This window comes from Bos taurus, chromosome 4 (assembly GCF_002263795.3).
Source record: "Bos taurus isolate L1 Dominette 01449 registration number 42190680 breed Hereford chromosome 4, ARS-UCD2.0, whole genome shotgun sequence".
NCBI classification, from domain to species: Eukaryota; Metazoa; Chordata; class Mammalia; order Artiodactyla; family Bovidae; genus Bos; species Bos taurus.
The window spans coordinates 75,441,135-75,513,223 of NC_037331.1; positions in this window are offsets into that span (position 1 = coordinate 75,441,135).

A 72,089-nucleotide genomic window follows, 5' to 3' on the forward strand; every position below is an offset into this window, starting at 1 on the left:
TCTATGAAGACCTACAACACCTTCTAGAATTAACAACCAAAAAGATGTCTTTTTCATTATAGGGGACTGGAATGCAAAACTAGGAAGTAAAGAAATACTGGAGTAACAGGCAAATTTGGCCTTGGAATACAGAATGAAGCAGGGCAAAGGCTACTAGAGTTTTGCCAACAGAACGCACTGGTCATAGCAAACACCCTCTTCCAACAACACAAGAGAAGACTACACATGGACATCACCAGATGGTCAACACCGAAATCAGATTGATTATATTCTTTGCAGCCAAAGATGGAGAAGATCTATATAGTCAGCAAAAACAAGACGGGGAGCTGACTGTGGCTCAGATCATGAACTCCTTATTGCCAAATTCAGACTTAAGTTGAAGAAAGTGGGGAAACCCACTAGACCATTCAGGTATGACGTAAATCAAATCCCTTATGATTACACAATGGAAATGAGAAATAGATTTAAGGGACTAGATCTGATAGAGTGCCTGATGAACTATGGACGGAGGTTCGTGACATTGTACAGGAGATAGGGATCAAGACCATCCCCATGGAAAAGAAACGCAAAGAAGCAAACTGGCTGTCTGAGGAGGCCTTACAAATAGCTATGAAAAGAAGAGAAGGAAAAAGCAAAGGGGAAAAGGAAAGATAAACGCATCTAAATGCAAAGTTCCAAAGAATAGCAAGGAGAGATAAGAAAGCCTTCCTCAGTGATCAATGCAAAGAAATAGAGGAAAACAATAGAATGGGAAAGACTAGAGATCTCTTCAAGAAAATTAGAGATACCAAGGGAACATTTCATGAAGAGATGGGCTCAATAAAAGACAGAAATAGTATGGACCTAACAGAAGCAGAAGATATTAAGAAGAGGTGGCAAGACTACACAGAAGAACTGTACAAAAAAGAGCTTCACAACCCAGATAATCACAATGGTGTGATCACTCACCTAAAGTCAGACATCCTGGCATGTGAAGTCAAGTGGGCCTTAGGAATGATCACTACGAACAAAGCTAGTGGAGGTGATGGAATTCCAGTGGAGCTGTTTCAAATCCTGAAAGATGAATCTGTGAAAGTTCTGCAGTCAGTATGCCAGCAAATTTGGAAAACTCAGCAGTGGCCACAGGACTGGAAAAGGTCAGTTTTCATTCCAATCCCAAAGAAAGGCAATGCCAAAGAATGCTCAAACTACCACACAATTGCACTCATCTCACACACTAGTAAAGTAATGTCAACATTCTCCATGTCAGACTTCAGCAGTACGTGAACTGTGAACTTCCAGATATTCAAGCTTGTTTTAGAAAAGGCAGAGGAACCAGAGATCAAATTGCCAACATCCGCTGGATCATGGAAAAAGAGAGTTCCAGAAAAACATCTATTTCTGCTTTATTGACTATGCCAAAGCGTTTGACTGTGTGGATCACAATCAACTGCGGAAAATTCTGAATGACATGGGAATACCAGACCACCTGACCTTTGAGAAATTTGTATGCAAGTCAGGAAGCAACAGTTGGAGCTGGACATGAAACAACAGACTCGTTCCAAATAGGAAAAGGGGTACGTCAAGGTTGTATATTGTTACCCTGCTTATTTAACTTATATGCAGAGTACATCATGAGAAATGCTGGGCTGGATGAAGTACAAGCTGGAATCAAGATTGCTGGCAGAAATATCAAAAACCTCAGATATGCAGATGACACCACCCTTATGGCAGAAAGTGAAGAAGAACTAAAGAGCCTCTTGATGAAAGTGAAAGAGGAGAGTGTAAAAGTTGGCTTAAGGCTCAACATTCAGAAAACAAAGATCATGGCATCCGGTCCCATCACTTCATGGCAAATAGATGGGGAAACAGTGGAAACAGTGTCAGACTATTTTTTTGGACTCCAAAATCACTGCAAATGGTGATTGCAGCCATGAAATTAAAAGACGCTCACTCCTTGGAAGGAAATTTATGACCAACCTAGTTAGCATATTCAAAGCAGAGACATTACTTTGGCAACAAAGGTCTGTCTAGTCAAGGCTATGGTTTTTCCAGTGGTCATGTATGGATGTGAGAGTTGGACTGTGAAGAAAGCTGAGTGCCGAGGAATTGATACTTTTGAACTGTGGTGTTTGAGAAGACTCTTGGACTGCAAGGAGATCCAACCAGTCCATCCTAAAGGAGATCAGTCCTGGGTGTTCATTGGAAGGACTGATGCTAAAGTTGAAACTCCAGTACTTTGGCCGCCTCGTGTGTAGTGTTGACTCATTGGAAAAGACCCTGATGCTGGGAGGGATTGGGGGCAGGATGAAAAGGGGATGACAGAGGATGAGATGGCTGCATGGTATCACCGATTAGATGGACTTGAGTTTGAGTGAACTCCAGGAGTTGGTGATGGACAGGGAAGCCTGGCGTGCTGTGATTAATGGGGTTGCACAGAGTCGGAGACGACTCAGCGACTGAACTGAACTGAACTGAACTGAATAACGATAACATCATGAACTCTAAAGAGGGTTAGTCACATCTGGAGTTTTGGATTGCAGATAGGGAACAGGAAAGAGGTGGTCAAAGTTATTATACCTTTTTTTAATTTTTAATTTGAGCTGGAGACATCACAGAATCACTTTTTGCTCTCTTGGCAAGTCTTTTTCACATTCTGTCTCAGACCAAGAAGCACAAGGAGCATGAGTATTAAAAACACAAAAGCAGTTAAGCAAACATTTCAGAAGATTGCAAAAAGGTACAGATAAGGTTCAAGAAACTTATTACCTTCCAGATGATTTATCATTTCTCATTTAACACAAGTCCTATTATATTATTTTCTGTTCAAATGTTTTATTGTAGTCACACCAATTTTTAAAAAAGCTTAGTGTATGACTTCATAAGAGATTAATCTCAATATAAGATTTTCATAAATAGTGTAGTAAAACCTCAGTCCAAAGCAAAGTTTCATTTAGGTAAATGGCTCTAAGTCAAACAGAGTCAGATTACTATTACATGTACTACACAATCAGAGCAGAATGGTGAGAGGAACAAAATCATGTGTATGAGAAAATGGAGAGGTTTAGAGGCATAACAGAGGAGGCTCCATTCAAAATACAGGCAGGCTTTCCTTCTGATATTTGAAACAAATGCTTGAATATTTGAATACTTCAAATATTTGAAACACATACTTCTATGGGGCAGAATTAAAATGAATGGTTGGAAAGTTACAGAAAAATTCATGACTTAATAAAATACAAATGCATAATCATTATACATTCACATAATTATGAATGCAATTGCTTATCGAGTCACATGGGTCTTCATGTTGACCAATGAAAGTTCAGTTCTGTGGAGCCCTGCAGGGAAGGAAACACAATGAATAGACAATTCACCTATCACATGGTTCCAAAGTATCCTCACATTCTAAAACCCTGTCATCAATTTACTTATATTTAGCATCCAGATAATCTCATTTGCCCAACATCACATGTAGTCCAAAGACACTTGGATGTGAGTCATTATTTGATATACCAGGCAGGGAATTTATGACTGTCACATTTGACAAAAGATGAGATTAAGTTCAGGGTAGTGAAGTGATTTGCTCTTCCAAACCCATCTAGTGGTAGAAATCACACTAATCGTGACATTTATTAATCAGTTCTCAGGCCATCCTCTATGACTGTTACATGTGCCATCCTACAAAAATAATTTCAGCAGTGGGAAAACTGAAGCTCTAGCAATAGCCTTGTAGATACCTCTACTATTCTCATTTCATAGATAAGGAGGTCAAAGCTTGGAAAGTAAGTAGTACATTAAAACCCGGAGAGGCTGGCTCTAGAGCTTACCTCCATGTCAGGGCATTAATCAAATGGACAACAGTGTGGACGGGCTCTGTTTCTGAGTGTACACGTGTGAATGACACATATTTCCCTTGCTAACCTGCTTTCAACTGAGCTTCTCTAATCAGGGGAGAAACGAACTTTATTTCAAATATTGTTTTCATTGGAGATTCTAACAAGAGTGAAAACAATCTTTCTGTGACCTTACCTCCACCACAGTATCAGGTCTTCCAAGTGAGTTAACATGGGGCTTCTTGATCAGGGTCTGTGGGCAGTTTTTTTGGGAGAGTGGGGAATGTCATTTCTCAAAACTGTAGAGGACAAATGACATCATTAATCTCACTAAAGTCTAGCTATAATTTAGCATTTCATTCCCTTTAAATATTGGCAAAAGAAAGACACAATAGTATCAGCAATGCCAATGGTTTCTCCACAATTGCAAGTACAGATTATTTATATCTTATGAGTTTTGTTACAAAGACCTCAACTACATAATGGATATTTTGAAATTATCTGCTCTTATTTGACACACATCTAGATATTATTTTGTACACATATATATTGACCATACAAATTTTGAAATGATTATAAAAATTTCAATAAAATTTGTGTGTCTTGTAATCCCATGCATTTTTTCATATGTGTTTAAAGCCATTATTCTGAGAAGTATCCTGAGGCTTTCCCAGATTGACAAAACTGGGTTCAATGGAATAAATACAGCTAGAAGGGAAAACTTGGATTGCAAAATAAATGTCAATCTCTGCAAATTTACTGGTGTGATCATCTGAAAATCAGACTTTTTGGCCATGTCTCTCTCAAGTGCATGTTTCACAGGGAGGTTGTGAAAAATATATATATATATATATTATATATATATTTATACAGATTATAAAAATTATAATTATAATTTAGAATATATAATTTATAAAATTATAATTATGTAATTATAACTATATGAATATATTATTATATGTATTAATTACTACTAAATATATTATATTATAGATAATTATATTGTTATATAATTATAATTATATAAATTATATATAAATATATATAAATCATACATGTTAAATATGATCTAATATTTTTAAATGTCTTATATTTTAAAAATCAAATATTTTATATTTTGAAAAAGAACACAAAGAGAATTAAAATAGCATGAACAAGTGAAACTGGTTTTTACATAGCATGTGAGCCTAGTTTCTAAGGAATTTGCTTTGGTGCTTACAGTAAATTTAGTGTGACAGTATGTGTAGTCACATAGTGTCATGAACTTGGAGCCACATCAATTGCTTGTTATTTATTTAGTAATCTTTAACCTTTGTCTTCATCTTAGCATTTTGAGTGTGTACCTCTGGATGGAAGCAAGCCCGTAGGTGGATGATGATAAGTGCACTACAGGGTGTTTAAGGACAGGGAGTGGCCTTCCTTAGTGCCAAACAACTGCTATCAACAGTGAAGATGGGAACCTGTAGCACACTGGGAGTACATTTGACCCAGTCCTGATAATGGGGTTCAGTTCAGTTCAGTTCAGTCGCTCAGTCCTGTCCGACTCTTTGCAACCCCATGAATCGCAACATGCCAGGCCTCCCTGTCCATCACCAACTCCTGGAGTTCACTCAGACTCACGTCCATCGAGTCAGTGATGCCATCCAGCCATCTCATCCTCTGTTGTCCCCTTCTCCGCCTGACTCCAATCCCTCCCAGCATCAGAGTCTTTTCCAATGAGTCAACTCTTCGCATCAGGTGGCCAAAGTATTGGAGTTTCAGCTTTAGCATCATTCCTTCCAAAGAAATCCCAGGGCTGATCTCCTTCAGAATGGACTGGTTGGATCTCCTAGGGGTAGATAAAAAGAATGGTTTCTCAGTCCAGAGTTTTTCCTACTCCTCATGTTGAGGATAAAATGACAGCAAGTTTCAAGGAAAAGCTGCAGGATTGATTTTGTTTGCCCTTGGTGCTGGAGCCCTCTGGAGTGTCAGGAAACAAATGTTCTAGAAACTTCTGACTTAGCTGTTATGTAGCAGCCCCTGGCCAAAGCTCACCCACCATTGATGTGAGCTGGGAAGTTACTGCATTTGCTGAGCTCTGAGTAGGGCCAAAGTGGACTAGAGCTCATCAACCTGGACTAGCCTACCTTTAATTTGAAATGAAGCTTACTGAAGCTGAGGTGTAAGAAATGAAAAGCAAACAGAAACTGGCCTTCTTTTCAAGAAGAAAGCCCTTCGATGTGTGTTTAGATACTTCCAATCACTTCACTCCTTTCTCTCTCAGTGCATTTTTAGTCTTTGCCAATGGGTAGTGCTGAATCAAGAAGCCAGAAGTCTCCTGGTGAATTGTGGCCACTGGACAAGGTGCACCCTGTCCTTAGATCTGATGTGTGCTCAAATAATCTATTACCAATACTTAACAAAAGATAAGTGGGAAGATTTGGGAGAATGGCATTGAAACATGTATAATATCACGTATGAAACGAGTTGCCAGTCCAGGTTCGATGCACGATACTGGATGCTTGGGGCTGATGCACTGGGATGACCTAGAGGGATGGTAGGGGGAGGGAGGAGGGAGGAGGGTTTAGGATGGGGAACACATGTATACCTGTGGTGGATTCATTTCGATATTTGGCAAAACTAATACAATTTTGTAAAGTTTAAAAATAAAATAAAATTAAAAAAAAAAAAGATAAAACTCAAATTGGATTTCCCTGGTGGCTCAGCAATAAAGAATCCACCTGAAATGCAGGAGCCACAGGAAACACAGGTTCGATCCCTGGATTGGGAAGATCCCCTGGAGGAGGGCATGGCAACACACTCCAGTATTCTTGCCTGGAGAATCCCATGGACAGAGGAGCCTGGCAGGCTACAATCCATAGGGTCACAAAGAGTCAGACATGACTGAAGTAACTTAGCAGGCACGCATGCAAAGCCCAAATTGTTTGCATCTCAATGTATTGAAACACACTCAAGGTGGATTGATGTTATGCTAGCTCGTATCCTTTTAAGATGCTTTTTAATGATGAGCTCCACCATCTGTTTGGATGAAATGTGGAATCTTCTGTCTCTACTAGCTATTCCCAGACAGTACTTTGTGGACCTCTTCCCACCACATTCTCTGGAGGGTGGGAGAGAATCATCTCTCAGGAGCCGTGCACTTGGCTAATGCTGATGTCCACCTTCTTGGGACTAGGGGTGTACACTGTGTTCAGAGCCTTGATGGGGTTTGGTCATCCCATACTTTCCACAGCACATGTTGGACCTCAGAACACATTTTCAAATAATGCATCTTCTGGCATCTCATGGTATGTTCTGCAGAGGACATGATAGGAAGTGTCCTTCTCTATAAGCACCTGCTGTGCGTGCTCAGTTGTGTCCGACTCCTTGCGACCCCATGGCTGTAGCCTACCATGCTTCTCTATCCATGGGGTTTCCCAGGTAAGAATAGTGGAGTGGGTTGCCATTTCTTCTCCAGGGGATCTTCCTGACCCAGGGATTGAACTCACATCTCTTGAGTCTCCCGTGTTCACAGGCAGATTCTGTAGCCACTGTGCCAAATAGGAAACCCCATAAGCATCTGGATTTATGTCAGTCTTCCCCTATCATTAGGTGGGAAGAAGGGATGCAAATATTGGGGAAATTTTTACATTGTAATAGGCATCCTACTATGGATGTGAACTTGGGGAAAGTCTGGGAGAAGGTGAGGGACAGAGAGGCCTGTCTGTGGTATCTAGTCTGCAGTCTATGGGATTGCAGAGTCAGACATGACTTGGCGACTGAACAACAGCAACAACAAGGCACTCTACTAGGAAATGTACATGTATTCACAATCCCAATTAATTTAGATAAGGAATTTAGGACAGAAAGCCATATTATTGTCTCCCTCTCTCATGCGCGCACCTTCCCTTCACAGGGTCAGGACTGACAATTTCAGTTCAGTTCAGTTGCTCAGTAATGTCTAACTCTTTGTGACCCCATGAATCGCAGCACGCCAGGCCTCCCTGTCCATCACCAACTCCCGGAGTTCTCAAATTCATGTCCATCGGGTCGGTGATGCCATCCAGCCATCTCATCCTCTGTTGTCCCCTTCTCCTCCAGCCCCCAAACCTTCCCAGCATCAGGGTCTTTTCCAATGAGTCATGAGGTGGCCAAAGTACTGGAGTTTCAACTTCAGCATCAGTCCTTCCAATGAACACCCAGTACTGATCTCCTTTAGAACGGACTGGTTGGATCTCCTTGCAGTCCAAGGGACTCTCAGGAGTCTTCTCCAAACCACAGTTCAAAAGCATCAATTCTTCAGTGCTCAGATTTCCTCACAGTCCAACTCTCACATCCATACATGACCACTGGAAAAACCATAGCCTTTAGACGGACCTTTGTTGGCAAAGTAAAATCTCTGCTTTTGAATATGCTATCTAGATTGGTCATAACTTTCCTTCCAACGAGTAAGAGTCTTTTAATTTCATGGCTTCAGTCACTACCTGCAGTGATTTTGGAGCCCCCCAAAATAAAGTCTGACACTGTTTCCACTGTTTCCCCATCTATTTCCCATGAAATGATGGGACCAGATGCCATGATCTTCGTTTTCTGAATGTTGAGCTTTAAGCCAACTTTTTCACTCTCTTCTCTGACTTTCATCAAGAGGGTTTTTAGTTCTTCTTCACTTTCTGCCATAAGGGTGGTGTCATCTGCATATCTGAGGTTATTGATATTTCTCCCGGCAATCTTGATTCCAGCTTGTGCTTCTTCCAGCCCAGCGTTTCTCATGATGTACTCTGTATAGAAGTTAAATAAGCAGGGTGACAATATACAGCCTTGACTATTTGTATACTCCTTTTCCTATTTGGAACCAGTCTGTTGTTCCATGTCCAGTTCTAACTATTGCTTCCTGACCTGAATATAGGTTTCTCAAGAGGTCTGGTATTCCCATCTCTTTCAGAATTTTCCACAGTTTATTGTGATTCACATGGTCAAAGGCTTTGGCATAGTCAATAAAGCAGAAATAGATGTTTTCCTGGAACTCTTTTGCTTTTTCCATGATCTAGTGGATGTTTGCAATTTGATCTCTGGTTCCTCTGCCTTTTCTAAAACCAGCTTGAACATCTGGAAGTTCACAGTTCACGTACTGCTGAAGTCTGGCTTGAAGAATTTTGAGCATTACTTTACTAGTGTGTGAGATGAGTGCAATTGTGTGGTAGTTTGAGCATTCTTTAGCATTGCCTTTCTTAGGGATTGGAATGAAAACTCACTTTTTTCCAGTCCTGTGGCCACTGCGGAGTTTTCCAAATTTGCTGGCATATTGAGTGCAGCACTTTCACAGCATCATCTTTCAGGATTTGAAATAGCTCAACTGGAATTCCATCAGCTCCACTAGCTTTATTCATAGTGATGCTTTCTAAGGCCCACTTGACTTCACATTCCAGGATGTCTGGCTCTAGGTGAGTGATCACACCATCATGATTATCTGGATTGTGAAGCTCTTTTTTGTACAGTTCTTCTGTGTATTTTTGCCACCTCTTCTTAATATCTTCTGCTTCTGTTAGGTCCATACCATTTCTGTCCTTTATCGAGCCCATATTTGCATGAAATGTTCCCTTAGTAAATCAGACCTTTTTGACTCTAATACCACCATGGCAAATTGGATGCAGGTTAAATTACAATTTATAAACTCGACTGCACTTGATTCAAAGAGACTGACACATCAACTCAGTCAAGCCCTCTCACTCTTCCAATTCACATTTGGAGAAACATAGTCATATGTTTCACTAATAATCAGTTACCAATTTGTCCTAAGATGCTCAAAAGAAGGTATCACGTGTTACCCAGGAATATGCCTGGTACAGCCAGCTTCAGTCAGTGTCGTGGCACAGTCTACAAAGATGATGCAGCTAATGAGCTGTCCATTGCATCTGTCACTGTGAATGGTGATCCCAGGCAGAGCATCCTTTGGAGAAGGTTCTATTCATTTCAGTTGGAACCGTCTCCATGGTAAGGAAAGTACTCTCCTGAAGTAGATGGCTGTGTGTTTCATTGTTCGGATACATGGGTGAAAACAGCAGTGGTTTTGAAGGTGAAACACCAGCATTTGTGGTCCAGCTCTTTCACTAATTGCCTGTATAGTTTGAGGCAAATTAACATAATATCTCTGAGTCTCCAGCAAATCAGCTCTGAAATGAAAATTGCAGCAGGCACTTTTCTAGTCATTGGGAGGATCAAATGATGCACACAGATAACAGCTATGAAAAAACTGGCGAAGAGCATTTTAGAGGTAAATCGGAATTGCTACAGTGAATTTGTGGGTGATCCTCATTAATATTCCTTCCATGTTAAAATTCCTTTCTTCTCAGGCATATATGACAAATAGGTCTAATTTCAGTCTACCAGAAACAGTCATCTGGAAGTTTCTTAATTGATGTCAATGGGAAAACTGTTGTAAGTAATGGAAGTGTTTAAAGAGACAGTATAAAATTTTCTATTAGGACACTTATAGAAAGCAAGGTTATATATCTTCCAAAATTATTTCTCAGTTTTAACATTTGATTCTGTGAACACAAAGTTTGCTTTACATGAATGCAAGGAAGATCCCAGGAAGCATTTGTGTCAGAAGGAAGGGATGCTATCTCTCCCTGTGGAATAATTTTCCACTGTCCTGTGATTAGCTGGTGCCCCTTCTTCCCTCAAGTTTCAATTTGACCATCATTTCCATGCTGAGGCTTAAAATAAGACTGGAGGAAATTCAGCATACCTTGAAGGAGTTTCATCTTTTCCTGTGCCAGAGGTGTTCATTCTCAAAAAGGGCTTTGTGCTACTGCAAAGATGGTAGAAATCTGTCAATGTAGGCATTAAGATTCTGTGCTTCAAAATCTTTATCAATCAACTTGTGTCCAGCACTTTAATAGCGCCTGATGGTTGCATGCTTTAGTTTGCTAGCATGAGTGATCAGTAAACAAGATAAAGTTCACAAAGTTTAATATATTAAACTGTTATGTAAACAGTCCCCTTATTTACAAGAAATTACTAATCTGGTCAGGACCCAGCATTTGTTGTATAACCCACAGTGTTTAAAAATGGCTCTCATAGCTTCATCTGAAAAAAAGAACTGCCTGAAATATATTAGAGGGAATTTTTTTCTTTGATGTTCAACGGTAGTTAAAAGCATGTTGAATCATGAATGCTTAAGAATGATTTTAGAACAATTATGAAGGTTGTCAAGACCAAACCTTACAATTTTTCCCAAGAGAGCTTTCAGTCTAAAAATACGATCTTGTTTCTTATTTCCGTATAGTTGCCCTATTATAAAGTCACGGTCCTCTTTATTCTCCAAATTGTACAATGAGTTTCCTTCCTTGCAAGGGAGCTTTTATTTCCAGAGGCTATTCATACGTCAGTGGACATTGTCTTCCTCTCTCTGAATATCATTCATAAAGAGAGAGGGCTGGGCCATGTGGAAATCTTGAAGCTCCAACATTCTCATGGTTTTTCCCAGGAATGCAGATCAACATAAATCTTAGCTCCGAATGGAGATACAGAAAGATCTATAGTTTAACATCTTTAGGCACTCACAGAAACAGTTTTCGTTATTCTAGAGTTGGGTCAAAATCTGATCAAATTCTGATTTGTTTGTAAATGATCTTGGGCTTTGAGGTAAAAGAGCTTTCTTGATATTGTTGACCAGCAGTAACTCTTATTCATCCCAATGCAGACCCCAGGACAATGCAGACCAAAGGTCAATTCAGATCTCCTGTATGGCCCTCTGAGTCACAGAGCAAAGTCAGATCCTGTCCTGGGAACACCCCCTGCACCACACCTCAAGCCTCTCACATTCTCTATATCCCAAAGATCAAAGCCCTCGATCTGTACTCACCAGGACTTCAATAGCCTCTTCCTGCATTATTAGAGGAACAGCCAAACTGTGCTCCCTGTCCTCAGTCTTGGGCCCAAAAACCCAGCCTCTACTAAGTAACAGAAGTCATGTATATGAATTGCACAGCCGACCATTTCCTCCTCCAGTTATATAAATAAAATCTTTAGGGCTGCGCTTTCCCACAGGTCTAAGGCCACAATCTGAGGACCTGCCTATGGCCCTTTGTGGTCTCCTTCATTCACCTAAATCTGCAGGGCCACTGCTTCTTCTGCAGGATTGTGACGAGAGTCACAAGAAAGGATGGTCAAAGCCTGGAAACTGGGGAAATAGTTTTATTTATTCACTAAATTTACATATTGCTTTAAAAAAATTATTTGTTGCTTTGGGTCTTGGTTGTGGCATGCAGGATCTTCATTGGGTCACACAGATTCTTTGTGGTGGGCACAAGGACTCTCTAGTTGTGGCACACAGGCTTAGCTGTTCCGATGCAGGTGGGATCTTATCCAGCAGGAGTTTTATCCAGCAGGAATCAAACTCCTGCTGGATGGAGTCAAACTTGCATCCCCTGTATTGCAAGATAGATTCTTAACCACTGGGGTACCAGGGAAATCCCCACATACTGCTTTTCAAAAGGGCATATGTAGTGAAGCCTGAACACAGTTATTGCATGGCTACAAATGGAGCTAGAGGTGGTACAATGAACCTGACAACGTGGCTTCAAATCCAAACTTCTCCCATTTGCCAGCTGTGTGGCTTCTGATGAAATGCTTATCACCTCGAAGCCTGAGTTTCCACCTCCACACAGTGCTGATAACACCAGCACCAACCTCCAGGGCTGTTTGAGACTTTAGATGCACAAAACAGGCAAAAAGTGTGGGCTCTCCCATTGCTATCACTTCTATGATTATTTAGATTAAGGAATACAAGCCAATTAAAGCCTTTGAAACTAAAAATACATGTTATGAAGCTTCAAGCATCCTGATGGATACACCACAAAATGAAAGAAAAAAAAATGCATGAGTTACATAGTTCATGATGGTTAGTTAAATTTTTTAGAAGAATGAACTTCCCTCAATAGCAAATACCCATATCAGCAGCTTTTGCAGAAAACACAGAGCTATTCTGGATAGAAATACTCTTTTAGCTCATGATTAAAATTGACACTGAATGATAAACTGCAGAGTTGAGAAAGCTATTCTTTGGGCTGGACTGGGTTGAGGTGTAGGGGTGATTAGTACCCTCTGCCCATAACTGTCTAGTGCTCTGTCTGGACCCAGGGTGATGTTTTGAGGCAGAGAAGTGAAATGAGAAGCAGTGAGCCTCCAGGGTGTGAGGTCAGATCAGTGCAGCCTAACCAGAACATACAGATGATTTTTTTTTAGCATACAATCTTTTTTTTTTCCCTAAGAAGCTACTATATCTAATCTGTTGCTTATTGTGTTTGAACCATCTGCCTGTCACACAATGTGTCACACAACTCACACAATATGAGAGAGACAGGGTATGTGCAGGTACACGTGTGTGTGTGTGTGTGTGTTTCACTGTGGTCAGAAACTCTCCCAGCTGCCCTCCACAAGCCAGTCATGAAAACTGAAGCTTTCTGTCATCAATTGTATCATTCGACCTGTTCAAATAAAATTCTGCTAAAATGACATCATCACAGATGATGTGAGGACAAAAGTTCTTCGTGTGCTTACCTCACATCACCTGGGATACAGTGCACACACAGCTCCAAAGTCAAGACGACATTTCCATGACCATATATCTGGGGGGTTCCAATTACCCATAAAACCCTTGGGACCCCAGCTCTGGTGAGTGCCCACTGAGATGACAGTAAACCCTCACCATAAATGAGCCGTGAGGGCCACGTGGCAGGGTGAGATTCTTCTACCACCGAAGTCTCAGAGTCCATGAGGGGGCAGCATGCTTTGGGGCTTGGAGGGGCTTAAATGGGAGATGGGCCCAGGGCAAGTTTGGGGGAACTCACTCCAGGGAACAACTGAGGAGCAGGTGGGCAGCATGGTGAATGTTTCTCTTCCTCAACAGCCAAGATGTCACTCTTTTTGAGACCAGAATCCAGAGTAAAAACTTTCTAGATTTCTGGATTTCTGGAATTGGGCAACTTCTCCAGCATCACTAGCAGCTGTAGATGCACTAAGATTCAGTTGAGGAAGTGAGCCAACTTTCTGTCTTCTTCCTGCCTGACATGCTCAATGGTTTATTTTGCTCTCAGTATCCCCAGGATGTCCTTTTTCTGTATCTCTTTCTTGTAATCTCCTATTTATCCTTCAAATGCTGTTAACACTGTGATTCTGTGTAATGTCTTTGGTTTTTTAACATCTTCATCTTCCCCTAGAACATGCTGGGTTTTATTCCAGAGCCCTAGTGCCTTTGCATAAACTCACTGCACTAGATTGGCTACTTTTCATATTCTCATTCCCCCTCTTATGCCAATCCTCTTCCTGCAGACCACCTCCCCCCCCCCAACCCCCAAAGCAGGGTGCTTACTACCTTTGCTAAAAACCTGGAGGAAAGTGACTAACTTAGATCACCACTGACATTACCTTCAGCCCTCAGGGTCAAACAGTCCACAAGGGAGATATAAAAATGCATTTTAAGATGTGAAGGTTGATATTTAGAAAATAGAAATATTCAAATATCACAACTATATATAACCCAGTCACCTGAGAACATCACTGCAGCAGCTATAGCTAAATAGATAATATCTTGAAATATCAACCAAGATGCCCCGTTCATTCCTTTTTGTGTATCATCCTTCACTGGTGGTCCAGGACAAAGATGCTTTATCTACCATCACGGAGAGATGGGTAGCAACAATGGAGACACTGAGACAAACGCTTGTCTTTTATTCCTGGAGTGATTCTTAAGGCATAGATTTGAAATCCATAGCTTTCGGTGGCAGATAAATGAATTTTTTGTGACATAGTTTTTTTTTAATTTTTATTTAAATTTAAAAAATTGAAATATAGTTGACTTACAATGTTGTGTTAATTTCTACTGTACACAAAGTGATTTGGTTGCGAGACAGTTTTTTTTTATTATCTCTTTTTATCCAAGAAGTTGAAGATTTAAAAGACTTTGTCTAAAGAAATTACATCATAAATGAGAGAAAGAATATAGTAGGATGCAAATGCAGTTTCTCCTTTACCTGTTTTACAATATCTGCAGCTTCCATAATTTCACAAGAAAGAAATACACGTAAGCTAAAGAGCATAATTCTAGACAGCATATTAAAAAGCAGAGACATTACTTTGCCAACAAAGGTCCGTCTAGTCAAGGCTATGGTTTTTCCAGTAGTCATGTATGGATGTGAGAATTGAACTATAAAGAAAGCTGAGCACAGAAGAATTGATGCTTTTGAACTGTGGTGTTGGAGAAGACTCTTGAGAGCACCTTGGACTGCAAGGAGATCTAACCAGTCCATCCTAAAGGAGATCAGTCCTGGGTGTTCTTCGGAAGGACTGATGTTGAAGCTGAAACTCCAATATTTTGGCAACCTCATGTGAAGAGCTGACTCATTTGAAAAGACCCTGATGTTGGGAAAGATTGAAGGCAGGAGGAGAAGGGGATGACAGAAGATGAGATGGTTAGATGGCATCACCAACTCAATGGTCATGAGTTTGGGTAGACTCAGGGAGTTGGTGATGGACAAGGAGGCCTGGCGTGTTGCGGTTCATGGGGTCGCAAAGAGTCGACACAGCTGAGTAACTGAACTGAACTGAACTGAGAGGGCATAATAATGTAATGAACAGAAATAAATCCATCACTTAACCCAATAAATAGCACATCACTCACACCTTGCCTTTGTATAGATACCACTCCCATGAAGACCTGTTGCCTGCCGCACAGATAGCCGCTCTCTTTCCACTTCCACTGTTATGCTCTGAAAAAAGAATTTATCATGTCTCTTTTACTCTCCAGGTGCAGGGATGGAAGAATGCTAACTACTCACACCCACTGTAACTGGGTGAGGAAACCTTTGGGGTTTTGTTGGTTTTTAACTGGTGTAGGGCAGATGTTGTAAAAAATGTTTTCTGTTGTTAAGTCACTGTCTTAGTCAGCTCAAGGTTCTATAGAAAAATACCGTAGACTGGGTTGATCAAACAACAACCATTTACTTCTCTCAGTTGTGGAGGCCAGAGGTTCAGGATCAACGTGCTGGCAGATTTGGTGCATGGTGAGGGTTCATTTCCTGGCCTGCAGATGACCACTTTCCCACTGTGTCCTCACATGGAGAAGGAGAAAGGGGTCAGCTCTCTTCTGTATTATAAGAGTACTAATCCCATTTCTGAGGTCTCCATTTTCAAGACCAAGTCACTTCCCTAAAGCCCTACCTTCTAATATGATTGCATGGGTGATTAGGGCTTCAACCTAGCAATTAAGCCAGAACTAAATTTAAACATTCAGTCCACAGCAGTCACCCTTTTCCTGGTCCTTCGACAAAGCAAACAGACATTATAAAGAGTTTTGTTTCTGGTGTGTGCCTTTGGCAGTTCTGGATCAAAGGCTCCTGTAGTCCCCCATCTAAGATATGTGAAAGGCAAGAAGAACTCGCCATCTGGACCCCTCAAAGACAGTTCCATTGCCTAATTTTTTTTTTTCTTTCCTGTGCATGAGTTACACGTCACTGTTTCTTTATATGTAACTTAATTTTTTGTTGAAAACTAGACATGTTAACTAATATATTATAGTAAGCCTGGACATTAAACTCCCTACAATGTTTGTTGTTTCTTGTTTACTGACTTGACTGAGTTCAATGAAGTTGACTGTCCACAGTGTGCAGTGATTAATGTTGCTCCCTGAGCTGAAAACTTAGCCATGGGCATTGTCCCTGACACTGAAATGACAGTGGTTTTAGCCGGGCTCTTGGCTCTGATCCCTGACTCACCACTAAGCGTTTGGCTGGTCTGCCTCTATTGCCTCGTGTTCAGCTCTTAGCCTCCACTAATTGTTAGCTGATTACTACATTGTTTTCAACACATCTTGGGGTACTACTTTTTTTTTCAGTCTCATGTAACTAAATTTGGGCTCTTTGCAGGAGCTCGGTATTCACACTTCCTGAAGCTCGTTTCAACCACTGGAGAGAAATTCATTTTCTGTTTCTTTGTAAAATTTCTAGCTAGATTGCCATTTCACTTGATCTAGCATCATGGATCTCCAGTCTCCTCTTAATTGCTTACCACTAAGCTTTCTGCTGTTTTTGACAATATCCATAGGCATGAACCTCCTCATGCTCTATCTGAAATAAAACCAGTCCCTGTAGGGAATGCCACAGAGCTCTCTGTTCTTATAGCCTGCTTCTTCCCTGAGTAGACTGCTGTGCCCGTGACTGGGGCCAAAGGCAGGAGTGGCCGACTTCTCTTGGAGCGATGCCTCTGATCTTTTCAAGTTGCCCCTCCCGGTACGAATTCTCCACCCTATGAGTAAGAAGAGCTGAAGGAGATCCACGCTTGGTATTGTCAGCCCACTACACTGGGATAGATCTGAACCCTACAAGAGAACTCTCCTCTTGGTCACAATCACCTGGAAGGAAAATTCTACACCCAAAAGCTCAGGGAGATGAGGGATGCCAGAAGCCAACTGTATCTCTAGACAAGGATATGGGGCAGTGAGATCCCTGTCTCTCTGGCCACTTACACTTAAAGCAGAACTTTCATTCTACTAACTGGAGTTGTGGGGTGCTGGGAATGGCTCTTGGTTCAAATGCTATAGACTCTCACTTCTCTTAAGATGCAGTCGTTTTTCTGGAATAATTTTTCTCCTTTTGCTGTGCCCACTTAGGATAATTTCCTAATACTTTAATGGACCTAAAAACTAATTTTCACCAGTTAAACACTATTTCACAGGAAAGGGGTCTTAGATTCCCCCACATAGACATCTGGAAGTCCTGCTTCTGTAAAATGTGTTGAACAAACTATTAATTTCTGGATTCCCTTTACAAATTTTATCAACAATTTTTTTAATCAATGTTCATGGAGGTCATTGAGCTATAGTTTCCATATGGTTACTTTTTCTTTGGTTTATTAGTTTCCTGTGTCTTCTGTAACAAATTACTATAACTTTTATGGCTTATAAAAAAGGAAATTTATTCTCTTGCAGTTCTGATGGCCATAAGTTCAGCACCAGTCTCTCAATGAGTCAAAGTCAGCAGGCTGCACTCCCTCAGGAGCTCTAGGGCAGAATCTGCGGTCTGACATTCCTTTGCTTGTGGCCTCACCACCCTAATTTCTACCCTGTTAGTCACATGGCCCCCTTCTTTTCTCTATGACAATTTTCCCCTGCCTCTGTCTTATAAGGACATTTGTGAGTGAATTTAGAATCTACCTAGAAAATCTAAGATCAAGCTCTGATACCCTTGGGTAACAATTACCTAGTCTTTTACACATGGTACATCTTTTTCCATCCTTTTACTTTCAAACTATTTGCATTCTTGCTCTCGGAAAGAGCATAGGATTGGACCTTTCATTTTTTAATTGAGACTGAAAATCTCTGCCTTTTTACTGGGGTGTTTAAATTATTCACATTCATTGCAAATATTGATGTGGTTAGATTTCCATTTGTATTTCTTTCAATTTATTTTCTATACATCTCTCATTTGTTTCTTTGTTTTGTCTTGTTTTGGCTTTTTTGTGTGTGTTCTGTAATTTTTTCAGTGTACCATTTCAAATTTTATTTTTTAAATTCTATTTTGGGAATTATTCTTGTAGTGATTTCTCAGGGACTATAATATGAGGCTTAACTTCTCACAATTGACTTCAAAATAATGCTAAGCTACCTCTGGTAAAATATAGAAACTTTAATATAGTTCCATGTTAGAACACTATGGTCTGGTGTATCACATGCCTTTGTGGTATGATAAGAATACAGAGTCCATGGCGTCTCAAAGAGTTTTGACACAGCTTAGTGACTAAACGACAACAAGAAGAGTGTAAATAGTTCTTGTCCTGAATTCCTGGCACAGAGCTCCAAAGCCCATGGGATTTGATAGGACCATCTCAGCTTTGCTAATGAAGGGATTCTGTGGGCCCCTAAATTAGAGGGTTGTAACTTTGGGCTATCCCAGCCTCTGGGGACAGAAGGAGGAGCTGGAGATTTCTGTCCTAAAAGCCCTAAAGGTCACAGAAAATTAATGAACTACAGGAAAAATGAGATTGAAACAATGTTGGTCAACTGCCTCATGGAGTTACCGAGGGAGAAGAGTGTGCTAATGCTTAGACATTTAAAAACCATGGAGTTTTCAGTCTGCTTGTGGAAATGCATGCCCCTGGTTTCATCTTAAAGGCAGGAAATCTGTTGGGCAGTGTGGTTGGTGATGCTGGTGTCTCTGCCCAGCTTGATACCTCTAAACCAGAGGTCAGATGGACACAGCTGGGACACACTGTACTTCTACAACAGAGGATTTCTAGTGATTCCCACCGAAGCACAGCAGTGTGTGATATCTGCATAAATCTCAGTAACATGACAGACAACATTGAAGGGTATCAGTCTATACCAATCCGTAAAACTGAAGGTCTTATGCAATGTTGCTAGCTGACACTGGATTTTGATAAGTTTTATTTTCTTCGTGTGTCTTGCTCCCAGTTCCTGTATCCATTTTCAGTAGAATGTGCAAGTGAGCACAAGAGCTGAAAATCCACATCTGTATGCTGGTTATGTGAAGATGTTCATTAAATGTCTGACACAGTAGCTTTGAATTGAAATCAGAAGTTGCCCTAGGCAAATCCAAATAAATGTGAGAGCAGAGTTCAAATGAACATTTATTCATAGCACTATTGCATTTAGCTTTTCTTTTCTTCCTAAAAATTTTAAAGAAAATTAAAAACTAAACACTACTATTTCACTCAAAATTGATACCTTCTTACACATTTTTGGAGGTTTTTTTACATTCACTCTTTCAGCCTTGCTAGCCAGTGATTTCTTACTGGTTTTAAATTGTGTCTCAGAATCCCCAGACCTAACCCAAGCACTTGAAGAGTCCAAAGTAAGCTATTCTTAAAATCACATTAAAAAAAGAAACAAGTTTTATATGAAACATTGTTCTAAAATGATGCATACTATTTAAACAATGATTATAATATTAAATATCTGAGCTTAATCGTTTGATACATTATTTAAGTTTAATTGTCAGGGTAGAAAATAAATGTTCACTTCTTTTAGAGGCTGGGTTAAGGTGTAAGTTCCAAATATCTTGTAAATTCAAAATTGTAAATTTTGAATTGTAAATTCTTGTAAATTCCAAATTCAAAGGAGGCAACCAAAGTACAGCCCCAGAAAGGTAGTATCTTTTGGGGTGGAAGGGTGCTCTGTTTATATATAAACCCACATAGGATAATACTTTTACACAAATAGACACATTTTAAATCACTGTTATTTTAGAATGACCAATATATTCAGAAATGAATTGGCTTTATTATTCAGTTGCCAAGTCATGTCCAACTCTTTGCGACCCCATGGACTGCAGCATGCCGGGCTTCTCTGTCCCTCACTATCTCCTGGAGTTTGCCCAAGTTCATGTCCATTGGCTTACAAGCTCTTTTTGCATTCCACTTTTTCATTTTAGGACTATATTAGTCCTTCTAACTGAAGCAAATTGTGGTGCTAACTCTCCAATCAACAGGGTTGAACTTGCTCAGTCCTTTTTTTCCACCTATTCTATGGGGCACTAGTGGTAAAGAACCCACCTGCCAATGTAGGAGACACAGGAGAAGCAAATTTGATCCCCGGGTTGGGAAGATCCCTGAAGGAGGATGGCAACCCACTCCAGTGGATTCTCTTGCCTGGAAAACCCCATAGACAGATGGGCTACAGTCCATGGGGTTGCAAAGAGTAGGACATGACTGAGGCAACTCAGCACAACAGCACAGTCCTTTCTTTGAAAAATAACTTTATTTTGCATTTATTCTTGAATGGTGATTTAGTTAAATCACCAGCTGTTTTCTTTCAGCTCTTTAGAAGAAGTATTCTGATGTCTTCCGAAATCTATTTTTACTCAAAGTGAAGTCTGCTGTGATTCTAGTACTCACTTTGTGGGGGAAGGAAGAATTATATGCCTTTTCTCTATTTCACTTTTTGAGTTTCTCCTTTGGCTCTTCAGTTTATGTGCACATGCACAAATGTACAGCATATGCCTGGGCACAACCAAGCATGTACGTATGGACACACACATCACATATATACATGTTTGCAAACATATGTACTAGCAGACATGTATAGAGGAACACGCATCTTTAGTTAGGTTTTGAATTGTTATTACTTATCCTGATCAGGACTCATTTATTCATGCAGTATTTTTTGTGTCTAACATGTGCTGGATTCTATTCTTGTCATATAATGTATTTATTAATTTGGGAACATTTGAATATCTTCCAATAAGAAGAATTGATGCTTATCTTCCAATAAGGAGAATTCTCAGAAGTTTTTTTCAATTTTTTCCTGTCCCTCATCCTTTCTCTTATCTCCCACTGTTTAACCTTTTAAATGTATGTCATTGTTATTGTTGTTCCGTCACTGAGTCCTGTCTGATTCTTTGTGACCCCATGGATTGCAGCACGATAGACTCCTCTGTCCTCCACTATCTTCCAGAGTTTGCTGAAATTCATGTCCATTGAGTCAGCGCTGCTATCTAACCATCTCATTGTCTGTCATCTCCTTCTCCTGACTTCAATCTTTCCCAGCATCAGTTTTTTCCAATGAATCGGTTCTTTGCATCTGGTGGCTAAAGTATTGGAGCTTCAGCTTCAGCATCAGTCCTTCCAATGAATATTCAGGGTTGATTTCCTTTAGGTTTCCTTTAGGATTGACTGGTTTGATCTTGCAATCCAAAGAACTCTCAAGCGTCTTTTCCTGCACCATAGTTCAAAAGCATCAATTCTTCAGCACTCAGCTTTCTTTATAGTCCAACTCTCATATCCGTACATGACTACTGGAAAAACCATAGCTTTGACTATATGGACCTAGGTCGGCAAGGTAATTGTCTCTGCTTTTTAATATGCTGCCTAGGTTTGTCATAGCTTTTCTTCCAAGGAGCAAGCGCTTTTTAAATTTCATGGCTGCAGGCACTGTCTACAGTGATTTTAGAGCCCAAGAAAATAAAATCTGGTACTGCTTCCACTTTCCCCCCTTTTATTTGCCACAAGGTGATGGGACTGAATGCCATGATTTAGTTTTGTTTTTGTTTTTGCCATGATTTAGTTTTTTTTTTTTTTTCTTTTAATGTTGAGTTTTAAGCCAGCTTTTTCACTCTCCTCTTTCTCCTTCATCAAGAGGGTCATTAGTTCCTCTTCACTTTCTGCCATTAGCATGTTATTATCTATATATCTGAGGTTTTTGATTTTTCTCCTGATAATCTTAATTCCAGCTTGTGATTCATTCAGCATTTCATATGATATATTCTGCATATGCATATAAGTTAAATAAGCAGGGTGACAATATACAGCCTTGTCATACTCCTTTTCCAATTTTGAACCAGTCAGTTCCATATCTGGTTAACCACAGACAGGTTTCTCAGGAGACAGGTAAAGTATTCAGGTACTCCCATCTCTTTAAGAATTTTCCACATTTTGCTGTGATCCACATAGTCAAAGGCTTTAGTGTAATCAATCCAAATAAACAAAATAAACAATTAAAAAGGGGAAATCTCAGTCAATACTGCAGAAATTCAAAAAGAGAGAGAGAATACTATGGGTCAACAAATTTGACAACCTAGAAGAAGTAGACAGCTTTCTAGAAACATACAGCCCACCAAAACTGAATTAAGAATAAATAGATGATTTGAACAGACTGATCACTAGAAGTGACCTAGTGTCTTAAAAAAAAAAGCTCCCCACTAACAAAAGTTCAAGACCAGATGGCTTGCTTCACAAGCAAATTTTACCAAAGAAGAACTTATACCAATCCTTTTCAAACTCTTCCAAAAGATTGAAGAGGAGGGAACACTCCTAAAGACATTCTATGAAGCCTCCATCACCTTATACTAAAACAAAGCAAAGATAGTACCAAAAAATTAAATTACAGGCCAATATATTTGAAGAATATAGGATAAAAATTCTCAATAAAATATTAGCAAACCAAATCCAACAGCACATACAAAAAGATCATGTACTACAGCCAAGTGGGATTCATTCCAAGTTCACAAGCATGGTTCAACATACACAAATCAATCAATGTGATGCACTATACTAACAAAAGAAAAGCAAAAAAACACAATATCCTCTCAATAGATGCAGAAAAAACATTTGACAAAATCCAACATCTATTCATGATAAAAAAAAAAACTCTTACCACAATGAGTATAGAGGAAACATATCTCAACATAATAAAAGTCATTTAAGACAAACCCACAGGCAATATAATATTCAATGGTGAAAAGCTGAAAGCCTTCCCACTAAAATCTGGAACAAGACAAGAATTGCCACTCACACCACTTCTGTTCCACACAGCATTGGAAGTCCTAGCTATAGAAATTAGGCAAGAAAAAAAAGTTATCAAAACTGAAAAGGAAGAACTAACATTGTCATTATATGCAGATGACATGATGTTATATATACAGAAAGCCCTAGGCACGCCACAGAAAACCTACTAGATCTAATAATGAATTCAGCAAAATAGCAGTATAGAAGATTAACATTCAGAAATCTGTTGCATTTCTTTACATTAACAGTGAAATATCAGAAAGGAAATGTAAAAACAATAACTTTCAAAATTGCACCAAAAAGAAATATCTAAGAATAAACCAGACCGAGGAGGTGAAAGACTTATATGTTGAGAAATATAAAATATTAATAAAGGAAATCAAAGAGAATTCAAAGAAATGGAAAGATATCCCATGCTCTTGGGTTGAAAGAATTAATGTTATTAAAATTGCAGTACTATCCAAAGCAATCTATAGATTTAATGTGATCTCTATCAAATTACCCATGATATATTTCACAAGACTAGAATAAATAATCCAACAAAGTTTTTGGAACTATAATAGACCCAGAATTTCCAAAGCAATCCAGGGTGTGGGGAGGAAGACAACAAAGCAAGAGGCATAATTCTTTCAGGCAATACTACAAAGCTATAGTAATCAAAACAGTGTGGTATTGGCATAAAAGTTGACATATGGATTAATGAGAGAAAATAGAGAGCCCATAAATAAATCCACACACTTATGGTCAACTAAGGATGCAAGAATATAAAATGGGAAAAATAAAGTCTCTTCAGCAAGCAGTAAAGTTAGACAGCTGCATGTAAATCAATGATGTTAGAAGATACCCTCACATCATGCACAAAAGCAAACTTAAAATGGTTTAAAGACAAATGTAAGATATGACACCATAAAACTTATAGAAGATAGCATAGCAAAACATTCTCTGACATAAATCATACCAATATTTTCTTAGGTCATTCTCTCAAGGCAGTAGAAATAAAAACAAAAATTAACAAATGCAACCTAATCAAGCTCACAAGATTTTACATAGAAAAAAAAATTAAAAGACAATTAAAAGACAATCTACTGAATGGAAGAAAATATCTACAAATGATGCTATTGACAAAGGCTTAATTTCTAAAATATACAAACAGCTTACCAACTCAATAATAATAACAACAACAACAAAATACAACCCAATCAAAAAATGGGCAGACAACCTTAATAGACATTTCTCCAAAGAATACATATAAACAGTCAGAAGGCACATGAAAAGATGCTCAGCATCACTAATTATTAGAGAAATGCAAATCAAAAACTACAGTGGGGTACTACTTCACACCAGTCAGAATTGCCATCATTAAAAAGCCTACTAATAACCAATACTGGAGAGGGTGTGGAGGAAAAGAAACCCTCGTACACTGTTGTTGGAGAAGTAAATTGGTGCAGACACTATGGAAAATAATATGGAGGCTCCTCAAAAAAGCCAAAACTAGAATTGCCATATGATCCTGCAATCCCACTCTTATTCATATACCCAAACAAAACTATAATTCAAAAAGATATAGGCACCCTTGTGTTCATAGCAGTACTGCTCACAATGGTCAAGACATGGAAACAATCTAAATGTCCATTGACTAATGAATGAAAAAGAAGACCTAGTACATACAGGGGCTTCCCTCGTGGCTCAGACAGTAAAGAATCCGCCTGCAACGCAGGAGACCTGGCTTCCATCACTGGGTTGGGAAGATTCCCTGGGCATCGCAACCCACTCCAGTATTCTTGCCTGGAGAATCCCAAGGACAGAGGAGCCTGGGGGGCTGCAGTCCATGTGGTAGCAGAGTCAGGCAAGACTGAGCAACTAAGCACAGCACAGTACATAGATACCATGAAATACTGTATGTGCATGCTAAATACTAGTCAGCCATAAAATGCCATTTGCAGCAACATGGATGCAACTAGAGATTATCATATTAAGTGAAGTCAGAAAGAAAATACCATACCATATCACTCAAGCATGGAATCTAAAATACAGCACCAATGAACCTGTCTACAAAACAAAAACAGACTGACAGACATAGAGATCGAACTTGTGGTTGCCAGGGCAGCGTGCTGCGCCTGGAGGCCCGCCCCGTCCTCCGGGTCCGCGGGCTGCCGGCTGGACTTTGCTCTGCATCCCGGATGGCTGCTGCTGTTGCGCGACCGGCTGTGCTTGGTGCTGACGGCGGCCAGGAAGCCAGAGGCAAAGTGCAGCCCCGACCCCAGGCCAACATCGCTGAAGTCAGCATTGATTAGTCCAACCTGCAGGCAGTCAAGGAAATGTGCCGAGATTCTGCCGTCCTGGAGGACAGGCCCACAGCCTGCAGGAACAAGAGATTGAGCACCATTTGGCATCGAATGTTCGGAGCAACCGTTTGGTCCAGCATGATCCGCAGGTGGCTAAGCAGTTTCAAGAGGAAGATTTGAAAGCCCAGGTTCAGCTGCAGAAGCGCTATAAAGACCTTGAACAAGACTGTGAAATTGCTTTGGAGATTCAGGAGAAGCTGGCTATTTTGTATTCCTGAGATTTATCCTCAAGTGTTTTTTTGGACTATGAATAATTTTCATTCATTTAAAATGTTTTGGTTATTCCTGATCACTTGGGCAGTACAAGAAAATTTAGCTTCTGAGTATAGGTTACCTCTATGGAGCATATGCTGCCTGGAGTATAGTATCTATATAAGATAAGATATATCTGGGGTATATACCTGGGATAAGAGTTCTATAAAATGCCATTTTCATTAGGTATGGACTATTGATATTTAAGGAATAGGCTTTACTTAGCAATTAGGATTTTGTGATGATAATAATCGAAGTAAAATATAATGTTTGGATGCAATGCAGAATAAAAGAATATAAGAAATAGTAAAAAACAAACAAACAAACAAAAAAACACCACTTGTGGTTACCAAAGAGTAGGGGAAGGAGAGAAATGGTCTAGGAGTGACTAGGAGTTTGGGGTTGGTTGATGCAATCTATTACATTTAGAATGGATAAACAAGATCCTACTGTATAGCACAGAGACCTATATCCAGTCTCCTGGGATAAACCATAATGGAAAAGAATACTAGAAAAAGAATGTATATATGTGTATAACTTGCTATACAGTAGAGGTTGGAATGACATTGTGAATCAGCTCTCTTTCAATTAAAAAAAAAAGAATAAATGCGTATGTGTGGGAGGAGAAACAATGAAAGACATAGTAAATGGGGTAAGACCACAGCTGGTGAATCTGTGTAAAAGGCATGCGGAAGAACTTTGTACAACTTTTGCAATTTTTATACAGTTTGGAAATTATATAAAAAGTTACAAAATGTTACTAGGTATATATATATTGTAATACAGATAGAGGATGAATTAGTAATAAAAATATGGGAAATTATCAATGTAGATATACAGATATCCTTTGAACAATTTTTGCCATTTTGTTGCAAACCTGTAATTATTTCAAAGTGACAAAATTACACTTCAAAAATGACCATATTCATGTCTTCATATGATACGTTGTTTCCATGATAAAGTGGTACCCAAAGCAGCTGCTTTGAAGTCAAGCACAAACCCTTCCACACTGTTCACTTTGATAACCCTCTAGGACCCTGTTTGATGAGCAGGAACAGCTTTCTTGGAGGTCATGTCTGAGCAAAGACTCAGATGTTAGGGAGATAGCGCCCAAGTGAAGAGGGGAAGAAAATCCACCGGCACAATGGCTGGAATCAAGGGAGATGGCAGTTCCTTAGGGCTATAAGGCAATGTCCAACACCATCTGTAAGCTGTATGCATATTCAGTTAATGGTTATTGAAAAAATAATTTTGACGGCATAAAAATTAAAATCCACTTTAAAAGTAATTTAAGTAATTTTGATAAAGTAAAAAATAGATTCTGCAAAACACTGGAAGCAGTTATGATATACATGTGATATCTTTATTATTTAAAGAGCTCATGAAAGTTGGTAATGAAAACTTCAGACCTCACTAGGTGAAAAAGCATTTATGTCTTTTTTTTTTAGGTATACATCATAAGGAAATAAGAAAGTATTCTAAATCCATTTATTTTTTAATAAATTCCTCACTTTGTAAATGCAAAAAAAAAAAAAGCCAAGTATGTATCTCACAGAAGATCACTATGCTTTCAGTAACAAAAGGCAATAGATATGCTATTAATATATGTAGAAAAAACAAAAGAATAAAGATGCATTTAAGTAGCTAAAACCTAGGAGGAATCAATAAAATGTTAATATGAATCACTATAAGGTAAATTATTTTTTGCTATAATCATTCTACTTTACTGTATTTCCCTAATTTCAACCAATATCATGTATTACATTTAAAATGAGAAAAAGGCAGTGATTGATTTTAAGGTCCTATACTCCTTACTTGTCACCCCCTCTCTTTATTTTTTCTGTTTTCCTGACCAGCACAGTAAGTTATATGGTAGGAAATATTGCCACTTGTATGAAATTTAGATTTATCTTAAATTTTATATCAGTTTCAGGTGAACAAAATCATGACTCAATATTTGTTGTTGTTTAGTCATCAATATTAGTGTATGTTACAAAATAATCACTATAGGAAGTCTAGTTAACATCCATCACCATGCATAGTTACAGAGTCTTTTTTTCCTGTGATGAGAGCTTTTAAGATTTACTCTCTTAGCAACTTTACAATAGGTAATCCTGTTTTATTAACTGTAGTCACCATGCTTTACATTATGTCCCCATAAAAATAGGATGTTTTAATAGATAGATGTATTTTTGAGCAAATGAGATGTAAGGATTAAGAGTAGAATTTCTTTTAGGATAGCAACTACATAAAATATTTCAGGCTAAATACCTTTATGGTGGGTTAGTCCTGCTGTGGGTCCTTCAGCGTTCACCTCTGTTTTATCTCCCAGAACAAAGCTTTCAACCTCTTGCTATAGGTGATGTAATCAAGGCTGCAGGAAGAAGGGTTCCCTGTAGAGTGTGGGCAGCCTTTGACTTCTGTGGGCAGTGGCTCTGGGAGAGGGGAAGCATCAGCTGCTAGTTCCAATGCAGAATCCTTAATGGAGAATCAGGGGTAAAAGGGACTGAATGGGGGTAGGATTTGTAAATGAAGTTTTATTGAAGTACAGCCTTGCCCATCCTCAATATATCATCTATGGCTATTTTCGTGCTAGAGCATCAGAGTCAAGTGGTTGTGGCAATGACCTGACAGCCCACAAAGTCTAAAATACCTACTCTCAGTCCCTTTACAGGAAATGTTCATCAGCTCTGGGTTAGTCAGTCTACTCAGGTTCCTCTCTTTAACTTGACATCTTTACCTTTTGTTCTTACTGGAGACTTTTGTCGTTGATATCAGCAACAAAAACAAAAGTGAAGGCTTCTTCCAAAGTGTTTGTACTATCAAGTTTATAACTAGCCACCAAACTGATCTTGGTAGGAAAGGCTATTACTGACATGAAATTCAGACTAACCACAAATTTCAGGAAAATTGTACATTTCGCTAACTCTACGGTATTGCAGCTTTATTTACACAGACATTGCAGGCCCTTCCTGAGAATGTGCTGTGTACAGGAATCAAGAGCATAATTGCCATGGTTCCATGATTCCTACAAAACCAAGTGAAATTTATGGTCAGAGAAAATTCTCTAAGAAGTCAATATTATGAAACAGGTTGGAGAGTAATAACAGCAAGCACCCTGCCAGCTTGCTTGTTTTCTTCAGTGTTTTCTTCTGAGAAGGTCAAAACGACCTAAGAATTTCCAGATTTCTAAACAACTCCAGAAAATAAAGAACCCCAGAAGAACCTAGGAGGTGGATAAAAGCTACCACCTAGAGAGTAGATGTAGAACAGGTTTCTCGTGGCCTTTGCAGATAACAGCTCTTTACCTTAGTTTTCCTTGTAGGTGTCCTGGGTCACTATGGGACTTTCTGGTTTAGTGGGGATCTTTTCAGATAAGTAGGCATATTTTGCTGTTACTATGACCCTTGAGTGATGATGAGTTATATCCTTTACAACACAATTCTCCTCTGTCAAATGAAAATGCTAGATATCATTTGGAGAGATGGCCTGCAGATGGATCAGCACGCTATCTTTTATATTTAGTAATTCAACCTAGAAAACTTGGAACTCTCTGTAAGAATTACTTGTTCATCATCAGATGGAATGGACTTTTTTTCAGTGAAGTATGCTGATTGCAAGTAGAGAACTACACACTCATATGTACTTACATAGTATCTATCCAATTGCAAAGGAGGTTATCACAGAAAACTATTCTGGGGATTGTATCATGCTCCAGGTATACAGGAAAGAGATGCTATGCAGCTTCATAGTGGAAGGGGCCCCAAAGCTTGAGTCAGAAGGCATCACTTAGCTCAAGGAAGCGACTCCTCTCAGCCTTATGTTTGTAGATTCCCATTTCACAGGATCACTGTGGGTTTATTAATATTCATGGAATTCCCTGTCCATGGTAGACCCTTGCTATTGGCATTGAGCAGATCCAACATTGCTCATGTGGTAATTTACAAATAATGACACATGTATAAACTACAGAAAGCAACATCATTTCACCTAGGAGGGTACAGAATTAGAACAATTTCTTTATATACAAATTATATTATCCCACACATTATCCCATCAAGACATCTTACCAATGGCATCACACATCCCACAATAATCTCAAGAACCACAAAAATATTTACTCATTCCAGGAGATTCTATACAATTAGTATTGCCTCATGAAAGCTGGAATCACCCTCTCAGCAGGATATCCCTTGGCCTCACCCTGTGGGCTGTTATGCGATCAGGAGGTCCCTCACCCCATGCCTTGAAGTCCCAGTGATATCCATTTGCATGTCATTCCATGTTTAGTTCAGAGCAATTTATCTACATGAAGGGATTAGGAGAGAGGTTCCCCCACCCATCTCTCTATATAACCTCACTCTCTTTAATCATCACACCAACTCATTGTGAACTTTCTCTTCAAATGCAACAGTTCACTAGAGATGCATCTCTAGCCACTAACTCAAGAAACCATTTTCCCAAGCTCCAGCTACTCTAGAAGGATGGATCAGAAGTCTCAGTATGAAGCACAGAAAACACCCCACACTAGCCCATCTCTTAGAACCTGAGCAGGCACATGACCCTCCTCCATATTTGCCTCCACTGTGTTTCTTCTCGGGTGATGAACAATGAGCATCCTTGGCCCTCCACTCCTGCTGCATTGCTGGGTTAAGGGTCTGGGTTTTGTCCCTTTCCCTTCCTGTTCCTTGTGTAGAAATAGCTTTGAAAAGTATGTCTTCCCATACTGTCAACTCACCCAGAATTGTGAAGATGTAGCACCTCTTATCACGACGTGATTGGTGTCCCACAGCACTGGAAAGACACGGGTAGTAGAAAGGGAACTGTTTGAAATGTACAGAATCAGAGGCTGGTTTGAGGTAAATTCTTTCAATTACCAAATGTAGCACAACAAGCAGAAAATTCAGTTTTCACCAGATCTTAGGAAGCTCTCTCCTGAGAGGGACAGATTCAAGATAAAGCCTATAAGTGTATATATGCACAAAGATGATTTTTTCATTGTGAGGGTAACTCTTACAAAACAGAATTTATCAGAATCCTATCGATAAGGCAGAGCCCTACACAGTGTGTGGGTTTAATTTGAATGTTTCATATTTCATATGCATTCGTAGGTCAGATCCAAAGCATCTCATCCTGAGGATGTATGGGAATCTGAGATAAAAAGGCATGCAAAATTGCCCCAATATAGCGAAACAGGCTAAAAACACAAGGATCCCAGTGGTAAAACTTTTGCATTTTAATGGTAAACTTAATGCATATAAGAGTAATTCAATTATATAATGTATTCAACCCTGCAAAAATTCTAGGCTGCACTTCAACTTCTCCAGTTAATAGGAGTAATCAACTAAAGATTGTTTAAAATCAATGATCATATAAGAAAACTCTCTGAAATCTAACTACTCAGATGTAAATATACTTAGCAGAGGTTTTTACACGTTTGACAATAATGCCAAAACTTTATATGGCATTAACCACAAGTGGTTGTGCAGGTAAGGTAAACGCTGCTGAACTACCCAATAGTAGAAATCAAATTATGATCAAACTTTTTAGATGAAAGCTTTCCTCATCATTCTGTTCCCTCTATGCAGAAGTTTGCATATGAATAAGGGGTTAGAGTCTCAAATACTTTAGGTTGCTTAAAAAGTAATCACGGTTTCAGATTGTAAATTTTAAATCATAGTAACTAGGCTCAAACATGTCTTAATTAATCAAAGTAGGAACAATTAAAATCAACACATTTTTGGCAATGAGAAATAAGTTTGTTTATTCCTGTAGCATAAAAATCCATGCTTTAGGATTCAACAAACTCTTGGAAAGTATTTTCTGCCTCCTGACAGTTATGGAAGCATTTTCCCTGCAGAAAGTTGAAGAAGTGGTAGTCGGTTGGCAAGAGGTCAGGCAAATATGGCAGATGAGGCAAAACTTCATTCAACTTTTGAAATGTTAGTTCTGTGCCATGTGGTTGGTCATTGTTGTGGAGGAGAATTGGGCCTGTTATGTTGACCATTGCAGTTTTGGTGCATCTCAATTGTATTTGCTGAGCACACTTCTCAGATGTATTGGTTTTGCCAGAATTCAGAAAGTTGTAGTGGATAGATGGGCAGCAGACCACCAAACAGTGACCATGACCTGTTTTTGTTACAGATTTGACTTTGGGAAATGCTTTGGAGCTTCTTCTCAGTCCAGCCACTGAGCTAGTCATTGGTTGTTGTATAAAATCCATTTTTCATCATGTCATGATCCATCAAGAAATGGTTCATTGTTGTTGCATAGAATAAAAGAAGACAATGCTTTAAATGCTATTTTTTTTTTAAAATTTTCGGTCAGTTCATGAGGCACCCACTTATTGAGATTTTTCACCTTTCCAATTTGTTTTAAAAGCCAAATGACTGTAAAATGGTCAGTGTTGACTTTTGGGGCAATTTCTCCTGTAGTTGTAAGAAGATCAGCTTCAGTGATCCTCTCAACTTGTCATTGTCAACTCCTGATTACCAGCCACTGTGCTTCTCATCTTCAAGACTCTCATCTCCTTTGCAAAACTTATTGAGCCACCACTGCCCTGTACTTCATTAGCTGTTCCTAGGCCAAATGCATTGCTGATGTTGTGAGTCGTCTCTGCTGCTTTAGACATATTTTGCACTCAAATACAAAAATTGCTCGAATTTGCTTTTTGTCTAACATAATTTCCCCAGTTTAAAATAAACATAAAATAAACAGCAAGTAATGTCATTAGCAAAAAATAAAAAATAAAGCAAGAGATGTGCATAAAATGATGTATAATGATGTATAATTTTAAAATATATTTCAATATCAAATGGCAAAGTTCAACAATGCAAAGCTGCAATTACTTTTGCACCAACCTAAAATTAAAAATATGGGGAAAAGGTATTCTATGGTTATATCAGGAAGAATACTATGCTATTTTCTGGACTTTGTGATGTTTGAGGTATTTATCATTTTTAATTTTTTTGATTGTGGTGATTTTACCCTTACCCTAATGAAATATTTGTTTTTGTACTTAACTTTATATTCATAGTTTTACAGTCTTCTTCTTCATGAACAGCCTCAAATTTAATGACTTTCAGACCACACAGGACCTGACCAGCCTCTTATCCAATTCACTGGGGACTGAAGGGAAAGAAATTTTTCTCAGTGAAAATTCATTATATTATTCTCTAGACAAAGTGAAAAGGAAAACTTGATTAGAAATTCCTTAGCCGATTATATGGTAGTTGATATGTGACAAATGGACATGAGTCAAGATACATATCTCTTTAAAGAGCTTTGTTTAATGCTTGTTTCTTTTTTCTGGAATATTTAGTTCCTGGTACATAGTCAATACTCACTGGATGTTTGTTTAGTTGAAATGATAACTTAAATTAGAAATTTTATTATTCTACCTTTATTATTAACATGGCTTTTGATAGCACATGGCATGCGTTGGCTCTAAACTAATGAGAACTGAATTCAAACACAGTTAGTTTTTTTTTTTTTTTTTTTCCTTTAAATTATAAGCCTTCATCAATAGTAACTGGGTCATTTCAAGCAAATAGTGTTGGGATAAAAATTTTAAATAAAATAATTTTTCTGTTAGAACGGCAGGATGGCAACTTTAGAGGGGACCTGGGAAATCACCTGGTATAGTACCCTGGTATAGCAGAGCCTGCAGAGCCTTCAGAGCCTGAAAATTGGGGTCAGACCAGGGAGGGAATGCTGGCACTGCTTCAGGAAGGAGAGGGTTAGACTCTCAGAAGTACAGTCTTGCCTTCAGTGTTCTCCCCACAGAGTCCTGCTTTTTCTCCATTCCTTTCAGTCATCAGGCTGTATTCTCACTGTAACACATCTTTTTAAGACAGTATGGTCTGATGTTTGATCCAGAAAATATGTCCATTATAGTAATAATTACAGAGAAAGCAAAGAAAACCATCTCCAGGTTTGGCTAGCCTGAAATAAAGATAATCTGAAATGTGTGCCAGAAAGCCCATTAGGTGGGCGATTCCAACCAATTTCTCAGATCAAGTTGAGAAAACAAGTGAAATATTGATTTGTTTTCTAACTCAACTGTTGTTCCTGCTTTGCCGATGGTCTTTGTGAGGCAGTGGCTCCACTAATTTAGTAGGAAGGGTTGATGAAAGGCTTTTTGGCATAGTCTGTGAAGATTAGGAAAACTCTAAAGCTGAATAAATTATAAATCTCCCTTAAATTGCTCCAGCACTGCCTTATGCTTCCAAGTGGGGCTTCTGAAGCCAGGTCATTCTATCAGATGTCAATCTCAATTTTCTTTGTTTCAAACTGTGGTTAATTACTGCCTTCTGGAAGTTTCTGGACTCTGGTGTCCAAAGAAGGAAGACTCATGTCTTCAAGAGCCCACCAGCGTGGCAGTAATTGCAGGCCATCTTGTTCTATTGAATTTTAAGCTACGAAAAACTCTTACTGGGTTGACCTTTCCCCTTGCATTGAGTTCAGGACCAAATCATGTTTCACAACCATGAGTAAGACAATCTCCAGCACCCTCATGGCCAAGACTAGAGACATAGGACTCTGATCTTGGTGCATAAAAAAATACATGAACTACTATATCTGTGTTATTTTAATTTATTTGTCATTGAAATTAAAAAAAAAATGAGTAGAACTGGACCCATATGTCATTTCCAAGGGCCTCAGAAGGATGGCTGGGGTAAGTATCTAGCCTGTTTGTATCAGGGTTAAATGGAACTTGAGTGAGCTTAATTTTTATTGGAAAATTTTACTGGCTCCCACCTTTCCACCCACTGACAGGTGGTCCTTCCTCCCCAGGCAACTTCTATGGCCTTTGGTAAAAGGCTTCCTGACACATCTCCATTCCTTTGGGGGCCTTTTGTGTGGTTCCTGTGCTGCACTCAACATGCTGTGTGGGGTCCTGTCTAAGTCTCCTGCAGTTCAAGATCAGCCTAAGCACATACTGTCCTACAAAACAGAATAATCACAAAAACCCACAACAGAAGAAAAAAGAGGAGCAATTGCCATTGAAAGGCTTCCCATTCTTTATGTATCAATTTTCCTCACCCCAGAGCCATGCCACCTTGGACTGGGATTTCATCCACCCTTAAACTTCAAAGTTAAGCCATTTCACAAGTGGTCAGCTCTTGCCTGGGAAAATTGCCAACAGTCCCAGAGGGGAGAGGTAAGTGGAGCTTGTTTTTCCATGGGTCATGTGGTTTCCTCTGAGTCTGCCTTTGATTTACTCAGTGATTCAAAAGATAGCTTAAGTCTAACTTAATGTGGAGAGATATTTGTTTCTATTCTGCCCCCTCACCTAAAAAAGCCCCGGTTTGTTCTTTCCTCAGCATCAAACCATAGATTCCGTGTGCCTGTGTGCTCAGACACTTGGTAGCATTTGACTCTTTGCGACGCTGTAGACTATAGACCGCCAGACTCCTCTGTCCACGGGATTTCCCAGGCAAGAATACTGGAGTGGGTTGCCATTTCCTCCTCCAGGGGATATTCCTGACCCAGGGATCATACCTGCATCTCCTGCATTGCAGGTGGATTCTTTATGGCTGAGCCATTGGGGAAGCCCATAGATTCCGATAACTGAGCATTTTGGGGAAAATTATTGTATGTTAAAACTATTGACCAAGGCAAGTGGATTCACCAATAAATGGGACATTTCTTAGGCTGCAAGTTTGCAGAGTCTGAATCAGAACAACAGTGGGAAAACTCCTTATCTCTTTTTTTCTATAGAATGCAGAACATACAGCAAGACAGAGTTCTGAAGAAGTACCAGATACAAAGTCACTCACCTGAGGAACTAACCCAAAGGTGTGATTCAGAGAGGGCAGGTCTGAAATGGAGCCAGAGGCACTAAATAAGGGAAAAGACATGGAAAGGGAATGGGAGGGGTGCAGCAAACAGGCTGGGATCAGAGAGGAGTCACGTGACAGGATGCTACCTAGCACTCACAGTCTCAGGAGTGGAAGGTGAGCTCTCAGGCTGAGGTCTCAGGATGCATCCACACCAGTAACTAGCATCGCTTAGAATGAGGCTTAGGGTGGAGGACATGCATATCCCATGGCCGGCATGTGCATCTCCAGGCATGCCACCAAGAACAAGTGTCACAAATGCCTGTCTATGGACATGGCCTATATATGCAAGACAGGGAATCACCTCAGTATCCCTCTGTGGTGTGGAGGATACAATATTGATCCATATACATACAACTGGATGATCTATGATCGATAAGTTAATGAAGCTGTGTCGCCTTAGTTGAATCTAAAGTAATTAATGTCAAGGGTAGATCTTGGCACAAAGAAAACATACAGTAAGATATGATTTATTGATGGGAAAAAAACAGACAAAACTCAACTATCTATGGCTTAGAAATGTATACAAATGAGATGGATATGTTTTTGAAAGATCGAAAAGGATTAACACAAAATCCAAGAGGGTAGCCAACTCTTGGGATCAGTGGCATCCAGAAGAGTTTCAAAGATACCATTGGTGATGAAGGAATGTTGCTTGTCTTTTAACTATGAACATAGGTCACATTCTTTCTTTTATATGAATCCTATATTTCACTGCAATGTAAAAAAAGAGAAAAGAAAACTGGGAGAGCCCTCTGGTTCATACCCAGATGTTTTTCTCCCCATGTTTAAGTAATACTTTCAACTTCTCTATTCACTTATGTGTGCCATGCAAATAACAAGAGAAATAATGATTTGTAAAAGAAAACAATTTAGAGTGATCATGCAGAGGGAGGCCTGTGTTGCACCACTTTCTTCCTGTCCAGGAACATTTTCCACCAGGGGCGCCTCACTGTCCTCCATTTCCATGAGTCCAGAGCCGGCACAGTTAGCAGTTTTGAAGAAACCACGTGATCTTTATTCTCCCTAGAGATGAAAATCTCCCAAAGGGGCAAAACCGAGCCTTACCATATGATTTTGGAAGAAGATGAGCAGGCCAGGGCATCTTAGAGTGAGAGCAAAAGCATGGAAGCTGCCGGGGAGCAGTTGGCAGGCTATTCCTGTCTCCTGGAACTTCTTCCCTGGCTGCATCCCCATCACTTGTGAGTGAGACAATGCTTGTTCAAAAACAACCAGCTCTTCAAGTGCTGAAGCAAGAGCAGTGACAGGAGCAGGAGACAGAAAGAACAAGGACAATCCAGCCAGTGTGACGGTGTACAACTTGGTGACGACTGAGCCTCAGTCCTGAAAATGCACCTTGTGATGTGAGGATGCGGGGAGTGCAGGTGTGGGTGCCCCGGTCACTGCTCAGCCACAGTTCTGTCACAGACCTAGGTTCTGTCACTCCTAGGCTGGCAGGATGGGGTACAGAGCTTCACGTTTACCTTTCCACATGCCTAAAGCAAAAACACTTCATTCCTGGGCCACATAATTACCTTTGGTCACTGATGATGGATGATCCTTATAAGGTGAGCACAGAGTCACCGACCATGGATCATTCCTATAAGGTAAGCAACCTTGGGGACAGACAGGACCCATTCCCATCTGACAGAGCCAGGCTGCACTCTGCCATGAGCCATTCCTCCAAGGTTCAGCTCCCCTCCCTCCCTTAGCTTGTGAGGTTTTCATTTATTTGAAGAAGGAGGAAAATAAACTGTCTCACATCTTTTGAAATCTTACAGGGGTTCATACTCTTGAGTATAAACACCCCACATTGGCTGTGTCTATCTGTTATGACAGTTTCCTCCCCAGGGAATCAAGCCTCTTGGCTGGTTAGGGGAAGAGAGTTACGGTCCAAGCAGAGAAATTTGGTGATGCGTGAAAGGGAAATGGAGAAAACCCTCTAAATAGTACAACTTGAAAATATGACAAATATTAATAGCCTGAATCCAAATTAGAACTTGATCCCCATGAGTTACTCATGGATTCTCCAGCTTGATGGATGTCAAATATTAATAGCCAGAATCCAAATTAGAACTTGATCCCCATGAGTTACTCATGGATTCTCCAGCTTGATGGATGTCTTCCTTCTTAACAACCACACAGATCCCCCAGACAAAACGCTCACTCTCATTTTCTCATGGGATACATGTATCTGGGAATCAGAGACTATCGAGCCTGAAGACACTCTGAGGGCGTCTAGTTTTCCACCAATGCCACAAGTGCCCTTGCATGGTGATGTTCTGACACTTTCTCCAGGTTCACGTCCCAGGAGAAGTGAGGACTAAGGAGAGACAGGATGGAAAGGGCCAGGATCACACATGCGGGACAGGTTTGCTTCTCAGCTCTCTGTGATCACACCTCATATTCAATTTTGCTTGAATAAATAATTTTGTAACTCAAGATGGTTTTGAAAACCACACATCTCATAAAGACTTTCCAGTGCAAACAGAAGCCAAATGAGAAGAATAGATTTCCCCAGGATCTATCTATCCAAGTGAGTGGTAGATGGCCAAAAGGTGTCACAGACAGTGGTCTGGTATTCTCTGAAGGTACCATGCTATCAAGGTTAACCTATTATCCATGGCCTTTCTACTTAGCTGACAAATACCAGGGATCAGATGTAATTCTGCAAACTTGTCTAGGCTGGCCTGATCACCAGGAAGAGGGTGAGGAGTTTGGCTCATCAGCCTGACTATTTGGTAAGGGAATTTTCTGGGCAGTAAAACCGCATCCCCATAATGTCTACCTCATAGGCGCCTGGAGATGTAGCACTGCAAAGTCTTGCCTTCTTCACACACTGACTGAGCCTGAATGCTCCTGAGACAAGCGCCCTAATAGCCTGCAGTCTTCATGATGCTCTGATCAGATATGGAATATTTATGGAATGACCAGATATGGAATATTTCCCTGTGATTTGTGGATGCACCTGTTCTTGTTCTCCTCCCCACATCCTATGGGGTAAAGGCAAACAGTCTAGGTGAGTGCTGCACACAAGGCCTGTTTGCGTTAGAGCTGAAAAGCACCAAACTGAGGGAAAACTCCAGTGTTTTGTAATGGACTAGAAACCAGCTGCCCTCAGGCCTTGGAAGTGAAAAGTGAAAGTGAAAGTGAAGTCACTCAGTTGTGTCCGACTCTTTGCGACCCCATAGACCCCTACCAGGCTTCTCAGTCCATAGGATTTTCCAGGCAAGAGTACTGGAGTGGGTTGCCATTGCCTTCTCCAGGGGATCTTCCCTACCCAGGGATTGAACTTGTGTCTCCCGAATTGTAGGCAGACGCTTTAGCCTCTGAGCCACCAGGTAAGCCCCCTCAGGCCTTGGGGAGACATTATATTTGACACACTGAATAGTAGGCCTTCCTTTCACTGCAGGGGAAGCAGTCTCTATCTTCCCAGGCTGTTTCCCCCATGCACCTCCTTGAAAATGCAGTCCCAACAAAGGCTATGCGTGCTCCCAAGATGAACAGAAACGTGGGCAACCCCTGCCCTGTGAAGGTGTTTCCATTTAGAGATTTCAACAGTTCCTGAGATTTCAACACTTTTAGTGCATGCTTCCTTTGTACCTGATCATCTCACAGCTTCTGGAGCCTTAGTGATTCAATTGCAGTTTGCCTCTTGACCAGAACCACCACAGATACTTTCTCAGTGTGTGTTTGATTGATTGCAGACAGGGTTGGGGTGGGAACATCCCTTCACTCATTTGCAAGTGTTATGGATATGGCCATGCAATTTCAGGTATTTACTGAAATACTCAAGCTCAACGTAAATTCAGTCATCCCTCTAACCCTGTATTCCATGTTCAAAAATGCCCCTGGGGAACATAAACATGGTTAGCTTCACAATTGCTGCTGTCAATCATTTGACCTTAGTAAAGTACTCCAACAGGCTTCATCATATCAAGGTTTTCCAGCAAAGCCCCTGTGAAAATACTGTTTCTGTGTGTTTGGCTTGGGTCCAGGTAGAACACCCCAATGTTTAACTATTCCAGAGTTCTGAGGATTTCAGGAAGGAAGTTCATGCAGTTGGTAAAGTTTGTCTTTTAGGCCATAATTTAAATATTAAAACAGAATGGGACGATCTTTTTTGTTTTTCTACTTCATTAAAAAAAAAAAAAATGGCATGGTAGGTTGGAAGGACAGGGGTACAGACCTTTTGTAAATGTTTTGTGCCAAGCTGGGAGAGGATCAAATAATTTTGTTGCATTTGATTTCTTTTTCCCACTTGTAAGAAACAAACAAACAAACAAAAAATCATAGCAGACTTTGTGCTGTATCTTTTCTAATTCAAAAATAATGTGTTTATTTTCTTGTTTTGTGGAAGCTATCCATGGTTCCACATGTTTGGGGGCTGTGTCACTTGTAATTTCCCAGGCCACATTAAAGAAAGAAACACATGATTAAGTTAAAGCATGATGGAAAATCATGGGCCATTATGGGGTACTATTTGATGAACTCAACAGGTTAATTTCTTATAATCAGAGCCAACCATGGATGGGTCAGTTTTGACTCCTGCAATTAGCCAGGTGGATTATTCTGGACAAAGTTACTGTCCTGGAATGCAATCATGCCCACCTGTCTCAGGTTGGCATAGCGCTATTTCTACCCTGAAGAGAGTGCCTTCAGGAACCAGCAGTGTTTTGTTAGCACATATCCATATGTGCCTTAAGGAAAGGTCCCACCTCCTGGCCCAGTCATGACCTGTAGTTTCCTGATGGCCTGACAATCTACATCTCATTCAGATTTATAAAAATCCATTTTCTGTTGACGTTTTTGTCCATCCACCATTGTACTCCAACTTTTGTGCTTTTGTGTGTGTGTGCCAAGTTGCTCAGTTGTGTCCAACTCTGTGACCCGTGAACTGGAGACTGCCAGGTTTCTCTGTCCATGGAATTTTCCAAGCAAGAATACTGGAGTGGGTTGTCATTTCCTACTCCAGAGGATTTTCCCAGCTCAGGGATCGAACCCACATCTTTTGTGTCTCCCACATTGGCAGACAGATTCATTATCCCTAGCACCACCTGGGAAGCCCCTTTTAACTATATATTTTAGGCAGTGTTTCAAAGTTTACCTGCACTGTTCAATCCTGTAACTGGAATACCCAGCACAGGACCTTGCATATAGCATGGTGGTGGTGGTTTAGTTGCTAAGTCGTGTCTGACTCATGTGATCCCATGGACTGTAGCTCACCAGGTTCCTCTGTCTGTGGGGTTCTCCAGGCAAGAATACTGGAGTGGATTGCCATTCCTTCTCCAGGGGATCTTCCCAACCCAGGAATCAAACCCAGGTCTCCTGCATTACAGGTGGATTTTTACCAACTGAGCTATGAAGGAAGCACATATATAGCATAGTTATTAACAATTTGCAAAATAAATGAATAGTATTAACCATTCCTATATTATTTTAAGATTTAGAATGCCATTTAATGTATCCATATATACAATTTAAACTTCTCATAGACACTTTTAAAGTTTAAGCGAATATCTTTGGAAATCATATCATCAAATATTGTGCTATATTTAAAAAATAAATGTATGCTATTCTGTTATGGAGAACATAAACATGATTAGCTTCACAACTGCTGCTGTCAATCATTTGACCTTAGTAAAGTATTCCAACAGGCTTCATCATATCAAGGTTTTCCAGCAAAGTCCCTGTGAAAATAGTATTTCTGTGTGTTTGGCTTGGGTCTGGCTTGACCAAAAAGTTCATTCAGGTTTTCCTGTCACATCGTATGGAAAAACCCAAACAAACATTTTGGCCAACCTGATATTTTAAAATAATCATTTATACTAAGAAAAAGAATTACTCTTTAAGAGGGTAACATCTTGTTTGTTTCTAACAACTAAAGGAAAGCAAGGCAGATACAATTACTCCCATGAGAGGACATTTTGATTTCAAGAAACAAAAACTGGTCTCTAAATCAAAAAACTGGAAAACCATTAGCTAAGAGAACAAAACTGTCTAGGTGGCTTCACCTGAGTTGTGACCCAGAACTCAAAGAAAGTTAGTAGGACCCGAGTTCTCTTCTTCCTCATTGTCTCTGCTCCCTTTCCTCAGGGTTGGCTGCAACTTTAGACAGGCCCTGCTCTCATGATTATAAAGTGACTGCCAATAGCTGCTGGGACTACAGCCTCCCAACTTCATATGGGAAGTAGGTGAGGAACCTCTTCCCTTCCAGAAATGCAGTATACCTCTATTCACACCTCATTGGTGCTAACTGGGTACTGTGTCCATCCCAGAACCCTCCCCGTGGCCAGTAGAGGGAATAAAGTGAACTTGGAGCTAGGAAAGAGGCAGTCTCAACTGAACTGTAAAATTTAGCACAAGGAATTAATTGATGGTTCCTCCAAAGTAAAATCTTGCTAGTGTTACCAACAGGATGCAGAATAGCTATTGTTCATAACGAAATAACAAACAATGACCACAAGTTCTGGCCTAGTGTATACACTATAAGACTGGTATTTAAAGCCATTAAGAAAGTTGCCTAAAGCCATAGATCTCCTGGGTGTATGAGTTTGTATTTGTAATAAATTAATTATAGCTGTTTCTTCACCTGGTGGTTATTTAATAAGTAATCTGTGGGCAAGGCAACCCAGGTTGTAAGTAATTGCTAAGGATTAGGAGGAGGAGGCAATGGCACCCCACTCCAGTACTCTTGCCTGGAAAATCCATGGACAGAGGAGCCTGGTAGGCTGCAGTCCATGGGGTCGCTAAGAGTCAGACACGACTGAGCGACTTCACTTTCACTTTTCACTTTCATGCATTGGAGAAGGAAATGGCAACCCACTCCAGTGTTCTTGCCTGGAGAATCCCAGGGACGGGGGAACCTGGTGGGCTGCCATCTCTGGGGTCGCACAGAGTCAGACACGACTGAAGCGACGCAGCAGCAGCAGCAGCAGCAGCAGCAGGAGGAGGAAGGATGATGGGAGAAGACAGGTCCAAAGGTTGATTTCTCCTACAGTCTATTGCCCTGAACTTAGGTTCTAACCAGCTCGCTTCCCATGGCAGCCTATGTGGGACACAGTCTAAGTCTGTTCCCATGTGAGGACACAGCAAGAAGATGTCATCTATGAATACGGAAAAGTGCTCTCATGAGACAGGAAATATGCTGGCACCTTGAGCTGGACTTCTAGCCTCCGTGACTGTGGGAAATAAATGTTGCTTATAAACCACTCAGTCTAAAGCACTTTGTTAGCAATCTACCAACCAATAAGACAATCAGCAAATCCATCTTTTTTTTTTTTTCTTGACTTGAGGTCAATGGAGAAGTAATTTATAAGCCAAAAACAACTGTCAACATGATCTATAACTACAGCAAACAACTGAAGAATCTGTTCTTCAATATCCATGGTATTGGGGAATCCAGGCAACATAAAGATCCTAATTATGTTGTGTTGTCAGAGTGCCCAGTTATATTCATATATGAATATATGAATCACATATATATGTGATTAAAAAAACAAAGAATTTCTAGTGTAACTGTGTCATCAATGTTGAATGGGATATACTTTTAAAAAATTATTTTTTAACTGAAATTCAAATTTAACTGGGTATATTGTATTCTAATTTTGCTAATTCTGGTAACTAACACTTCCTACATGAACTACTGCAAAGTCTTCAAAATGCATTTCTGATCATGCATTCCTAAGGAAAGACCTCAAATGCCTATCCCAGCATTTGAGATACTTTATAATTTTGTGCAAGATCAACTTTGCACCTCTTTTCTCCAGATGCCCTTTAGTCACTTAAAACCCCTTGCTCCTTTGGAGAGGCTGTGAATTTCACACTGAGTCTCCATTATCCATTTCTCTTCTCTTTCTAGACAGTCTTCAAAGTCTAGATCAAATGTCACATCTGTGATTCCTTCTCTGGATTGCCCAAACACAATTAGCCATTTTATTAAATTAGCAATTTCTTTAAAAAAGGGGTTTACTTATTTATTCTTCTCAACTTAATATATATATATATATATATATTCAATGCAATTCAAATTAAAATCCTAAAGTCTTTTTTAATAACAAGTGAATTCTAAAGTTCATATGAAAAGTTAAAATACCCAAAATAGCCAACACAATGCTGGAGAAGTATTAAGTTGGAAGCAATGACACTCTTTACTATAAAACTTACTACAAAAATATGCTAATCATAGCAATGTGGTACTGGTGAAAGAACAGAAAAATAGATCAATGGAACAGAATACAGAGCTCCAATATAGGCCTACATGAGAATACTCAGCTGATCTTTGACAAAGAAGAAAAGGCAATTTAATGAAGAGAGAATTGTCTTTTCAACAAATGGTGCTGGAAAAAGTAGACATTCACATGCCAAAAATGAATTAAATGTAGACATTATACTTTTTTCCTCCCTGGCAGCTCAGAGGATAAAGTGTCTGCCTACAATACGGGAGACCCAAGTTTGGTCCCTGGGTTGGAAAGATCCCCTGGAGAAGGAAATGGCAACCAATTCCAGTATTCTTGCCTGGGAAATCCCATGGACAGAGGAGCCTGGTGGGCCCCAGTTCATGGGACAGCAAAAGAGTCAAACATAACTGTCACAACTTATACTTTTTTACAAAATTAACACAAAATGTGTCCTTATCATAGACCTATAATGTAAATGAAAAATACAATTTCTGGAAGTTAACAGAGGTAAATTCTAAGTGACCTTGGTTTTGATGATGACTTTTTAGATGCAACACCAAAATTATGATCTATGAAAAAATACATTAAGTTAAACTTCCATAAAAGTAAAAATCTCTACTCTATGAAAGATGCTATTAAGAAACTGACAATATAAACTACAAATAGAGCTAAAATATTTGCAAAACATATATGTGATGATGAACTATATCCAAAATATACCCTTCTTAATATTCAACAGCAAGGAAACCAACAACCTAGTAATTTATAGGATAATATAATAACAGATACCTCACCAAAGAGGATATGATAATGTCAATTAAGCATATGCAAAAATGCTTCTGTTATATTTCAATATGCATGAGTGCATGTTGTCGTGTCTGACTCTGTGTGACTCCATGGACTATAGCCCTCCAGGCTTCTCTGTACATGAAATTCTCCAGGCATGAATACTAGAGTGGGTAGCCATTCCCTTCTACAGGGGATCCTTCTGAGCCAAAGATCAAACTCAGGTCTCCTGAATTGCAGGCAGATTCTTTATGGTCTGAACTACAAGGGAAGCCCCTATATGTCATAGGGAAATTGCAATTTAAAAGCTATAGTAAGAAACCAAAAAAAAAAAAAAAGCTATAGTAAGAAACCACTACACATCCATTAGAATGGCACAAACCTCAAATACTGAAAACACCAAATCTTGGTAAGGATGTGGAACAACAAGAATGCTTATCTATTGCTATGGGAATGAAAAATGGAACAGCCACTCTGGAAGACAATTTGGTAGTTTCTAAGGCAATGGCACCCCACTCCAGTACCCTTGCCTAGAAAATCCCATTGACGGAGGAGCCTGGTAGGCTGCAGTCCATGGGGTCACTAGGAGTCGGACACGACTGAGTGACTTCACTTTCACTTTTCACTTTCATGCATTGGAGAAGGAAATGGCAACCCACTCCAGTGTTCTTGCCTGGAGAATCCCAGGGACGGAGGAGCCTGGTGGGCTGCTGTCTATGGGATCGCACAGAGTCGGACACGACTAAAGCAACTTAGCAGCAACAACAAAACTAAACATAGTGTTACTTTGTAACTCATCCGCTGAGCTATTAGTTATTTACTCAAATAAGTTGAAGACCTGAATCTATACAAAAATCTATACAGATGTTTATAGCAACTGGATTTACAATTGCCAATACTTGGAAGCAACTAAGATGTCCTTCAATAGGTGAATGGATAATCAAACTGTGTTTTATCCACAAAATATACTATTATTTGATGACAAAAAAGTAAATGGACTACCAAGTCATAAAAAGACATAGAAGAATCTTAAATACATATTTCTAAGAAAAAAAGTAAATCTGAAAAGGACACATACTGATTGACTCCAGCTATATGGCATTCTGAAAAAAGCAAAACTATAAAGAGAGTAAAATGGTGGGAAGTTTCCATAGATTGAAAGAGAGAGAAAGATGAATAGGTGGAGCACAGGGAATTTTAGAAAAGTTTAGTTATTCTGTATGATATTGTAATCAGTAATACCTATTATCACAACCTACAGTACTATACAACAGAAAGAATGAAAGGTGATGTAAATTGTGGACTTTGGTAACAATGTATCAATGTATCAAAAGTTTGTGTTTACATATGAGATTGAAATACTCTATAATTGAAAGAGTAAGCAGATTTTTTTCAGAAAATTAAACTTCTAGAACTAAAATATATGAACATGGACCTCAGTGGATGAATTAATGAACAAGTAAGACATGACTGAAAAGTGATTTAAGTAACTAAACGTGAAAACTGAGGAAATCATTTGAAATACAGTCAAATAAAATAATAAGCAGAAAACTCTGAAGGATAAGTTGAGATATCATGGAAAAGACCACTGTTAGATATGAAAGGCCATACAGCCTAGTGCTGAGAATATGAACTCTCGAATGAGTCCCTGGATCAAATCTTACAGCTACTCCTCAATGGCTGTGTGAACTTGGGTGAGTCACTAAGACTTTACATTCAAGTTTTTTTCAGCTCTAAATATAGATGTTACTAGAACCTACATCATAAGGTTATTATAATTGCTAAAGCTGTTAAAACTAATATAATATTTAACATAAAATATATAAATTGCAAAGGTGTATAACTGGTGTTATACAATCAATGAGTGACCATTATTAAGGAAGAGTTTAACATACAATGAGAAAGAAAAGACACTCAACTGAATGGAATTCCAGAGAGTAGCAAGGAGAGAAAAGGCCTTCTAAATGAGCAATACAAAGAAATAGAGGAAAACAATAGAATGGGAAGGATTAGAGATCTCTTCAAGAAAGCTGGAGGTATCTAGGGAATATTTCATGAAAGGGGCCCCAGAAAGGACAGAAATGATAAGGACACAACAGAAGAAAAAGAGATTAAGAAGAGGTGGCAAGAAAACACAGAAGAACTACACAAGAAAAGTCTTAATGACCCAGATGACAACAATGATGTGGTCACTCACCTACAGCCAGACATTCTGGAGTATGAAGTCAAGTGGGCCTTAGGAAGCAATACTATGAACAAAGCTAGTGGAGGTGATGGAATTCCAGCTGAGCTATTTAAAATCCTGAAAGATGATTCTGTTAAAGTGCTTCAATCAATATGGCGCAAATATGGAAAACTCAGCAGTGACCTTAGGACTGGAAAAGGTCAGTTTTTGTTTCAATCCCAAAGAAAGGCAATGCCAAAGAATGTTCAAACCTCTGTACATCTGCACTCATTTCACATGCTAGCAAGGTAATGCTCAAAATCCTCCAAGATAGGCTCCAGGCTCCAACAGTACATGCACTGAGAAGTTTCAGATGTAAAAGCTGGGTTTGAAGCTGGGTTTTCTGAAGAGGCAGTGGAGCCAGAGATCAAATTGCCAACATTCATTGGAACATAGAGAAAGCAAGAGAGTTTCAGAAAAAACATCTACTTCTGCATCAGTGACTCTTTTCTTCTCAGTGAGTCGAGCCAGAGTCAATTTTGTTTATCCTTTCAAAGAACTAGCTCTTGGTTTTATTGATTTTTTTCTATTTTTAATCTCTATTTTATTTATTTTTCTCTATGATCTTTATTATTTGCTTCCTTCTGCTGACTTTAGGTTTTGTTTGTTCTTCTTTTTCTAATTCTTTTAAGTGGAAGGTTAGGTTGTTTATTTGACATTTTTCTTATTTTTTGAGGAAGGTCTGTATCGCTACAAACTTTGCTCTAACTGCTTTTGCTATGTCCCGTGGATTTTGTATGATTGTGTTTCATTTTTGTTTGTCTCAAGGCACTTTTTAATTTCCTTTTTGATTTATCATCAACCTTGGTTTTTAGTAGTATGTTGTTTAATCTACATGTAATCATTTATTTCTTATTTCTTTTCTATGGTTGAGTTTTCATGCCATTGTGATCAAAGAAGATACTTGGAATAGTTTCTATACTCTTAAATTTGTTAAGGTTAGTATTGTGCCCTAGTATGTGGTCAGTCCTACAGAACATTCCATGTGTACTTGAAAAGAATGTGTATTCTGATTTTGGGGGTATGAAGTCCTAAAAATATCAATTAGGTCTAACTGTTCTATCGTATCACTTAGGATCTCTATTGCCTACTTGATTTTCTGTTTAAAAGATCTATCCACTGGTGTGAGTGGGGTATTAGAGTCTCCTACAATTATTGTGTTCCCATTGATTTCTCCCTTTATGTCTGTTAATGTTTATTTTATGTATTTCAGTTCTCCTATAGGTGCTAGATGTTGACTAATGTAAATCTTCTTATACTGATCTTTTTATCATTATATAGTGTCCTTCTTTATCTTTCCTTATGGCTTTTTATAAAGTCTATTTTGTCTGATACGAGTATTGAAACTCTCACTTTCTTGTCACTTTTGCTTGCGTGAAATGTTTCCATCCCCTCATTTCAACCTATGTGTATCCTTGTCCTAAGGTTTGTCTCTTGTAGGCAGCATAGTGTAGGCTCTTTTTAGTTTTTCTTTCTCATATGCCACTATATGTCTTTTGATTGGAGCCTTAAGTTCATTGACTCTTAAGATAATTATTGATACATAATGTACTTATTGCCATGTTGAACTTTGTTTTCCAGTAAATTCTATGTTTCTTCATTTTTCCTTTTTGTTTTCCTTTTTGTGGTTGATGATTTCTTTTTATTTGATGCTTATGTTCTCTTCTGTTTGTTTGTTTTTGTGTGTGTGTGTGAATCTATTGCATGTTTTTGATTTGTGGTTGCCTTGTTTTGCAAGTATGTTAACTCTTCCTATCACTGCTTGCATTAGACTGATAGTCATGTAGGCTTCAACACATCCTAAAAAGAAAAGAAAAAAATATTTGCATTTTCCTTCTCCCCTTCCCTGCATTTTATTATTTTTATGTCTTTTTTTACCTGTTTCTCTTTATACTTTTACGTTTATCATTGCTTTCACAGCTAGTCTTTTTTTTTTTATCTATACACTAAATAATTTGTGATTTAGTTACCAATTGTGATTTTTCTCTTTATCTTCTTGTTTCTTCTCTATTTAGAAATGACTCTTCAATGTTTCTTTTAGGGTAGCTTTACTGCCAAGTCGCTTCAGTCGTGTCCGACTTCGTGCAACCCCAAGGATTGCAGCCTACCAGGCTTCTCCGTCCATGGGATTCTCCAGGCAAGAACACTGGAGTGGGTTGCCATTTCCCTCTCCAATGCATGTAAGTGAAGAGTGAAAGTGAAGTCGCTCAGTCGTGTCCAACTCTTAGCGACCCCATGGACTGCAGCCTACCAGGCTCCTCTATCCATGGGATTTTCCGGGCAACAGTACTGGAGTGGGGTGCCATTGCCTTCTCCCCAAGGGTAGCTTTAGTATGGCTGTATTTTAGTTTTTGCTAGCCTGAGAAATTATTTATTTCTCTGCCTGTCTTGGAGGGTTACTTATATGCAGGAGCGGCCCTGCGTACCTAGTGTAGGTTTAATTTTTTTTTTTTTTACATAAGGGCTATTTTTTGGTGTCTCTTTCCTCACCTCAGCATATGCTGGCCATTATACCCTTAATAGAGGGTGTGCATGTGTGTGGCCTGTGTACTTCCCCAGAAGGCAGAGGCAGCTATTGACTCTTGGTCATGGGACCCTCAGCAGCAGCAGCAGCAGGCTGAATGTGCTCCCAGGAAGGTTGGGGTAGCAATGGCACCAGCTTACAGGGCCATGCCCACCTCTGGAGTCCAAGATGCAATGGCAGCTCACACCTGCCCTTGGAGCTCATGTTGCTCACTCTGTGCCACCTGAGATCATGTGGATAAATAAGCTCCTACAGTGGCCACCCCTTGCTCCACATGTCCAAGCCTCCCAACAATGGTCTCTTGCCTCTCTGGCGGGTCCAGACTTCTTTCCAGACTCCCTGGGTTGTGGTGCATCACACCCAAGCCCCTTCAGGCTTGTCTCCGTGCAGCCAAATTCAGTCCTCTCCTCAGGATCTGACCTTCAAAGTCGAAGCCTTAATACTCAGCCCTACCTCACCCTAGCAGGCAAGCATCTCAGGCTGGGGAGTGCCTGGTGGCACTGACCACCTGTGTAGCCTGTCCTCACTTTGTCCTCCATGAGTCAATTGCTGTATTCTCCTCCCAGGCCCCAAAGGTCTCCCTCTGTCCCTGCCAGTGAGAGGACTTCCCAATATGCAGAAGCATTCCCTTTTTCCTAGCTGCCTCCCAGGGGTGCACTTCCTATCCTAATTCCTTTCCCTCTCCCTCTTTTTTTTTTTTCCTCTCTCTCTTTTTTGCCCTACCCACTTAGGTGGAGATTTTCTTTTGAAAAAAATTTGGAAGTCTTCTGCCAGTGTTCAGTAGATGCTCTGTGAGAGTCATTTCACATATAAATGTATTTTTGATTTATTTATGAAGGAAAGTGAGCTCCACATCCTACTTGTCTGCCATCTTAATCCAATCTCATCTATGTTTATTCTTTTCTTAATCTCTAGGTAATATTTTTAAAATTTTTATATTGGAGTGTAGTTGATTTACAATGCTGTGTTTTTTTTAGATATAGGAAAATGATTCAGTTATAAATATATACATATATTCTTTTCCAGACTTTTCCCATATAGGTTATTATAAAACACTGAATATAGTTCTCTGTGCTATAAGTAAGTCATTTGTATCATTTTTTTAAATATTTCACATGTAAGTGATATCATATGATATTTGTCTTTCTCTGACACACATTCTTATTTACATATAGGTGTATTATTTTTGTCTCAATTATCTGATAGCAGTCTGGAGTCATCATGCCCCTGGCTCCTTAATACCTTAGTGAGAACTTGTTACAAAAAGAGATTTGTGTTAAACAGCCATAGTATCAGGATCAAATTCAGGAAATTTAATGTTGATGAACACTTGTTTAATTGATAGATCTTGTTCAAACGTTGACAAAAATCACAATAATCTTCTTTAGAGCTATTTTCCTGGACTAGGATTTAATCAAGAATCTCTTTTATCCTGGAATGCACTGCAGCATTTCTTTATCTCTAATGACATTACACTTCCAGAAGAGGAGAGTACAGTTGTTCCATAGAATGGATCTGTCAGTTGTTTCCTCCGGATAGACTCCTGTGCACTTTGTCGAAGATGTCATAAGAATGGTGCTGTGGCCTTCTCAGAGAGAGCATCATGCCAGATGCCCCTGACATCAAGTTGCCCTGTGATATGGGATGTTCACTCTGATCCCTCAGTTATAAACTATGCTCTATCAAGTGTCCAGAGAAGGCAATGGTACCCCACTCCAGTACTTTTGCCTGGAAAATCCCATGGATGGAGGAGCCTAGTAGGCTGCAGTCCATGGGGTCGCTAGGAGTTGGACACGACTGAGCGACTTCCCTTTCACTTTTCACTTTCATGCATTGGAGAGGGAAATGGCAACCCACTCCAGTGTTCTTGCCTGGAGAATCCCAGGGACGGCAGAGCCTGGTGGGCTGCTGTCTATGGGGTCGCACAGAGTCAGATATGACTGAAGTGACTTAACAGTAGCAGTATCAAGTGTTTGCACTGTGAATGTCTACCGCTGTGGTTAGTGAGTCCTTTGGGAGGAGATGCTTGGAACCTACCTAGCGATCTTTTTCATCATGCAACTTCCTCCCATTAGTTTTGTATCCATGATGCTTCCCATCTGACTCTGCTATTACCGTGATGGGAGCAAAGTGGCTTTTACCACTATCAGTCTTCTGAAATTCAGGAGTTGGCTTCTACTGTAAGGAGAATCATTCTTTTCTTCCTTCCTGTTTTATGTGTACATGAATATGTTTAAATGTATGGAATATATGCAGCCCCTCTTCCCAGGGTTTGGTTAACACTCTCAAGAAGTGATATAGTATTATTTTTCTCCTTTTTAACATTGAGGGGGCTGAGATAACTGCTTCTAGTGGCACATTTTTATAACTATTACAGTAAAGCAAACCCAGAGAGTCTAGTCCCAAAATCTAAGCCATTCAATATTCTATCAGTTGGGATTCTGAGGATTGTAAGTGACAGAAATTCATTTCAAACCAGCTTAGGTGAAAAAGAGAATTCATTAGAGAAACACCAAGGATCTCATCAGGGAAATATTGAGGCACTCAAATGTGTAAAGGCAATGATGCCATCAAATTCAGGAACAGTGACCCAGGAATGCAAATAATACAGGGCCTCTCTCCTTTTCCCTTCTCTTGTATGTGGCATCTTTCCTTCCCTGTATTCCAGATTAGGGCAAGTACTGGGTGACATGGTCACCAACATCCCAATTCATCATTCCTACAGCATGGACATCTGCATAGATCCTACTACTTACCCCAGCCTTCCAGATTTTATAATTTTGTAGAAAACTTTAAAGGAATCATTTAGTAAATGGTCGAGCTTGGAATAAGCTTTTACTTCTTGTGCATTCAACTGTGGTTAAGATATCAGTTCAGGTAAAAAATAAGAAAGATACTTGGTCCCACAAGAAATGCAATTTTATGCCAATGAAGGAAATTGGCTGAAGGACAAGACAAAACTTTGATTTCTGTCCAGACTTGGATGGGAGGTCTGCAGAGAAAACAAGACAATCTCCCTTGTGCATAGAAAAGGCAAAGGAAACGCTGACTGTTCTTATGTGTGGGGTGCCTGTAAATTAGTTGATCATAAGTTGGATAATTTGTTCTTGTACATATTTTTATGGTTTTACAGGGCACAAGTGAATACTGAAGTGACAACTCAACTATAAAAAGAAGTGTAACACATTTTAATTATATTAAATGCTGTCATTATAGGGTGCTATTTTAATTCTTTCAGCTATTCCATAGTCTGAAAAGTTATTGTGTTAAATAAATATGAACTGAATCAATCCCAAAAAGGCACCATCATTTTCAATTGAATTTTATGATATTATTTTCACTTAAGAATTTTGACCACTAAATTATTTAAACAGTTTCCATGTGAGGAAATATGTTTCAATTGCTTGTTAAATAAAACTCAGTATATTTATAAGTAGCATATTGAAAACCACACTGCAATTTGGTATATTTAAATGTTTCTTAAAAGTGCTCGGATACCTGTCAGACGGTTTTCCTCATTTTCAAATTAGGAAAACTAATTCATTCTGTAGAATTACCATGCTTTTTGAATCAGCACAAGAGAAAATATTGTCTAATGAAATGTTTTCCTCTATTTTTTAAGTCAAAGGCATAAATTAAAAATTTTCATATATATCATAAATGTAGTCAATCTCCCCAAACTAAAGCATAACCTTAAATAGAAATTATGACACCTAAATTTAGAAATACTGGGACTGTGTTACTATTAATGAACATATAGGCAGATAGATAATGGTATGAAGAAACAGGAAAAATAATTGTAGGACAATATTTTGAACTATTTTATCTCATCCATCATGCATTGTCTTGGGCTGAGAGTCTGGGACACTCAGCTTTGGTGCCTGAGGGAGAGGATGTCACAGTGAACTAGAGACACAGAAGCTTTCGAGATCTGAGAGCAAGACCCCAGGGCCCTCCCTCTGTTTGGGCTCTGGGTGTGTGCAGCAACCTTATATGGCTTGCTGTCACGCGAGACATGGATACAGTCACGTCACAGGCCCAGGGGAAGGGGAACAATTGGAGCTGAAGAAATTTGCTTCAGGTTTGCATTCTTGAAGATTTACTCTGCACAATAAGAGGTTGTTTAAGTATGTAGTTACAATAGTGAGGAATTGGCAAAACCAAATAAACAATCTGTGAAACAGGAGAACTTGAGTGAATGAGCCCCATTACTTGAATAACAGAAGCATCTTGTGGTTATCAAAACTACCCACGATGCTAAAGATGCCATCATCATCTTCATAAATAGTTTTCTAATCATTTCTCCACAGATAATTTTAATTGTGATTTTCCTCTCACCCTGGGCCTAACATAAAGCTGGGCATATGGGGAGGGGAATGGTGCTCACTGGCCCACACGTTACAAAGCTACAGATCATTGCAATATGTCTTTTGACAATATTGACAAAATGACCCTGACCCAGTCAACCCCAACCCCAGCTCCCAGGGATTCACACCCGCATGCCCATTCTAGTCAGGCTGGAGGGACATTTAAGAACTGCTTTCGTGGCTGTCAGAACTGACCCACACGGAGTGGATCCTGGAGACTTCACTGGTGGTCCATTGGTTAAGAATCTGCCTTCCAGTGCAGGGGACATGAGTTCAATCCCTCACTGGAGAAATAAGATCCCACATGCTGCAGGGCAACTAAGCCCACGTACCACAACTAGAGAAGCCTGCAAGCCAAAACAAAAAGTCTGCAGCTGCAACGAAGACCAAGTGCAGCCAAAAAAGAGGAGGGGATCCCAAATGCTGGAGGTGACAGGGCACGGGGTCCTATTCTCATACTCTCCCTCTGCTGAAAAACAGGTAAGTCAAGCTCATGAAATGCCTGAAGAAGTGTATGTCCTCTGCCTCCCACTCCTGCGGGGTTAGAAGAGTGGAACAGAAAAGCAGCCAAGACCGCACTGGCATCCCTCAGGCCTCAGGGTGATGGTGCGGCAGGGCTGAGATTTATTATGAAATCAGGTGAGCTGAGTATTAGGGAAAGTGAAAGTGAAGTCGCTCAGTTGTGTCCAACTCTTCGCAACCCCATGGACTACAGCCTACCAGGCTCCTCCGCCCATGGGATTTTCCAGGCAAGAGTACTGGAGTGGGGTGGCATTGCCTAAGGGTGCCACTAACATCTGTTTCTTTGAATGCAGCTTGATTTTCAGTTCTAGATTTGCAGATTTTTTTACCGTCTTTACATTCATTGAATTGCTCCAGACATGCACATGGATGAGGTTCTTTTCTAGCTCATCCAAACATCCACAGAACATTAAGGACTCTTGTCTGAAGCATCCATGTTATTCTTTAGCTTCCATACACTTATTTCTATTATTTTTTCAATGTTTTGCCATTTTTGTCCTGGTCTTCTGGATGTATGTTACATTCATGATACACAGCCAAAGTTTCTATCTTTCATGTTCTCCAACTTTTTCTTTTTCATTTTAAGTTTTTAAAAATATTATTCTACTAATAAACAACCAGCTGAGTCTTCAAAGACAGCCATTGACTGTTCAGTGTATGCATTTGTTTTTACCCTACTTTTTATAATTTTTAAGACCTTTTTCTTATTTTCTTTTATCTCCATCAAAGCCACTGATTTGTTCAGGGCATATGCTTTCCTCAGCAGCCCCTACAGTATTCTCCTCTGCCTTCTCCCTAGATTAGGTTGACTGGAGGTATGTATGCACTTGTCAACTTCTGGTGTGAACGCCAAGTTGAACAGTAGACACCCCATGAATTAACGAGAGGTCAGGTTCCGCTGAGGGTGTGTGGGGAAGCAGTGAAGTGCTTTGTTCTGTTTCCTCTGGGCAGCATATTTCTCCATTCTGAAAACTACTTTTCTCTTCCTCTGAGTCTGTGTGGAGGATTTTCTTCAGTCGCTCAGTCATGTCTGACTCTTTGCAACCCCATGGACTACAGCACGCCAGGCTTCCCTTCCTTCAATATCTCATGGAGTTTGCTCAAACTTATGTCCATTGATTCAAAGATGCCATCCAACCATCTCATCCTCTGTCATCCCTTTCTTCTCCTGCCCTTGATCCTTCCCAGCATCAGGGTCTTTTCCAAAGAGTCAGCTCTTCTAGTTCCCCTCATTTTCTGCTTACTCTCTCTTTCAGCTGTCAACTCCCATCTCTGAGGACAGAACTGCAATTTACCCTGGGGTGGGCACCCCATTCTCAACTGCCCACAGCAGTCACCTCCAGAGTTTGTGCTCATTACCACTGTGGTATATTTTACTTCCTTTGAAAAATTGCCAAAAGCCTTAAGCAAAGTCACCTATGCAACACCAATACACATATGTGCCTTCACATGTCTGAACTTCTCTCTCACCCCTTCTCCGCTGGCCGGTTCCTACTCAGCGTGCAACGTGCCAGGTCTGCATGAGTGTTAGCCTCGTAATTTCCACATCTGAGAGGACAGGATGGAAAATACTGCTCCCATTTTGCAGATGTGTAAAATGAGATTTGGATAGACCAGGTGAAAGATGTGGTTTGACCCAGGCCATACCAGAATCAATCTTTAATCGTGTGAGGTTCAGAGGGGTCCCCCACTTTTCTTTGTCTCTGGCACAGCTCACTTTCTTTCCTCATGAATCACTGGAGCCCTAGAGCATTTAGTTACATTAAGAGACTTCCTTGAGGCAGTAAGGCCATGCCCACCTACCTCTGTTTATGACTCTCAGGGTGAAATGAGACGTGGCATTACTCTAACTGGTTGGGAAACCAGAGCTTTTATCTCTTGAATTTGAGTGATAATACGTTATTAAAGAGTTTACTCAGAGCCTCTGTTGTCTAGAAAAATGTTAAAGTATTGCAGAAATCCAAAGTTAGTACTATTTGATATAAAATAAACAAATAGGTGGGCTTCCCTGGTGGTTCAGTGGTAAAGGATGCACTTGCAATGCAAGAGTAGCAGGAGATGCAAGTTAGATCAATGGGTCTGAAAGAGCCCTTGGAGAAGGGAATGGCCACCCATTCCAGTATTCTTGCCTGGAGAATCCTTAGACAGAGGAGCTTGGTGGGCTATAGTCCAAAGGGTCACAAAGAGACAGACACTACTGAAATGACTTAGCATGCACGCAAGCAAATCGATAAATAAAGATAAATATTTTCATCCTCACTCGTCCTCTAAAAAATTTCACCTGTTATTTTCTCTGTAAATTTAGGTGATTGCATGTTGCTAAATTCCAGATAATCTGCTAATTTTCTTGTCATTTTCCCCCTTCTAATTTCCTTTTTCTTTTCTGCCTTCTGTTATTTTCTATCATGTTACTCAGCTTTTCACTTCACTCGCATATTTTCAATTTCAGAGAGTTCTTTCTTTGTTCTCTGAGACTGTTGAAAAGCACACACCAGAGGCTTTTACTGAGCTCAGAAAAAAACAGTTGATAAACCAAGGAAGGAAGCACACATGCCATGCCTTCTAAGTGAGAGAAATCTTGCTTTCAGAGACCACTGAATCAGGACAGTATTCTTTCTGCCCAAACCAGGGTTCTCCATGCACTCTTCTGCCACTGCAGGGGTCCTGACACCAGAGCAAAGCTGGCAGGAATCTGTAGGGTGTGCTTGGGGAAGGGGATCCCCTCAGCTGTAGTGTTGCTTAGCTCTGTATGATGACAACCTGAGAACAGTGACAACTAGGGCTAGAGAAGTGTGTTCAGTGAAAACATAGTCATGTGGGAACTTCGAGTAAATGCAGATTAAAACCAAGAATTCACAATAATTAACCTAGATATATCATTGTAAAGAAAAGAGCTAATATTTTGCTAAAACAGAGGCAGTGCATAAAAGAAAATATAGTCAGAAGCATAACCAAATGTCAAGAGAATGGCATCTCTACTGCTGAAGCCAGCTAAGGAGGGTTTGGGGTTAACCTCAAAATTGCATCATGTCTTAATCACAGCTTTTAAAAGATACAGCTACAGGGAATTAACTGCACAAATCATTCTACAATATGGGATTATTGTTTTCAAAGAATTTTTATTGTCTTTATAAAGTCCTAACTATATGAATACACCAGAAGCTTAGCAGTTCAGGCACCAAGAGTTGACATCTAGGAAACTCTATGTGGAAACTCAGGATGAAAAGTGGTAACATTTGTATTACATTTTAGAATTTTAATAGCATTTTTATATCTGTCATTTCATGTGAGATCCAAGCTACTTAAGAATTATGTAGGAATTTTCTCTGCTTATTTTTCAGGGTCCTTATCTTACAGATAAGAAGTCCAGGGCTGCTGGGAGCTGCCAATTTGCCTCCAACATTATTGCCAGAACAAGCAGGAAGCCAGCTCTTAAATTCCAGAGCCATCTCTTGTTTGTTTTTTCCCTAGTTTCCTGAGGGCAGGGAGATATGGAGGGGTGGCTAACACTCCAGACTAAGAAAACTCAAGACATGACTGAAGCTGGTGCAAGGTGTCAAGAGGGTTGGATAAACTGCGGCTCTCATGAAATTGAAGAGTTGAAGAAGCAGATGAAGGAAACATTGTTGCCCACTGTCCTCTGACTCTGTAAAAAGACTCCATCCAGGCCATGTAATCCAGGCCAGCTGGACAAATTCAAACTTGCTCCCTCTGTCACCAGCCTCTGATATTGCTCATTGCCCATGGCATTCTTCCCTCTGCACATCTGGACGTGTGACTCAGCTGTCAGCACACACTGGTCATTCCTGGTCCAGACCTCTGAGGGGGCAGCACTAACTGACTCACCACAGCCCCGTGAGGGATTTGAAGGAAGTTTCAATTCCCAATGGAAATCAGGATGCTGGGCAGAATCTAAAGCAAATCTTCAACCTTTCAACACGGTCTCAAGGTTAGGATGTGAACAAAGCCCAGGGAACTAATAGGTCACTGGCCAGAAATAATGGCTAAAAACTTATCAAATTTGGACTAAGTACAGAAAGTGCAAATTAATGAAGCTGGTTGAATTCTAAATAGGATAAACCCAAAGAAAACCACATCAAAACCCCCACAAACTTCTGATAACAAAGAAAATATCCTCAAAGCAGTGAGAGAAATAACATCTTACCTACAGTGGGAAAATAATTTGAATGATAGCAAATTTCTCATCAGAAGCTATGAATGCCAGAAGAAAGTGGTACACCATTTTTCAAACGATTCAGAAATCAACACATATCATGAGAAGAAAAGCTTTGGGCATTTGTGGGTAGCAGCAAAAATTATCCATATGCTTCCATTCATAAGAATGGTTATGACCAACAGTGAGCACTCAGGACATAATATAACCTTACTTGCATCAATTTTTCACTTAAAGATTATAACTGATCAACCAACGGGGCCCTGTCAGGTGGGGCAGGGAAGAGGTCAATGATGAGGCAGGAGGGTCATTCGGCTCAGGTCTCTCCTTCATGAAGGTCTTTCCATTTAAGCCTTTGAGGTCATCTTCAAATCTGGTTACACACAATGTCACAGAGACTTGCCAATAAAATGAAAATAAAGAAGCTCATCATTAAGTTTTAATGGTTATTATAGCCACTATTGAGGCTTCCCAGGTGGCGCTAGTGGTAAAGACCCTGCCTGCCAATGCAGGAGGCAAAAGACACACAGGTTGGATCCTTGGGTCAGGAAGATCCCAGGGAGGAGGGCGTGGCAACCCATTCCAGTATTCTTGCCTGGAGAGTCCCTTGGACAGAGAAGCCTGGCGGGTTACAGTCAGAAGTGTTGCAAAATGTCAAACATGACTGAAGCGACTTAGCACAGCACAGCACAGCACGCATGGATATTACTAGATCACGAGGCCTGAGATAAATCCTATAAACAAATTGTCTTATGATTGGAAACAGACATTGTATTTTTGTGGAAAAAAAAAAAAAGAAATGTAGGCATTTAAAATATTACTTCTGAAGAGTCATTTCTGTTTCAGCTGTTTGTTTTTTCCCCTCCTCCTCCTCTCTCTCTCCACTCTATCTCTTTTTTCCTTTAGAGAGGCATAGTCCTGGCTCTGGGTAGACTTCATCTTCTAGTTATAGATATGAAGCAGAGGGTGATGCAGATTGTGCAAAAGAAAATCACAGAGAAGTCAGAAGCCCAGGCAGGGCTCCAGGTCTCACTCACTGGAGAGAAGACAATGGGCCTCACAGTTCTGTGTCTCTTCTGTTCATGACCTTGAGCACATTATATAAAGTTTGTCACTAGTCTCGCAGTTTAAGGGAGCTTGCAATGAATGCAAACCCTTACAGAAAACCTGGAAGCAGATGAAGGAGAAGGAGGTGGTCCTAGGACACAGAGCCCCTGGTGGTAGCTGTCATTCCTGTTGTGATTATTCTGGAAGCGCTGGTCCCAAACACAGTATGTTCTCACCCTGTTTTAACGTTAACATCTAAACGATACTCTGTCCTTTCAGCACCAGAATCCCCAACGCCCTGCCTGGCCTCACCTACCATAACCATAACCTCTTACTGCTCTCCCATTTAATAAAAATTCGGTCAGTGTCTGATGCTTTCTGGACTTCACCCTCACCTCAGAGCCTTCCTTTAACCCTTTATCAAACCTGAAAGGTGGTTCTCCCTTGAGGTCACTATTGCTCCTGAAGTCCCTCAAAGGAAGCTTCCTTTACCTTTCACCCCCCATATCTTCTAGTCAGAAAGTGGGCTGGGGTTGAGACTTTATCTCCTCATGCTCTTAAAATAAAAGTCCTTGAGATGAATGCCTCTCAACTACACTGCCCCACTCCCTGACGCAGCTCAGCCCTCAAATCCCTCTCAGTGTGTATCTCACAGAAAGTCTCCCCCTGCCCTCTTAATGACTTTGGACCCTGAACAAGTTCTGCCATCATCCTGGGACATGTATGGGTGACACATTCAAGACCTTGGCCTCTCTGAGATTTCCACCTTGAAGAACTCTGGCATTGGCAGGCAGATTCTTTACCTCTGTGCTACCTGGGAAGTTCCAAAATATGTAAACATCAATACAATCAAGATATAGAATAGGCTCCTCATCCCTAAAATTTCCCTGAAGCTGACCTTTGTATTAAATGTTTCCTCTAACCTCAACTACAGATCTAATCTGTTCTGTGTCCCTATGGGTTTGACTTTTCTAGAATGGAAATCTAATAAGGACATCATTGACCTTAATCCATGATAGAAATTATATCCACCCAATTATACAAGGACACATTTGAGAATCATCCTCAACAATGCCTTCTACAGCTAATGAATTATTGCATCTTAACATTTCTGGAATTACATCTTTCTTTCAGTGAGCTAGGAGAAGTAAGAAAAAAATAAGTTATAGGCATTTCGCACCTAGGCAGCATGGTTTTGATATTAATGGTCATTATTCTTCAATTTTATTTGAAACTGAACACAGGTTTTATCAATGTTGGTATTGGGAGAAAGAGTTGAGAAAGTTTGGTACAGGAAAATCCTAAGATTTTTTTAGACCATGAAAAGAGAATACTAAAGAAATAATCTGATACAATTAAAAACATTTCCCTGGTATGTGTAAGGACCTTAAGAATAGGAAATTGGTAACATTGATTGAGAGAGAAACTGCTAATTCTTTAAATCCACTAGGATTTAAAATCAAAACATGTTTTTTCCTGTATCTTACCCCAATATTCAACATTCCTTTTAAAATATACTGTTCCATATCTTTCCTCTTGATTTCCTCCTGAGCAATTCAAAATTAGGTTTAGTACAGATGACTATCTTTAATAATATCTGAAGCATGCTTTCATTTTAAACTTGAAACTTTACAAATGTAACAAACTAGATATTGAGGATAATTGAACCTGCATTCTGTAATGAGAATTGCTTAGTTTGCTACTATAAATCTATTTATATAATTAATCCAGTTTGCTACTATATATATGTATCATTAATCCAGTATGTTATATATACATATATATATATAAATTCCTCATTAAGGGACTGTGATAACCTTTTATAATGTAAAATTATTGTACATAAATATTGGAACTATATGCTTTATTCTTCCACATATTTTGTGGAGTATTTTATAATATGAATCTTATTGTGTGTAAGAAATGCCTTCTGTCTTCTCAGGAACTTCAGACTACTCATGATCTTTTTCTTTTAAAAAAAAATATATAATTTATTATAGTCTTTTTATCCCATGATTTCTTATTGCCTGTCCATCAACCTTTCACTCCCAACAGGGAGTTCTTACGGCTTATAAATGAGCTCAAATTTACCCCTAATTATAAAGCAAAACACTTAACCATCCCATCCACTGCCTCCCCATCTCTCTTTTCCCTCATATTTGCACCCTCACGAGGGCTATTTCTGTTCTGACTCCATTGCCTCGCTTTTCACACCCTTTCTCTTCTAATCCAGTTCTTCTCAGCTATCAACATTATACCACACTCCTGATGCTTCTCAGGACTTCCCAGCTGGTGCTAGTGATAAAGAACTTAGCTATCAATGAAGGAGTCATAAGAGACTCAGGTTCAATCCCTGGGCCAGGAAGATCCTCTGGAGGTTCCAAGGCAACCCACTCTAGTATTCTTGCCTAGAGAATCCCATGGACAGAGGAGCCTGATGGGTTACAGTCCGTAGGGTTGCAAAGAGTGAAACACGACAGAAGCAACTTTGCAGGCATGTACTGATGCTCTTAAAGGCAGGTGTTCTTAACCCCAGGTTCACAGACCTCAGGAATTCATGGAAATAATTTAAAGATCCATGATTCGGGAGAAAATTGTATCTTTATTTTCATTAACATCATATTGAAATATAGTCCATCTTTAAGCTGTGAATATAGGCAACAAAACACAAATGAATTAGCATCACTTGTACTTTTGTCATGAATCAGAGACATATTATATTACATTACACTTGTTGCGGATATCTCAAAATATCACTTCAGTTCAGTTCAGTTCAGTCGCTCAGTCATGTCTGACTCATTGTAACCCCATGGACTGCAGCACACCAGGCTTCCCTGTCATCACTAACTCCCAGAGCTTACTCAAACTCACATCCATCGAGTCAATGATGCCATCCAGCCATCTCATCCTCTGTGGTCCCCTTTTCTTCCCGCCTTCAATCTTCCCCAGCATCAGGGTCTTTCCCAATGAGTCAGCTCTTCACATCAGATGGCCAAAGTATTGGAGCTTCAGCTTCAGCATCAGTCTTTCCAATGAATATTCAGGACTGATTTCCTTTAGGGTGGACTGGTTGGATCTCCCTGCAGTCTCAGGGACTCTCAAGAGTCTTCTCCAACACCACAGTTCAAAAGCATCAATTCTTTGGTGCTCAGCTTTCTTTATAGTTCAACTCTCACACCCATACTTGACTACTGGAAAAACCATAGCTTTGACTAGACCCACCTTTTTTGGAAAAATAATATCTCTGCTTTTTAATATGCTATCCAGGTTGTCATAACTTTTCTTCCAAGGAGCATCTTTTAATTTCGTGGCTGCAGTAACCGTCTGCAGTGATTTTGGAGCCCCCCAAAATAAAGTCTGTCACTGTTTCCATTGTATCCTCATCTATTTGCCATGAAGAGATGGGACTGAATGCCATGATCTTAGATTTCCGAATGTTGAGTTTTAAGCCAGCTTTTTCACTCTCCATTTTCACTTTCAGCAAGAGGCTTTTTAGTTCTTCTTCACTTTCTGCCATAAGGGTGATGTCATCTGCATATCTGAGGTTATTGATATTTCTCCCGGCAAGCTTGATTTCAGCTTGCACATTATCCAGCCTGGCATTTCCCATGATGTACTCTGCATATAAGTTAAATAACCAGGGTGACAATATACAACCTTGACGTACTCCTTTCCCGATTTGGAACCAGTTGGTTTTTCCATGTCCAGTTCTAACTGTTGGTTCCTGACCTGCATACAGATTTCTCAGGAGGCAGGTCAGGTGGTCTGGTATTCCCATTTCTTTCAGAATTTTCTACAGTTTGTTGTGATCCACACAGTCAAAGGCTTTGGCATAGTCAATAAAGCAGAAGTAGATGTTTTTTAGGAACTCCCTTGCTTTCTTGACAAGCCAACAAATGTTGTCAATTTGATCTCTGATTCCTCTGCCTTTTCTAAAACCAGCTTGAACATCTGGAAGTTCATGGTTCACGTACTGTTGAGCCTGGCTTGGGGAATTTTGAGCATTACTTTGCTGGCATGTGAGATGAGTGCAATTGTGTGGTAGTTTGAGCATTCTTTGGCATTGCCTTTCTTTGGGATTGGAATGAAAACTGACCTTTTCCAGTCCTGTGGCCACTGCCAAGTTTTTCCAATTTGCTGGCATATTGAGTGCAAGACTTTCACAGCATCATTTTTTAGGATTTGAAATAGCTCAACTGGAATTCCATAGCCTCCACTAGTTTTTTTCATAGTGATGCTTCCTAAGGACCACTTGACTTTGCATTCCAGGATGTCTGGCTCTGAGTGATCACACTGTCATGGTTGTCTGGGTCGTGAAGATCTTTTACATTAGTAATATCCCTTACATTATTAAAATATCACTTATATTATCAATACTTTTACATAATAGTATTTAAAAATGTTGGTAACACAGGTATTGCCATTAAATATCACAGCAATTAAAATATCTTATAGCTGAATACCATTGTTTTCTGTAATATTCTGTACTTTATATTTTCATTTATAAGTATTATTCTGAGAAGAGGTCCAAAGTGTGTTAGCATGCTGTTGAAATTTGGTGACACAGACATGCACCAGTTTTAAGACTCCTGACTCCCATTCAACAATGAACTCTGTAATCGTAATTTTAAAAAACGTCAAATTGACTTTTGCCAGCCCTAATTATCCTTGACCCTAGGGCACTCTGCTTTCTTCAAACACCAGCTTCCCTTTCCTTGACCTCTGCTTTCCTGTTTCCCTCTCCCATTCACTTTTCTGGCTGGCATTTTTCTTATCTTTTGAAAGCTCAAGTTATTTCATATGCCCACCAAATGTCAGCATCCTCCTGACCAGCCTTCTCTTCTGTCCTTCTATCCATCATGTCTTATCCCACAGTTTCAATTACTCCTGATGAAGAGACAGGTCACAAAGTTTTGTTTTAATTCAGAACACTGCCTTAGATGATCCAAAATCATCTCATTCAATATATCAAAAACTGTGTTCAAAATCTTGCTCTGACACTCTGCAATGCAACTAATAGTTATGTAGAAACCATCCTGTTCATGACCTGCTCTGTGAAGGGCAGGACCACTCATCCAACCAGGGAAACTTCACACCTTCTGCTCTCACCAGAACATCAAATCTGTTCTCAAATCCTAAAGATTCTACTCCTGGATCTCTCCCAACTCTGTGTACATTCTTCACTCTAAAGAACCACCCCTGGCCTTCCTACAAAGACTGCATTCCCTCTCTATTTTCTATGTGGCTGCAATTCACCTTTAATGCAAATCATCGTACAATTCTGTCCCTGGGAAAGCATATGGAGAGCTTTGCCCATCCCTCAGGGCAGATAAAACATATCTTCGAATGCCCTTCAAGACACCTCAACCTTGTGTCACACTGGCCAGCCTCATGCTGTTCCTCTCGGTGTGCACCCCATGCTTTCTCCCAACCCCATGTCATTGTAAGTTCTTTCCTTCTCAAATACCATTCTCTTCAATCCACTCCCCGTTGTACCTTCAGCTGATGGATTCCATTAGATTTTCATCTAAATGGCCTTGATTTTTGAAAAAAATTCTTACCACTTCTCTAGGGAAGATTTCCCTAGTATTTCGGGTCAGGGATTTCTATTCCTTCTTTATACCCACATAGCACATTGTGCACTTACAGAACATTAGAATTTTGTGTTACTTAGGACAGCTACTGTTGTATATTTAGAGGTATTACGTAATTATTTGTTTAAGCCTCCTTGCCTCCAACAGAGAGGGAGGCCAGTAATCTGCACAGAAATTGAAGGAATCAATCCATCCCTTTGAGCTGGATCCAGAAGGACTCACTATGTCATCATTTCAATAAATATTTAGTTAGTCTAGAGGTGCAAACATCTAATCTTGATTTAAAATTTAAAATAAAAAAGTGGTTGCTAAGGAACAGGAACTTTTCAGCTTTTCTTTTTCAGCCCCTAGGCTCTGGCACTAATTTCTGCAACCATCATTCCTTTTTTGGAAAATCCACCTTTAGACTTGAGTTTTGAGGCTTCATAAGCGTGATGAAAAGTTCCATCACAAACTGTGCCTTGGAGGAGCTGATGCGTTTGTGATTTACCTTAGGTAAATGGTTCAGGCAGCCAATTTGACTGTTTAATGTGTGATGCATACATAGCTTGCTCATGAGCTCAGAACTCTGAGAAAGAATGAGCAGAGGGGAAGGTTATCTTAAAAGGCGTTATCAGGGTTTTAGAGAGAAGGAAACAATAGATATGTCAAGTAAAGCTGTGATGTGAAAATTACTGTAATTATCAGGGATAAATAAATTTGAATTGGCACATTCTCAAGGATAGCTCATGCTTGGCACCCATCTTTTCTCTTTCTTTCAACCTCTGTGTGCCTTTTCAGGAGCTCTGGAAGCAGAACATGGGCATGATCCAAGGCAGGATTTTTTCACCGCTGTTATTGGTTTCTGGAGAGTTGAAGGCATCATGTGAATTATTAGACATATACTTACAACTCTGAATCAATTCAGAAAGAACACTTTTTTAATTTATTATTTTACTGAAAGATAATTGTTTTACAGAATTTTTCTGTTTTATGTCAAATCTCAGCATGAATCAGCCATAGGTACACATGGATCCCCTCCCTTTTGAACCTCCCTCCCATCTCCCACCCTCATCCCACCCCTCTAGATTGATTCAGAACCCCTGTTTGATTTTCCTGAGCCCTACAGCAAATTCTCATATAAGTTATGCCAAAGGCTTTGACTGTGTGGATCACCACAAACTGTGGAAAATTCTTAAAGAGATGGGAATACCAGACCACCTGACCTGCCTCCTGAGAAACCTGTATGCAGGTCAAGAAGTGACAGTTAGAATTGAACATGGAACAACAGACTGGTTCTAAATCGGGAAAGGAGTATGTCAAGGCTGTATATTGTCACCCTGCTTATTTAACTTATATGCAGAGTACATCATGAGAAATTCTGGGCTTGATGAAGCACAAGCTGGAATCAAGCTTGCCAGAAGAAATATCAATAACCTCACATATGCAGATGATACCACACTTATGGCACAACTCAAAGAAGAACTAAAGAGTCTCTTAATGAAAGTGAAAGAGGAGAGTGAAAAAGTTGGCTTAAAACTCAACATTCAGAAAACTAAAATCATGGAATCTGGTCCTATCACTTCATGGCAAATAGATGGGGAAACAATGGAAACAGTGACAGATTTTATTTTGGGGGGCTCCAAAATCACTGCAGTGGTGACTGCAGCCATGAAATTAAAAGACGCTTGCTCCTTGGAAGAAAAGTTATGACCAACCTAGACAGCATATTAAAAAGCAGAGACATTGTTTCCTTCATTGGAAGGACTGATGCTGAAGCTGAAACTCTTATACTTAGGCCATCTGATGTGAAGAACTGACTCATTGGTAAAGACCCTGATGCTGGGGAAGATTGAAGGTGAGAGGAGAAGGGAAGGAAGACAGAGGATGAGATGTTTGGATGGCATCACTGACTCGATGCATATGAGTTTGAGTAAGCTCTGGGAGTTGGTGATGGACAGGGAAGTCTGGCATGCTGCAGTCCATGGGGTGTCAAAGATTCAGATACGACTGAGAGACTGAACTGAACTGAATGTAAGTTTCCATGTTACTCTTTTGAAAAAAAGAGTCCTTTGTTTCTGTTTGAGTATTTTCGTAATACTGCTGAAATCTAATGAAGCTATTATTTTCTGGGTTTTTTTTTAATTCTGATCACTGTGCTGTTGTTTTTGTTGTTCAGTTGCTAAGTCGTGTGTGTTCAACTCTGTTGTCCCATGCACTGTAGCATAACAGGCTCCTCTGTCCTCCACTATCTCCCAGAGTTTGCTCAGATTCATGTCCATTGAGTCAGTGATGCTATCAAACCATTTCATCCTCTGCCACCCTCTTTGCCTCCTGCCCTCAATCTTTCCCAGCATAAGGGTCTTTTCCAATGAGTTGGCTCTTCACAAGTGGCCATTGGAGTATTGGAGCTTCAGCTTCAGCATCATTCACTCAATATCCAATGAATATTCAGGGTTGATATCCTTTAGGATTGACTGGTTTGATTTCCTTATAGTTCAAGATACTCTCAAAAATCTTCTCCAGCACTGCCATTGAAAATCATCAATTCTTCAGTGCTCAGCCTTCCTTAGGGTCCAACTTTCTCACCTGCACATGACTACTGGAAAAACCATAGTTTTGACTATATGAACCTTTGCCAGCAAAGTGATGTCTGCTTTTAAATACACTATCTATGTTTGTCATATTTTTTTCCAAGGAGCAAGCATCTTTAATTTCATGGCTGCAGTCACCATTCACAGTGATTTTAGAACCCAAGAAAAGAAAATCTCTCATTGTTTCCACTTTTCCCCCTTCTATTTGCTGTGACTTAATGGGATTGGATGCTATGATCTTAGTTTTTTGAATGTTGAGTTTTAAGCCAGCTATTTCACTCTGGTCTTTCACCTTCATCAAGAGGTTCTTTAGTTCCTCTTCATTTTCTGCCAAAGAATGTCATCACCTGCATATGTGAGGTTGTTGATATTTCTCCTGGCAATCTTGATTCCAGCTTGTTATTCATCCATCTAGGCATTTTGCATGATGTACTCTGCAAATAAGTTAAATAAGCAAGGTGACAAGATACAGCCTTCTCATACTCCTTTCCCAATTTTGAACCAGTCTGTTGTTCTATGTCTGATTTTAACTGTTGCTTCTTAATCCACATACAAGTTTCTCAGGAGACAGGTAAGGTGACCATATTTTGTCAGAACTCTTCATGATGACCCATCCATCTTGGGTGGCTCTTCATGGCATGGTTCATAGCTTCATTGTATTACACAAGCGCCTTCGCCACAACAAGGCTGTGATCCAGGAAGGGATCTGATCACTATACCCTACCCTTAAAAAACCTAACAATAATATTTAAGTATATTAGGTATACAATTTTATGATCATATAATCTGTAAATAATAATATTTATCTGTTTCTTTCTAAAATTTGTTTCTTTTTCAAACTTTTTCATTTGCTAGCACTTCCAGAATAAAATTAAATATCCATAAGGATGTACATAATATTTTCTGATTGCAATAACTGAGATTTAACTATGTCGCAGCAAAAGTAGATTGTTCATTGCTGTGTGGTAGATATTCATGATCATGTTCCAGGTTTAATAATTTTTTAATCACAATTAGATATCTGATTATTTCAAGTTCATTTTTATTAGCAAAATTAATTATTACAAATGGTTTATCAATATAAAAATGTAAGGTGATCACTTCATTTGTAAGTGAAACCCTATGTGATGACGACAATCAATATTTTAACATACTATTTAATTCAGTTTGCTGGTATGTTCACCTATTATTTTCATATCTGTGTTCATAAATACATTTGTCTGAATTTTTGTCTATTGGAGTCATGTGAGGCTTTATGTTATTTTTTATCTCATGTGCTTTAGGGAAAATGAAATCAATTTTCTTACACAGCTGGGGTTAAAGACAGGACTGTATCTAAAAGGCTTAGTCTAGTCCCTGCTACATACTATCAATATTAGTTTTTAAACCAAAATATTTCTTGATTGGGGTTTATTCTAAAAGTAACAGATGTCATTAAGAAATATTTGTAAGTAGAATTTTTCACACTATTAACACCAACAATATTAACATGTAGGCTTATCCCACCTGGAACTTGAATATACAACATTTATTTAATCCTTGGCTCAAAATGTTTATCTTCTAAGAGAGATTTCTAGTGTGAATAATTGCTTTAGTTGTAATTTTTGCAAGAGAAGCAGCACAGTCTTGGTTATGCCTTGGCAACAGACAGCCCTAACCCATGTGTATTTCTGTTTCTGTGCATCAGCACTCTAGGGGGTTAGGGATCCAGCTCTGCACCACCCTCACCTTCAAGCTCCATCTGAAGGGGCAGCTGTAACTGGACCAGCTCACAATCCTGTAGAGGAGACAGGCTTTCAAGTCAGGCGACTGTCCCCGGAAGTGTAGCATTACATCTGCAGCCTGGAGATATCAAGAGTCAGGGAGACCAGCAGGCCAGGTGGCCAGGTGGAGACTAGAGGAAAAAAGCCAGTGAAGTCCCTTGTCTCCTGGGAGGGAGTTTCTGTTCTGTCTTGTCTGTTCTGTTCTGTCTTATGGGCCCTAGGCCTGGCCAAGGTCTCCTAGCCAAGAGTATCTGGTGGGATGCACAGGAAGAGGGTGAGAACAGGATCCTCAGCAGTAGACTGGACTTTCTGCACTTCACATCTTCCAGCAGTGCTCCCCTTCTGCAGACAGCACCCAACTATTCCCCTTTCCTATACCCAGCCCTGTATGCAACCCTTTCCTGCTGTTTGGGCTCTAGTCACATCATCTCCTACATCACCTCTCTAGGTTGTCTTTCTTCATCTGTGCGGCATTGAAGCTTTACTTGCCTCTCCCTTCTCCTAAGATCACCCCCTCCCTGAGCTCCCTGTTGCTGTGGGTTCTCTGGTTTCCAGACCAAGGAGACTTGCCCCATCTCCCGTTGCTCAGCCCTAACTCAGGTAAGTACTCTGTTCCAGCCTTGGTGCCAATGCTGCAGGTTTAATTGAAACAACCAAGGCAGGAATGGAAGGGGAGGGAGGCTGCCCAGCTCTTTCTCACAAGAGCTTTGCTAATCTAGCCCAAGATGTGCACCAAAGTCACAACTGGGAGAAAGAGACACAAATCATGAGACTTTTAGTCCTATCAACCCCATGTTCTCCCAGAATATAGGGACATAATTTCCCTATTTGGAAAATGGATTTTCTTTTCCTAAAATTTAATCTTCTTTTCTCCCTTAACATGAGACATTTACTGGAGTTCCTTCTCAAAACTGCATGGCTGTTGGCAAGCTATCCACTCTGGAGTCTGATTTCCCTAAAGGTGTCACATCTGATTTCTGCATCTGTGAATATGGAAACTTATCTGGCCAGAGACTCTGCAGATGTGATTAAGGTAAATATTCTGAGATGAGATGATCCTATAATAGCCAGGTGGGCACTAAATGCAATCTCAAAGGGCCTTAATTATTAATGGAAGAGAGAGGGCAGAGTGACTGGATACAAGAAGGACCGAGACCACTGTTGCTGGTTTTGATGATGGAGGAAGGGGCCATGAGCCAAGGAATGTGGATGGCCTCGAGAAGCTGAAAGAAGCATGAAAATGGATGCTCCTCTTGAAGGAACCAACCCTGACAACAGCTTGATTCTAGCTCAGTGAGATCAGTGCTGACTTTGATCTCACAGAACTGTAAGATGATAAATTTATATTGCTCTAAACATCTTCTTTTGAGATAATTTGTGATTGTAGCAGTAGGAAACAAATAAAGGTAGAGTCTTGCATTCTTTGGTTGATAAGAATCGGTGCTTTGTGCTGCAACCCTTCTGATCTCTGGAACTGCGCTTCATCACTGCCCATGTTTTTCATTTACTGACACAGGCTACTTCTCATAATGTTTAATTTGAAGAAAAGACTTCGGGCTCTGGAACCAGACCCAAAAACATTCCCTTATCCTGACTCAGGTCAGAGTGTGATCTCACCCATGAAATTCCCAGGAGATAGGTTTATTTGAGGGGGAGAGACATACTCCCAGAGCCAGAGAAAAGCCTGAATCCCACCCCCCAGCACCACTCTGGATCTGGTCCCCACAACCTCCCAGGGCTGTTGTCTACAAATATTCTCACAGGTATCTTATTCTTACTCCCAATAATCAGAGTGTTGTTCTCCTGAAGCTATTTTGGGGCTTGGCATGGGTGAGCCCCATTTCCCCGAGACCCTGTCGCTTCCCCCAGCACCTAGAAGCCTACTCCACCCAGTGGCAAGATTCAATCTCCTGCACACCCCTGCTCCCCCTGCATCTCTTTCCTGGCTGGAACTCTGCCTCTTTTCTCTCCCTCCAGCCTGCTGTCTGGCTCCCAGCTTTAGCACTGCCATTCACAGATCTGTTCTCTCTGCTCCCAAAAGTTTCTTTCTAAAATGAACTTCTGTCTGTCCCTCTTACTTCCATGTCGGTGGTGCTCCATTGCCCGCAGGAAATTTCTAAAACTCTGTGGAGTTATTTTACAGTTGTCTGCAAACTTAACATCTGCTTGTGCCTGCAGCCCACTATTGCTGCCTTGACTCATGCATTAATGTCCCATGCTCAGGGGCTCTTAATGTCCTCCCTAAGTTATCATATTTTCTGTTGCTCAGCATCATTGCCCACAATTATCTTTCACCTGAAACACAATATATTCTGCACCATAATGTATCCTGTTGAAAGTGTGGAAACCTCCACCCTCAGGTTTTTGTCTTCTGTAAGGAGAGTGGTTTGTCTTTTGTAGTTAGATGAAAATCCTCTTGCTGGTGCTCATAGGAGTCTTCTGTCAAGGTTCTGTCATTGTTTCGGTAATAAAACCTCAACTTCAGCTGTGAATCAAATAGACTGTCTCTTCATCTGTGCGTTCCATGGGGTGGAGGTGATCATGTATATATTCTTGTTTTCCCAGTGGCTTACACAAGCTCTGGCATACAGCAGATGCTCCATAAACGTTCACCAAACAAATAAGACCAAAAACAGGTCTATGGAAGTCCATCTGACCCCTCTCTGAGCCTCAGTTCCCAAGTCACTTCTGTAGAAAGCGTGGCCCTAGAGACCCGCTGAGCTACTCCTGCAGGGCTGGCTGCATTCTTGCCCCTCAGAATTCAAGTCCTTCCCAACAACCAAACAGAGGTGTAAACAGTTCT